The sequence below is a fragment of the Blennius ocellaris genome, assembly GCF_963422515.1.
Source record: "Blennius ocellaris genome assembly, chromosome: 4".
NCBI lineage: Eukaryota > Metazoa > Chordata > Actinopteri > Blenniiformes > Blenniidae > Blennius > Blennius ocellaris.
Genome location: NC_137653.1, coordinates 25012916 through 25085004, shown reverse-complemented (window position 1 = coordinate 25085004; position 72089 = coordinate 25012916). Strand labels below are relative to the sequence as shown.

The window sequence follows — 72089 nt, the reverse complement described above, 5'->3', positions numbered from 1 at the left end:
CACTGACGCCACCGACAGTCTTGTCAAAGTCTTAAAGACGACACATGGCCATCGGCATCCGGCACCAAGAAGTCAGCGACTGTTATACCTGTTTGTTACACAAATTGCCTCCGTTCGGCAGTCTGAACTTCCTCCACATGATCAGTCACGTTCACCTTTTCAAACTTTCAACCACTCACTCACACCACCACTGGCGGCTGACAGTCAAATCAACAGTATTCAGAGCAATTTGGCGTCTGTGTCTTGCTCAAGGTCACGTACGACGTATGAAGAGGGCAAGATGGAACTGTCAACCTTGGGCTTGGAAAACAACCCGCTATACCAACTGAACCGCAGCTGCATGAACGTCTGAAAACTCCAAAGAAACTCAAAAACATAATAGTCCCTTATTATACACCATCACTGCGCTACCTCCTTTGCTTAAAGTGGACAGAAATTACACTTCACACACTTTTGTGAACCGGCTGAAGTGACAGATATTGTTCTTCTTGGGAGGATGATGTTTGTGATGAAATAGTTTTAGCCTTTTATCAGCAAAGGGCTATAATATGAAAAAGTGGCCGGTGTCATATATGGGAAACAATGGATAACAAAACACAAAGATTCATTGCAGTTTCACGAAGTGTTTTCAAAGAGACAAGCTGTTCAACATCTGCCTGAAACAAAGTTGATTGTTTTGGGTTTTTTTCAATCCTCAATGGCATTACAACTCTGTGTCACACCTATTTAAGAATGCAGTGAAGGATAAATACTTATCCAGTCAACAAACTTTCATGGAGTGAAGGCGAAACATACATTCTGTGTAAGTTGCAGGTCAGAAAAGGTCTCGGAGTGCTGCGTGTGTGAAAGGGACCGTTACATGATGGACAATTCCTTTCCCAGACATTGAAGAGTGTGTGTGTGTGTGTGTGTGTGTGTGTGTGTGTGTGTGTGTGTGTGTGTGTGTGTGTGTGTGTGTGTGTGTGTGTGTGTGTGTGTGTGTGTGTGTGTGTGTGTGTGTGTGTGTGTGTGTGTGTGTGTGTGTGTGTGTGTGTGTGTGTGTGTGAGAGAGAGAGAGAGAGACAGACAGAGAGACAGTCAGCCCTTGGGAAGTAGAATGGTGTGATAACACTCAGAAATGATAGTTTAGCCCTGGAGAGCACTTGACACACAATATCTCCTTCCGAAGATGGACACACACACACACACACACACACACACACACACACACACACACACACACACACACACACACACACACACACACACACACACACACACACACACACACACACACACACACACACACACACACACACACTCAGCTGTCACGGTGAAGGGTAAACAAGCAGCACCAAGGGCTTTGAGAGCGGAGCAGGGAGAGACTTGGCCTCATCTGTATGTTTGTGCACACCGGCCTGGGTGGGAGTGGTGTCTGTGTGTATGTCTGTGTGAAACATAAGTAAAGTGGACCAAATTGAATATATTGCCACTCAAACAATAGACAGTTTGAGACTGAAGACGATGGAGGAAAAAAGAAAAAGAAAAAAAAAGCCTAAGCTACAGAGTCAACGTGGACGTGTAGCTTCAACATCTCATCTCACCTCCACTCTGACTTTTCCCCAATTCCCCTCCCACCTCTCAGAGGCTGACAGCACCACGGAGCGCACAGCGGCTGACATATAGGCGTCAGGTGGTGGTATGGCAGCAACTCACACAAGCTATATGAGGCAGGCACAGAGGTGCTCTGAATTCACGGCGTTACGGCTGCTGGCACCTGGAATAGAGTGAACTTCTGAGGATGTCTTTAAATGCAAATACAGGAGCCGCAAACGTAAAAATCGATTTTCCCAGCATGACGCCATTACTATGAAAAAGGCACAAGAATGAACTCATTACCCCACTGGCACAAATGTCGTCCTGTTTGGGGAAAAAAAAATTAACTCTTCATCGATGGAGCAAGGTAAAAAAAACGATTTATGAAGTGAGATTTGATGTTGGGCTCGTTGCCTGTCACACTGCAGTGGAAACCACTGCTGCAGCGCGGTGCACCAATCACAGCTGCTTTCATATCACGGTGTGTGAGGTCCGGCGAAATGAACACACTGAAAATGTTTTGACACCAGTTTGAAAACCTTGCATCAGTTTTGGTCAAATGTCCAACTTGGGTTTTTCCTTTCTTTTTCCTTTCCCCCCCCCCCCCCAGTTTCACCTTATTTGAAGTGACGTTTGTGTAATTTTGTGCAAAACATGTTTCTGATTTTTATCTGAAATACTTATCAGTCAAGCAAAAAGACACGAGAAAGGCCAGCACTTAAAAATGTGACAGTCATTGCGTTTAACTGCTTTGAATTGAAATATCACCTGACCAATGCTCGAAATAACAAGTTGTGCTACTTGTTGAGAGAAAAAGCTCAAGCTAATGTGATCTGGGTTGAGAACAGTTTTCTGTCACCGATAACACTGTGTTGTATGCATTTAATGGTTTGACAAAGTTAAATGATCACCAAAGTTCAAATAAAAGCATATATGTCATATTGTATGTCTTAAGAGTGTCCAAAAAGATTGTGCATGAACCAATTATAAACAAAGGGCCGAGTCAGCGTTTTGTGACTACCTGTGTCAGCGTGTCGGCAAAAACAGAAATAACATGTGAGACTCAGTGGGACAACGGACGACTCGTGATTTGAGTGGAAAATAAAGTTTGTGCAGCTGAGAGGGGTTTGAGCCAAAAGACGACGCGGTCGTTCCTGAGGCAAGACGTCTGTTATTTTTAAGAAAAGGGAGGCAAAGCGCTCGCTCACCTTGGGAGTTGGGAGGGATTCAAATGGTTTTCATGAGACGATGTCAGATGCCGACTGTATCTAGATCCAACTTGGGTTTATCTCGTGTATTTTACTTTAAGGTCTGAGCCATCATCACTCCAGGACTGTCGGCCATTTGCCTCACAATACTGTAACACCACTACTTTTTCCAGTAGCAAGCTCTGAAATCCATAAAGTTGGTGGGATTACATAAGTTTCAGCGAGCGATGTGTCACTTTTGTCAGACATGTTATGACTGAAGCTTGCCTCTTTAACAGTTACTGATGTGGAATATTTGAGTTTCAGACTGGCACCACTGTCAGAAGGTCAAAGTCTGATTAGCAGACAGCTCTGGTGATGTTGATGTGTGTTTCTAGTGACGAGCCAGCCAGCTGAGTTTTGCAGCAGTTTATATCGTGTTGTTCTCTGCATGCATATGTGCGTATTTTCATTACAAAAAAACTCCCAACAGCACCAAAGAGCAGCCCAACATGGAAACCGCTTTTGTTTTCTGCAACTTTTGTTTTCTGAAAAAACACTAAAACGATGCATTTTAACTTGAAACATGGTGTAAACGGGGCCTAAGTGCACCCCCTCTTATCAAAAACAAGCTTCTTGTGGTTTATTTAAAAAAAATAATAATTTCAACTCCAGGATAATGTTTAACGGACGGACGTTTACCTTGTGCTAAATATTTCCAGTAACCTGGTGAAGAGATGGTTTCTACAATGATATGCACTGTCCAGCAAATCAATGAAATGTGACTGTTCAGCAGCTCTGTAGAAGTTGGTTGATGCAGCATGAAAATAAGTGTGATCAAGCAAAATATCAAGAAGCAGATCTACAACACAATAGCATCAAACAGAACCGTGAAATCAGATTCACACTTCTGTCATTGCTAATAATCCACATGTCCTCCAAAATGTTTTGAGACGTGATGTAAATTTATCTATTTGTTAAATCCATGAATCACTTCCTTTTTTTTTTTTTTTTTAACCAACTCCCACTAATTTACCAAAACAAATTAGAGGAAAGGGTATTATTGTTCTTGTGTACTGTCCGCAATCAATTTCCTGAGAACCAAGATCTTGTTAAAACTCTGTGCGGCTGAAGCGTATAGATATACTTCACAGCCTTGTAATTCTCCACAGCATGACAACACCTGGAAATTGCTATCATGGCGGGGTGCACGTCTCCCCTCTAGCATTCAGCACAACAATGGAGGAAAACAAGTTATCAAAAAAGCTTCTGGGTGGAGAAAAGCAGCAGGAAGAATTCAACTCCAACCCATCATTCCTACATTTATATAATAAGATAACCATCTATTACAGGAGCAGGACTCGCGAACAAAGCTTCTCGCTGACATTTTGGGGCCGGCCGACACGAGAACGCCGTTTCATGGAACCGCATCATTTTTGTCCGACCATCCACACGGCACAGCTGAGTGCAGTGTGTGTCTGTGTGTTTGTGTGTGTGTGTGTGTGTGTGTGGAGGAAGGAGCACTCGGTTCTGTTTAACAATAATAGTCTCTTTGCAGACAACAAACTCATCCTGTTGGATGTTACAATATTAACTCACAGTGACTTGGAAAAGTAACTTTAATCTAATTACTGGTTTGGAAATAGTAACATGTTAGTTTACTAGTTACTGAAAAAAAGCTGTCATATGAGAGTAAAGCGTTACTAATTAACGGGTTACCGGCATCACTGTCTATATGTTCTCCTTGTCTTCTGTGTTTTTCGTGTACTTGGTGACTCACATTGTCTCCTAAAGGCCGGGAATATGTACTACGTTGTGTTCAGCCCTGTTCATAGTGATGTGTGGATGGAATTTCTTTTTTTTGAACGTTGCAGACAAAAAAGATTGTTTTGCCTGGTGTGGGCAGGGCCTTAAAATACACTTATGAATGAAACCATCAGTGGCAGGAAATTTTGTGCTGCTCCGCGAGCAACAAGCTGGGATAGTTTGTACTTTACGAAGTACTAATAATAAAGGAAAGTAGGGTCATCATTTATGGGAAAACATGTGACATTGAAACCTGTTTGGCTTCATCTATGTGTACAGATCAGTTTGGGTTTGTTTTTGTTTTTTTTAGCTTAAATGGCGATTAACTCTATGATGTTGTGGTCTAAATACATGGTGAGAATGTCCCCAGCTCCTTGCTCAAGGGCTTTTCTGTCAGGAGTGTATTTGTTATTCCTGAGCAATTTGTTTTACCCCATCATTGATAATTACAGCATTTATGGATTTTAAAATATATTCCTCCCACAGTTTTAAAAATGATGTCCAAGATGATTTTTTGTTTTGTCTCTAAATTGTCAGTAGCTGTGAATAAGAGTGCACGGGGTGTCTGACTTTAAAACGTGCAGGAACTCCCTGTTGTCACATAAACGAACAGTCAGGATCAAACAAAATGTTGCAGTTTTCACTAAAAACATTGTGTAACTTAACACTTATTGTGGCACTTAGCAGGTAAGTTAGTCGTTCTCTCTCTCTCTCTCTCTCTCTCTCTTGCTGTCTTAGAAAAAAGCTGAAAAATATTTTTTGGTCCCCAAAATAATATCAGATCAACAATAACACACACACACACACACACACACACAGACACACACGCACACACACACACACACACACAGAATATGTTTGATTGCATGCGGATGCTGCTTGCCATCATCTGCTCAATCTGTTCTTGATGGTGATCAGAAGGAATTTGCATATATTCTTAAATGTAAGCACTGAACTCACTAATTATGTGAAGGCCTAGCATGGGTAATAGACTGTGCCCATAATTGTTTGTGTATGAGGGAGAGGGGATATGTTTTCAGCAGCAAAGAAAGAGGAGTCGCCCCCACTGATGGCAGCAGCCCCTCCAGCAGCTGTCTCACACAGCTGTGGCAATTCATAAAAGATACACTCACACACACGCATGATTATGAACACACACACGCAATGTAAAATCAAAGATGGCACCCTGAGGATGATACCTTCCTTCCTCCTCATGTTTCCATGGCACGGGCCATGTTAATTAGACTAATTTAAAGTCTCCTCTGAATGAGGGCTGAGGATGAATCAGAGCAGGTAGACAGCCCTGCAAGAACCAAAGGAAGGTAGATGAGCAGACGCCGAGTTCACAGGAAGTTCACCTCATCAACTGCTGCAGAGCATTTCTTCACCAGAGATTCATATGTTGTGTGCAAGGAGGACTGGGGATGAACCAGTAGTTAATCTAGGTTGAGATATTGGTGTGAGGGTTGGTTGCCTCTCAGCCTCACTGGACTCCAGCAACAGTTTGTCAAACCTAATTTGCATACAGTGAACTATTCAGTGAAGTCTGGAAAGCCAAAGGTTAGATTCCTTAATTCCAAGGTACATAAAATGAAGCGGTTGTTGAAGCCTGGTCTTGATGTCATTGTAAAAACACTGGACAATACTCTATGTTATTTAAAAGTAATACATTTCAGGATCAAATTCAGAAAAGGAGAAACCTCGTCAAACACTTGTAGCAAATCCAAGACTTCTCTCATCAGACCAAAGAGTTTCCAGATCTAACCTGCCCATGAACACACTGGGATCGGCTCCAGCAGCCCACAACCCTGAACAGGACAAGTGGTGTAGATGAATGAAGATGGATTGCTGACGGATGTTGGTCTTATAAATGGAGGCAATGCACGGCTCGGTTGGTAGAGCGTTCAGCTCCCAAACGGAAGGTTGCAGGTTTAATTCCCATCTCTCCCTGCCTACATGCCGAGGTGTCCTTGTGCAAGACACTGTATCCCAAACTGCCTGGGAGAATCCAGTGTGAGAGTGAGTGGTTGGTGGTGGTTGGAGGGGCTGATGGTGCAGTTTGGCAGCCTCACTTCCATCAGCAGTGGAGGGTCATCGGGGCCTGCAAGGCTGCTCTGCAGACCTGTGAAAAAGACCTGAATCACAGACTGATGTTGATTATATTTTGACCATGAATACTTATAAAATCAAAGATTATTTCTATTTGTTGTTGCTAACTGTGAGCTGGTTTTAATGGAAAAGTTGCCCATCTTAGTGTATTTTGTTTCCCAGAGCTTTCTTCTTTTTAGTTCTAGCATTCGCTTATGGACGTTTTATTAGTGGAAAAAGTTTTGAGCATTTGTAAAAGTGAACTTGTCGTTGTGTACCGTGAGTTGTATACCTGTAGAATTGTTTTTTCTCCACAAATACTTACACATTCACAAATTCTTCATTACAGGAGTACACATCATTGTTTCCTGCAATTGTTGCAGTAAATTTTGGGGAAAATATATTTGTTCACCTGGAATCTCAGATTTGGTTTCCTTCAACTACGACTCAAACATCTGATGAAAAAGACCTGTGCGTTCACTCAATGGAGAAAAAGGCAGCGCTGATCTGAGATTGACGGATTTCATAGCCAATCAGGAGAGAGGATTTTGTCTGCATTGAGATACGATAAAAGTTCTCTCCCCTCAATGCCTTCATTCACGGCAACAGGCACTTGTCTTTTTAGCCACGTTAATAAATTAATTCTGTGAAGCTGAAAAATTTTCATGTCTCGTCACTTCTTTCCTCCGTTTCCGCATCAAAACAGAAAAGTTCCTCTGTTTTGACTGAAGAAGATAACAACAATCCTCAGTTGCCCTCTGAGGATTATGATGATGATGATGATGATGATGATGATGATGATGATGATGATGATGATGCGGAAGAAGAGATGGAAGCGAATGTGTTGGAAGGAACACTGAATCTGAGTGATGACGAAGAACGTGGAAAAAAAATTGTTGTTTCTTGAAAGAAAAAAAAAAACCCCACCAGAGACAGGGGGCGCTGTTGGAGCAGCTTAATGAGCAGCAGAAGTTAGAGACTTCAGCCAGCGGAGAGAAACCAGAATGGGAGTGACAAGTAGAAATCGTGCTGCAGCGTTCTGGACAAACTGGAGACGTCCACTGCCTCTTGAGCACAAACATTGTCGGTATGCAAATAAAAACTGTCCGGCTTTCAGCTTTTTCAACACATCTTTCGCACTGAGGTATTTAATCTTTGCCTGCCTCCCTTTGAGCATTATCTAACAACAGTCCCATTCCCCTTTCTGCCTTGGAATTATAAGAAATAACATACCGACACAAGCATACGCATCTACAATGTACCAAATATCCATATCAGCATTCCAAAATGTGAACAACAACTTGCTGTATGGACTGATGGAAACCTCACTGACTTCCCTCTTCAACACCACATGCATCAGAAGCCTCTTGAGTAATAACTAAACTGCTAAGCAAATTCTCTAAACTCACAGCTCCTGTTGTTATCTGACAGTTCCTTCTTGACAGCATCAATGATGTCTAATGCACTCTTTTACCATTCGACACACACACACCGTGTCAAAGTGGCTGCTCCATCTACACACCGCTTTTTTTCCATCTTCAGCACAACATACAAAAGTCCTTGCTCACACTGGCTGTTTTGTTCTTTTTTCAACTTTTGGAATGTTGCTTTCAATACTGCTGGACAGATTTTACAATATCCAAAAAGCAATCATCTCCTGATGGTAACTCATATGTCACGTGCACGGTGCATTCTCTTTCCAAAATAGGCAATGCACCTGTGGGGAACCACGTTGCTGAAAATCCACCCCGTAAAAGTAATCCTTAATTTCAACAATCAGCTGTGAAGCAGACATAAAGACATCCTCCAAAAAGCAATGCCGCCGATAATCAAATATTTGCGCTGCAGTGACAGGATTACGACGCACCGATTCACAACTGTCTGCCTGTTCCAAACCATCAGCTCTCTCTGTTCTGCAGTCCTGTCTCAAAATACAAACCCTATCAGCAGAGGGACGAGAACAAAACTACGTGAGAGATACAAAGCTGACGTACACAAGCCAACAGGTGCTGTGCTGCCTGCCAACATGCAAGGTTTCCCCTTCAGAAACTTCTACCCATCATCAAAGAAAAACACTTGTAAAATAAACTGAGATTTTCAGTCATAAATAATTATGAGCATATCTATACATTTATCAACAGAAACAAACTTGGCCACATGTGCAAAATTCTGAACACATTTCTGTTTGCGTTTATTTAAAAATAACTGTACTGGAGAAAGTTGAACCTGATTATTTGTTAAATGAGAATCCTGCTCAAAATCTGATTGAATTCATACAATGAGTTGCTTTTTGGAGCACATTGTCCTTTATGGGAAACTAGAACTAAAAACATCTGGGTTGTGGAATTTAACTGAGTTATTTCCACTAGTTTTCTATGTTCAAGTTTGATAAAACTTAATTAGATCAGCATTGCTTGATGTGTGGGACTAGCAGAGTAGCAGTTCAAGTTTCAGGAAAGGTTTTAACATTTAGGATGATTTTTTTTTTCTCCAATCACAAATATTAGAAACATATTATTTTTATTAAAGTCCAACATGCCAGGTCCAGCTGGTAAAATGTAGGATCCTCCATCGGATGACATCAGACGACTCCTCTGATCCCACAGGATTATATAAATACCAGTCAATTATTGATCCACGTAGCTTTTCTTCCCCTGCCTTTGTTGCTGTAATGAAACTGCATGTGATGACAGGATCAGCCATCAGGTCAAAGTCACACATTCAAGTCCAATAAAAGTCTCCATTTTCCCGGCACCCCACCACAATCTAACATAATAATGTATTTAGGTCATTAAAGCAGACGGTTTCAAGCTGTGCTAGCACACAGAGTAATCAAGAGGAAATGCTAATGTCGGAGGGGGCATTATTTATTTTGTAATCATGCATTATTTTTCTGCAAGAATAGAGTAATTGCTATTTACATAAGAAATTTATCAAAGTGGAAATATGCTAATTTCTGTTCTCTTGAGACTGAAAAGAGCAATAACAACTGGACAATTTGTGTTAAGTAGAAAGTTTAGCAACAAGTTATGCTAATTACTTGATTGTAGCTACAACATTTCTGAGGCCCTTTTTTATGGGACGCTTCCAGTGAAAACATTGTTTTTGTGTTTTCGTTTCAGAAATATTTCACGTCTACATGACAGCATATTGAAAATGGTGTCTGTTTGCTCTGCAATAGAAGAGACCCTGAAAATAATGTAATGTTCATGTTGGGCCACTAGTGGGTGCTGTTGATTGTTTTTGTAACAAAACCACTATGATACTACGGCTGTGGTGCGCATGACCACAAGCAATGTTTCCACTTGGGAGTATTGTCAAAAAGTTCCACCTTGGGAGTCGCCTTCAAAAAGTTGTGTTTTCAGTGGCTCTTATCACCATCGTCATGTAAACAGACATCTAAAACACAATGAAAGTTTTGGGTTTTCACTTGAAGTCGTTGCCATGTAAACGCACTAAATAAACATTTGCAAATGGTTGTGTTTTAGATGTAGTTATTGGGGTTATATTAGGTTTCCAGTGTTGGTAATGGTTGTGTTGTGTTGTGTTTTTGTTGTTTAGTTCATGTAGTTAGCTAGTTCATCTGGTTTAGTTTGGTTTATTAGTTTTCGGTTGGCCACCAGGAGCGAAGAGGGTTTTGTGTGTAGTCTCCTCCTGCCATGGTGATGTTCAGTGTCAAAATAAGAGACTTTGCTACCTTCAGCAGGAGCAAGGTAAAGAGAAGGTTAACATTTTGAGTTTTACTTTCACATGGTTTGCTACATAAATTGAATGTATGCAACCTCCTGTGACTAAAGCCAGTGCAGCTGATTTGATTGACATAACATTAACATGACTTGGGATCTGGGTTTTAGATTATTTAAAGTTGTTCAATGTAGATTATTGCCTTGGAAACTTACATGATGTGCTCCCTTTTTCAGTCATCGTGAGTTCCTTTAAATGTTGTTGAGTGTTTCCTATGCTAAAGGAGGCTCTTAAGGAAGCATTGAGCCTCCTTTCCTTTGCTTATTGAGAAATCAAACATCCTTATCCTGGCCACCACTTAAACACTTCCGGGATTAAAGTAAAGTAGATGGGAAAGGTGATTTGGAAGCACCAACAGTTTTTCAAAATCTCCACTCTGGCCTGTTTTTTTTTTTTTTTTTTTGAGAAATCATTGTTTGTGGCAACTCGTCACTGCGTTTGTGTGTAAATACAAGGCCCAAACGCAGAGAAATAGCACCGTTTTGTAAATACCTGGGCATGTGTAAACGTGGCCTGGTTTCCAGCTCACAACTGACCCATATTGTTTGATCTGTTTTGTGACGTTGTGAATGTTCAGGTAATTTTTCACACCAGACCCAGGCCTCCATCACATGTGGCCTGTGCACCTGGCTGGGAAGGTGGGAATCAGTCTCTCGCTGCAGTTGCTCCTGCACCGTGTGTGCAGGTCACGCCCAGGGTTTGGCCCCGCGCTGGGGCTCCCTCCGGCTGGCTGATAAAAGCCGTGCGAGAGCTACTGAAGAGCGTCTGATGAGCTGACTGCTGGTGCCTGATTGCTGCTGACTGTTACCCGCTGCCTGCCTGTGAGCTGACTCCACTGCCGCCGCAGCCTCCTCGTCCTTTCGACTGTGCAGATAATGTAAATAAACAGCGTTAACTCGCCGTCCTCACTGCAACCGCCTGGCTCGCTGTCACTTCTTTCAGCCGGTCGTGACACACGTGGTACCAAATCTGATATGTATCTGATGTCTTTGAAGGCGACGGGCATCTGAAGGATGCGACTTCCACGTCATTGAAGAGTGACTGACGTGACAAATAAGCGCTGTATGTTAAAAGCTGTGCTCTCTTATTTTTTCAATCTGCTTTTTCCTGTCCTTGTCATTTTGTCTAGGTTTTGTTGGCTCCTATTGCACAACCACTTCAAAACAGAACTACACACTGACTAGTGTTGCAAGATTGGGTGGATTTCCCCCATTTGTGGCACCACATTCGTCTTTATTTATTGCAGTTGCATGCTTATGAAGTGTTCTTTATTACACATATAATAGTTTTATGGTTTTAACATGATTTTTCCAGATGTTGAGATTTTGTTCTGGTTGTTATTAAGCTGCATAGGCTTCACGTTGTTTGGGCTGGAAGCTGAGTCTGATCTGTCAATCATGAGGCTGACCAGTGTGGCATCCATTTTTACTTCGTCAACAGCGTGCTTGGCCTGACGTCACGCCTTCCTCTGTGCATGTGGTCACTCTTGGTTTGGATAATGTTCATATGGCAGTCTGATGGAGGTCGAGTTTAAAATGTAGTGAGAACGATCACGAAAATTATTCAGACTTAACAAGAAATTACCTTCAGGCCCCTGCATGCTTCCTTAAAAACCCAGAAGAAGAAGAAATGGTCTTTTGTGACGTCAGCCAGCTGCCAAAGAAAATGCTTTTTCGGCAGGAGAGTTCATGCCGAGAAGAAGCTGTCCCCCCTCACAGCACTTCTCACAGTGGCTTTTTAACTTTTTAACTGCACAGCTATCTGCAAGTAAGCTATCTGCAAGTAAGGATTCCTTAAAAGATGTATTGAGCAAACTCCTCTGGCTGAGACTTGAACTATGATAAAACCTCATGAGGTAGCATAATCTGCCTCACATGTCCATTATAAGCTTGAATATACCACCAAGACAATAACACCATCCCTCAAAAAAATACTGCACATCTTCCCAAAAAAAAGTAAGAGGAGGAAAAAGTAAAGGTGAAGGTAATGTTTTTGTCCTGACTGTGTTCTCAGCGGTGGTGCTGTGGAAGGTGGAAGGTTTGGCATTATGCAGACAAGGGGACAATTGATGGGGCAGAGTATTCACCTTGGCTGCAGCCAGTGTTTTATGGTGAACAATAGCCATAATCATACCAGCTCTCACACACCCTCTACATCCGCTGCTCCTTTCTGCTGCCAAGGGCACAAAGACCCACAAAAGAAAAACTAATTGGTGTGATCAGAGTGCTCTCTGACCACTGGATGCACATGAATGAGATGCAGGCATGCTGTTCAGGCAGGAGGGGTGATGTCGATGCCAGGGACGGTGTGTGTGTGCGTGTGTGTGTGTGTGGGGGGGGGGGGTGTAGGGTTAAAAACCTGACCTATGCAAGTACCATGGTGAGATGATAACATGACACATTACATGAAGCAGCTGAGGAGGGCTATCTGAGGAAAAGTGGTCCCTGGGAGAGGTGGGAGAAGCTACGTATGCTTTGTTTGTGAATCAGGGAGATGGCCAAGGATAAAACCATCTAACTTGGTTCAATCAGAGCTCAACCTTCTGTTAGTGGGGATAAAAGTCTTTATAATCAACCTGCCAAGGGATAATCTTAAGCACCTAAGACTGACAATAGTTACAAAAAAAAACCAAAAAACGAATTTTTCTGGTCCCAGGTATGGATTTCACTTTTGGCTTGAACTGGTGAGATGTGACTGTTCGTTCAGTACCACTTCCCCAGCTGCTTGTGAAGCAGAGTACCCTTGACTTGCTGCCGGTAGGCGTGGACGGGCTGGTGGTCGGAGGCTCCGCCGTGAGACGGGGGTGATACCGCAGCAAGGTGAAAAAGTAGTAGTTGCAAAAAAGGCATTGAGGTTCTCCTCACTTCTGCCAGTCTTTTCCTCCTCGTCCTCCTCCTGTGGGTTAAACCAGCAAGATCAATCCGCAGCTATGAAGTAGTAAGGGCACCTTGAAAATGCCGCTATTTATTTGTTTGAAATGTTCCTTTCCTTTCTAGTCCTCTTAAGGCCACCGGGGACACCACCATTGATTTACACTTCAATAACTTCGACCTCTGACCCCCGAAAAGGGGGACGTGACGTCCCACCCGGCGGGATCCTTACATCCAGGTGTGGTGAGGGAAATCTCCAAGCCTGTGTAGCCTGATTTCACTCATTTGCATAATTTAAAATAAAACTTTTTTTTTTTACACGTAGGTTAATTGCAGTCTGTGTTTGGGTGCACAACAAGTGAGCAGCAGGCGGTCGCACGCTCGCAGCTGCTTCAGATTCCTTCTCAAGCTCAAAAAGACCTGTGGCCTCCATTTCAGCTGCGAGCCCCGAATCCGAGAAAGAGAAAATTGGAGCATTTACATGCATCTTGTAGCCAGAGATGATCTTTGCACAGCCACGTACTTTTTTTCATTGTTACTATTTTAATGCGTCTGTCTTATCATGCATGTGCGATTGCCGCATGCCGGGAGGCGGCTGCTGTTTGCAGATGGACTCCCCCCCGTCTGTAATGAAGTCTGGACCACCTGAGGAGACGCTGTCAGCTGCCGCTGAGACCGTCACAGGATTCGCTCTGCTCAACAGTCTTCGGGAAGTGTGATGGATCACAACCAACTCGAGATCGTGGCAGCTTCCAGAGGTTCGCGTCGCATCAATCAATATTGTCTTAGTTATGCAGGCAAGCTGCGGGATCGCTCTCTGAATGAAGGACGCCAACTTATTATGTTATCTTTGGCACAGTAGTGCAAGAAGGGTTCAATCTATTGAATTTATGTTCTGTTTTTTCGATTCAAAATCTGCAGTTGAGTTTGAAAGGTCATCAGATGAATAATGGGAGAAGAAATCAGGAAAAAAAACAAGGTTTTGGAACACATTTCTTTGTTTATATTAGCTTATCTTTTAATGTAATATTTGTTCACTGGTTAAACACCAAATGTTTTAAACGCCAGTGGTCCAGAAGAATCCTCACAATGCCGTGCTGTTATCGATGTTTTCTTCACAGTTGTTGTTTGATGAGTGTGGTACATCGAGATAAAACAAAAAATACTGGTTTGCAAACAGAAACTTTATTTTAGTGATGAACTGTTAGTCAGCTGTAACCACCCTGAAACAAAACAACAAGGCTGCCTGGCGGCTAACTTCTAGAATGTTCTCCAGCTTTGCTTCATCACCTGAAATAAAGCTTTAAAAATTAAACCTACATTTTTAAGTGAAATGGAAAACTTCTGTGTTTGGGTGTCTGTTTACATGCCGATGGTTCTTGGAGCCACTGAAAACACAACTTTTTGAAAACAGCTCTGGAGCAGGAGAGCCTGTCCGGGGCGCTGGGGACGCAGAGGCGACAACACATATTACCCAGTCACCACTCTCATTGTCCCCTCCCCCAAAAAAAGATCTGCACCTGAGGCTATTCACCTTTCTCCCACAGACTCTTAAGGTGGAACTTTTCAAAAACGCTCGAGCTCTGTCTCCGTGGAAACAGGAGATAAAACAATATCCTTTTCAGGGTTCCTGTCATTTCCATGTGAACAAACATGCAAAACGCTAAAACGCCAAACCTTTTGAATGAACACGCAAAAACAATTTCACTTGAAATATTTTACGTCTTAATCTTTCAGTTTTCATTAAAAAAAAAATTGTTGGTGGGGGGATTAATAATGAAGTCCCAGATGAAAAACTAGCAATAAAAATAAAGCCAAAAAAAGAATAATGAAGTCCCAGCTAAACAACATTAACCACATAAAACCCTCAACAGTAAAAATGGAGCAGTCGGGTGTTTATTCACTCATGAACTGAAAATATTATTTAAAAGAAACTTGCTGCTTTCATCCGCCATGTGAAAGGAACAGTTTGTGTGTTTATACACATAATATACAATCATGCCACATTGGAAGCCCCTTCCTTCGTCCTTCATTCAGTCGCTCAGCTTGGACCCCAGCAGGTTGTCTTGACAATGTCTTCATGCCTAAATGCTTTAGCTTGCTGCCATGTGATTGGCTGATCAGGAAGCAGCTGAGCAGGTGTTCCTGGAATTGTGGCATGTGAGCGTTTGTTTCCACAATACAAGAGAAACCGCGGCCTTTGACTGGGAGACACAGCGGGAGCTGAGCATAATTCTGTGTAGAACAATGGTTGATTTGACCAGTTTCCAGAGGGCCAGCTCAGACAATGTTGTGCTAATAGCACCGGTGTTACATCTGGAAAGCTTGGCTGTCAGATCGCACCACTCCTCCTTTTACTTCTAATTGCGAGCAAACAAAGCAGCTCACTGAAATGTGGTGTGATTTGAGGGCGAGGGGTGGAGCAGCCGTTTGAGCAGAGTCATAAGTAAACACCTGCTTTTTCTCTGCACGGTTCCCCGTCCTCGTCCTCGTCCCCGTCCCCGTCCCCATCCTCGTCCCCGTCCCATCTGTCTGTCAGAGGTTCACTGTGATATGCAGAAATATGAGAAGGGAAATAGAAACCTGCATTTTCCCACCATGGCACACCCATAGCGGAATGTTTTTACCTTAACTAGATCTGGCTTGACCCAGATCCAGCGCAGAAACCGCGGCAGTATTTCATTTCTCATCACCCTTCAGTTAATAACCTGCATCCTGGGCAGAAGCATCACCCTGGCGGTGGATAGATAGTGCCAAATCACCCTCACTGTGCCTCAATACAGCGCGAGGGATCATTACTTCTAATTGAACCTTTCGACTGTTTCAGCAGGCAGGAAAAACATTCAGGGGGACTTTAATTTCTATCCCCGACCAGATCCATGAAATGTTTTCCTTGACACGATATTATTTTGGGGAATGAAACACACCGGCCTTCTCAACGGCTTACGTAACAGACTGATGAACGGATACACACGGTGACGGTGGGAGGTGATCCATGGTACAACAAAAAAAAGTGGCACAGCAGGAGGTAGCAGGGGAACGCAGCTGGTTTACTGAGCAGTTGGTGTAATTGGCCAACTGGAAATCCATTTGTGCTTCCCTTGAAAGGAAGACAAGTGAGGTTACTTTTCACTGTGCCAACCACGCCCCCCCACCGCTCCATCCTCCTGCAACCACGCCGCTCCAACGCCATCTACTCATTGGCTCGTTCGCCCAAAAAGGGGGGAGAGCGGGCCCATCTGAATGGTCAGTTTCAACGCTTTCAAATCTCTCTAAGTACCAGTGCACACACACACACACACACACACACACACACACACTGGCAGGACATCACTCTAAAGGCCAGGCGTGAGATGTAAGTCTGATGTGGAGGCCAGCAGGGGCCCAGTTTCAACTTGAAGAAAAGAAACGAGACAATGACCCTGCCAATGGGTTTTCAGCACCTGTGCACCCCTCACCACGCTACGCCGCGCCACGCCAGCCCAGACAGCCTCCATTCCCCATCCACCTCAGCGCTCACAGAGGAAACTCTGAAGACGGTCCTGGTTTGATGGCTCAATCAACCATCATGCAGTCGTTTCTCGGCCTCTCCTCTAGTATTCGGGGATGGCTCTCGTTTGAAACACGAACACAGAAAATGTTGAGCACATCAAAGACTTTGGCTTTTTCCTTCTCTCTGCTCCCGTCTCACATCACACCTCCCTCCCACTTTCTGTGATGTGTGCATGAATGAGGGATGTGCGTGCAAGTGCAGTGTGTTTGCAGTAGGCATACACATCCGTGTGTGTGTTTGTGTGTGTGTGTGTGCGTGCGTGCGTGCGTGTGTGTGTGTGTGCCCTTGGGGCACAGACCTGATCAAAGCAGAGTCTGTCAGTTTCCAGGTACACAAACAGCTAGCCTGTACACACACATACACACACACACACACACACACACACACACACACACACACACACACACACACACACACACACACACACACACACACACAGAGCGCAGAACGAAGTTGGGGTGAGAGAGAACAGGAGACAGAGAAGAGGTTTTGGAAGAGCTGCAGAGATCAAAACGCATCATTCTGTCTTAAATGGGGTTATGTGGAGGTCAGAGAGCTCAGTTGCTCGCTCAGCTCAGTATGCAAGAGGCAGCGCACGAGGGAAAGTAGACCCAGTTAAAGGTTGGACTTCCATCTGGGAGGAGGTGATGACGGCAACATGCTGCTTTAATAAAAAAAGGCAACAGGACTTTCTCATATCAGCCCAGAAAAAGTCTCTCCCAGTCCTACGGGGGAGTGAATTACTCCTGTGGAGTATTTTATTTGTCAATCAATTAGCTTTGATCCAGAATTTTTAATATTAAGTGTACCAGTGGAAAAACTCAGATGCATGTCAATTCCAGAAGCCTACAAAAGAGTGCTGTGAACATACACCATGATCAAAAATACTCATAAAAACATTAAAAAAAAATAAAAGATATATATGCACACAAACACACATACATATATATAAATATATATATATATATATATATATATATATATATATATATATATATGTGTGTGTGTGTGTGTGTGTGTGTGTGTGTGTGTGATGCAATGATTAAATTATTACTATTATTCTTGAATACATTTTTAAGAATTTCATTGAGGGAAGCCTCAGTTCATGTGTGACTCTGATCACAGCAAGTTTTCCAATGATAAGATGTTATGCCTACAAAACCAAAATGCAGACATTTTTAAAGGTTGAATACCAATGCGTTCAGGATTAGTTTCCATTGATAATCATTTTTGTGTAACCATCAAGTCCATAATTCTGTCAAAACTAATGTATTGACACAGATTAATCCATCATCATGATTAATCTGATAAAACCTTCATGCAATTAACCTATCTGCAGCAGAACGAAGGTATGTGTCCACAGGATCTGTCAATTTCCTGCATCCTATTCATTGTATATGTGACGTGGTGCATGCTGGGTATGTGTCTGCAGACCTGTCACTGCAGCCCCCGGCTCTGCAAACATAACCTTCTCTCTGCGCTCACTTTAACCCAACTTTGTGCAAATTATTGATGATCGAGTTTGAGCGAATTGTTCAAAATACGCAAGTCACTTTACTGAACGGTGACTCACGAGGCATCACGTTCATTCACTCGTTCACTGAGTCATTCTTGCTCCAGCCGTCCAGCTGCAGAGAGGAGAACATAAATGTCACTGTTGGGCTGCTACTAGTCGAACTGCACCTGAATAAATATATCACATTACTCACTTTAGTCACCCTGTGGGAAAAGCAGCTGTGCTGCTCTGCTAGTCGCTGCACTGCTAACGCCAGCTCGAATGCCCGACTCAGCTCGTCTCAGTGGTTCACCTTGAATGCCTGACTCAGCTCTCAGCTCGAAAGAGTCGTTCACCTCCACTGAATCATTCAGCACTCACGTAGTGAGCTGTGCTGCTCCATTCATCTGGTGAGCAGTGAGGCTCCTCCCTCACCTGAAAGTCTGCAGCGGTGCAGCGCTCAGAAAGTTTCTGTTACGGCGGGTGGACGGAGGCTCAAGTGCAGGAAGCAGCCAATGAACAGATTAAACGTCAACAAAGATTATAATATTTTTAAACGGAAAGAAAACAAGGTTAAAGTCTTTTCTCCATTTGCCCCTCCAAACCAGTAGGTTTGGAGAGGGGTAACACATGGACTGGATCTGAGTGGAGCGGAGTCGAGCTGAGAGCTGACGGAGGGGGGGGGGGGGGGGGGGGGGGGTGCCTCTTCCTGACAGAAACTCCTGTGAAATCGAGCCGGTGACGAGCTGAGTGTGGAACGGAGCAGGACACAGATGAACGGGACGGAACAGAGTAGGACGGAGCAGAACGGGTCTCTGAACACAACCGCCTGACACGCCCACCTCAAACAAGCAGAGGAGAGGGAAACACAACCAGCAGCACTATAGCCGTCCTAAGAGGCTGCAGAGGAGCAGCACATGACAGTTTCTGAGTGACGGTGGAGAGAAAAAAAACAGTTTGTTTCACAAAGCTTGTCGGAATAAATACATGAATAATACCTGAATAAATACACAATAACTTTAAAGAAGCATATCCTGGATGCACTGGGACACATCTTCAGTGATGTAGCATCCTGGGGTCATTGGGTGTTTCGCGTCTCGCATCTTCCGTCACTCTCGCCCAGGCGACCCAGCCGGGGTGACCAAGACCCAGCTTGTGTTCCAGTAGCAACTCACAGATCTGCCCTTTTCAGCCAAAGACTCGTGGCTTTCTCTGCAGCTTCACTTGTGGATTAGATGACCATCTTCTTGGCCGTCCCCGTCACACCCAAGCGCTTTACAGAGGGAGTGTCCTGCAAAGCCTCTACAGCCAACTTCTGTGGGTTCGTAGAAAGTCCTCCAGCCCCTGCCCCCCTCGACCAGTTCCTGGTACTTGACACGTTTCCTTTCATTGGGTTCTTCAATCTGCTCTTCCCAGGGTACTGTAAGCTCCAGTATGATCAGGTGTTTTGAAGCCTCAGACATGATGATCACATCTGGCCGGAGAGATGTTGATGCAATGCGCTGGGGGAACCTCGGCTGTTCTCTCAGGTCAACGTGCAGCTGCCAATCAGGGGCCGTGTGGAGGAGGCCTGTCGTTGTCTGTGGACATGCTCGGGGTCTCTCTCCAGCTTTGATGAAGGCGATTGCCTTCTTTGGGGCACGGTGGTGTTTGCTGGTGCTGATGACTGAGGCTATACTCTCAGCTACTGCTTTGAGTACCTGGTCGTGGTGCCGGCGATAGCGACCATCAGCCAGGGCCTTTGGGCAGCTGCTGAGGAGATGTTCTAAAGAGCCTCTGCCAGAGCAAAGGGGGCAGGAAGGTGTCTCACTCTTCCCCGACACATGGAGGTTTGCTGGGCTGGGGAGGGCATCGTATACTGCCTGCACAAGGAATCGGACACCTTGGAAGTCTGCCTGTATGATGTTTGACCAGGTGACTTTGCGCCGCAACGTGCTCTCTCACCTCGTCCAATAAATAATGTTAAAATACAACTGTATTGTGCTACATTTAATATTGTCCCCTGAAATTAGTTCCTATGAACATCACGTTATTTATTGATACTGGTAAAAAGGAAAATCAGATTGTTGGAGGAAAAAAAAGAACTGAGAAATCATATGTGTATATTAATATATACTGTATGTCTGCCATTCTGGATGCCTGGTATTTATTCTGTTGAATCATTTATTTAATTTATTTCCTGGTTCAAATAAACCTCAGAAACAACACAGATGATCTAGAATAAGGAGACCAGGGCCACTAAAAACTAGTGTGTACTTATTGTTTATTTTCCTCAGAAGCGTTTCAGCGTTTTACTATGAATACATGAAACTCCAACGTGATTCATGTTGCAGTTCGGCTGAGCCTCCAGGTCCTGGAGAGGGTGGAAATGATGTGCAAGGTTAACTGAATCAAATGACTCAAATGACTTGGATGAACGACTCAAAAACCCTTGAGTCAGTTCAAGAAGTCGGGTTTCTCATCACTAGTGCAAATGAGGTGCAGGGAGCAGAGCTCCGTTGCATCACGATTCAGCAATTGCAAAGCTTATTTCTCTCCTCAAATGTTTTTGGAAATACTGCTCTAGTTATACAGGTTATATTTGGTGATGTACTGTATGTATATAGTTATATTGAGTCTGTTTGCTCATCCAAAATGAAACACGATTAATCTAAATTATAAATGAATAATATTTATTCATGATTAATCCACAACAACCCAGTGATTAATCATTTGACAGCACTAGATATAACCATTTATTTGTGTAGCTTCAACCATTTATTTTGTGGCTGGAGAACATTTGGCCAAGAAACAATTCATGAATATTAAAGGAGGTTTGGTTTTCAATAGCCATTTAAATGATAACATGAAACAGATTTTTCTTCTTTTTGACACTTTGTCACATGTGAAATAAACCAAATTACCAAATGACAAAATTTGTATTTTGGGGAATAGTATTATAAATATGTTGTGATTTCATCGACCTGACATCTGGAATCTCAGTTACATGAAAGGATTGTTCCTTTAATCAGAGAAATTTAATTGCACTGCATCTGACACTCTGTACGCGCAGTTAATCTCCTCTGCTTTTCCTCTCTGTCTATTTGAGGCCTTCGTCCCGCCGATGGCTTAGAGAAACAATCACCAGCTCCAATGTCACTGCAGGCGCCTCGATACTCCCAGAAATGACGCGCCCGCAGACTCCACTCAGACCCGCTAAAGCACGAGCGTTACGTTCCGAGCGGGGCTTCAAAGGTTGTTTAGGTAAATTAACTCGTCAAGGTATTCTGAGCACGTGGACGTCGACGGCTGCGAATGCTTACGTGTGTGTCCTGGAAATAAAAGAGGAGAAAAGAAAGGGGAGTGATAGGAGTTAAGAAATCAGATGTAGGGAGGAATAGAACACGCGATTGACGTGGAAAATGAGAAGGTTAGTCCCCGACGCCCCTGTCTGGATGAACGATTAAGATATCTAATACGATGTTTGAAGCTGTGGGGCAGGCGAGCCGATAACGGCCCGATAATGACTCTCTCTTCGCTCGCTAATTAGCTTCTTGCTTCTTTACTTTTGGTGAGGGAGGTGTTGATGGTGGAGAGATGGGTTTAGGGGGTGGTTTTTTATTTGTATTTTTTTTTTTAAAGAAAGCTTCGAAGGAAGACACAAGCACCTGCATCTATTATAATTATTTCACTCACAGGGCTGCTAGAATTAGCTGAGCAGAGGAGGGAACGTGTTCTCCTTCAGAGTGAAAAATAAGGGAAAAGTGTGTGAAGGAGAAAGGGTGTGTGTGTGTGTGTGTGTGTGTGTGTGTGTGTGTGTGTGTGTGTGTGTGTGTGTGTGTGTGTGTGTGTGTGTGTGTGTGTGTGTGTGTGTGTGTGCCTGGGAAAGAGAGGGATGAGGTGAATCGATAAATATCACTCGGGCTGATTGGACCTAATTAGAGACATAGAGAGGCATTCTGGACGCGACTGGCTGGAATTGAGTTGGCTAAGTTGTCAGAGCCAATTACACTGCTGTATTATTGCCGCAGAGAGAAAAGACACAGATTAGATTAAATTTTACGGCGGTGTGTGTGTGTGTGTGTGTGTGTGTGTGTGTGTGTGTGTGTGTGTGTGTGTGTGTGTGTGTGTGTGTGTGTGTGTGTGTGTGTGTTTATCAGATGCTTGCAGGGAAAACACAACCAGGTGAGCATACCCTTTCTCCTGTGGCGTGATAAACTGCGATGCAGCTACAACGATAATCACTCGAAGCTTATTGCACACACACACACACACACACACACACACACACACACACACACACACACACACACACACACACACACACACACACACACACACACACACCAACACTCCAGCTGTCAGCTGGCGGTGCAGCTGTGTCGATCGCCCCAAAACACACTTATTTCTTAAACTTCCAGTGGATTTCTGACTCGGTATGAGTTCCATCATGTTTATTTGTGTGTATGTGTTTTGTGTATATTTGTGCTCGAGTTTGATTCTGATGATTGCGGCTTGAAGCAATCACTTGTATGCAGTTATTATAAAACGAGTCCTCTGGGCCGACACGAGCGCCACACACAACAACCTGAAGGAAGAAATGGCACAAAAGGCAGGACACACTTTGGAGTGGACCTTTCGTCCACCCGGCTCACTGTTTGGCTGCAGGTAGCGAGCAAAATACGCCTTTTTTACAATCTGCTGTTTGAGGCCGACTGGAGCTCCTCGTGTTTTGGTCCAACTCGACAAGTGGAAGCAAATTTAGATAATTATTCCCCCGAATCCTGGGACTGTTTTGAATTGTATCGGCGCGGCGTAGCGTGCTAGCACAACTGTGCCTTCGGCCACCCAAGGAGAAAAAAAAAAAGACACGGAGAATGAAATCTGAGGGAAAATCTCAAAGCAGAGGCAGGGCTGTGATGAGGAAAACAAGCGCTGCGGTCTCTCTATGGACGGACTTCACAGATCAGCAAGGCAGCAGAACAGATGCAGACACTGCTTCATCTGGGACGCTGCCGTGGAGTCGCTGCGGCGAGTGACACAGCTCTTTCTGAATCCAGAAAGTTTGAACGGCGTCGTTGTTATACACCAATCCAACTAACCCGTTAATCAGCCAGTTATAATGGTTGGCATTTGACGACCAAATAGATTATAGTGTTCTGCAGATTATGTATAAAGCCCAGAAAGAAATGTTCAAAATACATTTTTGGGGGGAAAAAGAGTAACTATGACTTGAAATAAGTATGAATCTTAAACAGGAAACAAAATTTCGGAGCAAAATAAGGGATGTTGAATTTCGGTAAAAGAGGTTCAGTTGTGGACTGAAAACATTTTCAAACACACGCTATATTTAAAGAAAATTTTAAAGATTAATTGAAACCAGGTTAGTATTGAAATACAAAGAAATTATGGACAATCACAATGTTATTTTTATTCAAAATCATTATTTATGGAAAAAATATATATGATATTTAATGACAGTGGGATATTTGATGGGAAGTTTTTAAAATTTTTACAATCAATTAAATAAATGATACAGTCCTCCGAATCCTCAATTGCTTTTTTCTTATGGGAAGAAGAGATAGTGAAAGACTTTCTGTCCTTTGGCCTGCTGCTGCTAGATTCTGTCATTTATGAAATATTCAGAGGTTTGTCTGTCCTGAACAAATACATGGATGTAGAGAAAAAAAAGTAACAAACTTAGACCTAATACAACCATAAACACATGTAATTCCATTCAAGATCACGGGATTAAGTTTAGGTGGTCATTAAGAGGTTTATTTTCTTTGCCTTTGCTTTACACTAATAAACTGATTCCGCTTATAAAGACCATTTTTCTCTCCTCGCTACATTCGCCTGTTTACACACATCAATACAAGGTTACCACCTTGTAACAGGAGAAGTTTTCCTCAAAACAACTAAAGCCCCCACAGACTGTGCAATTTATGACCTGCTGATCTGGCAGACTTTTTTTTGTGAGACCTGTTTCACATCACAGAGAACCAGTGAGGTTCATGGTTGTCGTATTTTTTTTGGTGCAATAGTGACAATAAAGACACAAAGGAAGTGAAGACTGGACAGTGTGAAGTGATTTCTTTTTTATTATTATTCTTTGTTGTAATTATAAGAACACTAAATGTAAGTACAACGAGATTTAAAAGTGCCATCCCAGCTGTGCATCATTTATAGAAAAACAATCTATAGAAATATACTAATAAATATACTAATAAAACAAATAAATAAATAAATAAATAAATAAATTAAAAAAAAATTATATATTAGATTAGTAAACAAATAACCTGATCGTTGTTCTTGTTCTTCTGGATGTACACAAAGAAAGTGGATATGATCCAGAATCTTGCCTTCTTGGGAATCTGAAAAGTCATGTGTTGGCGCAAGGTCAGTGTCGCCTTGATTGCTGCATCATTTTCAGCTGCTCTTCTATTGGTTGTTTTCGACTAGATCTCTCAGCAGCAGTCAGATTGTTGTCATGCCAAAAAAAACAAAAAAACCGACTGTCCTGCCGTGGGTCACCGGACCAAAATGTTCTCCATTGTTCCTCCAAAAACACATCCTGGAATGAAGAAATATGCACGGCTTGATGCAAAATAGAGTTTATTCCCACACAGAGATAAACCCGAGTCAGGTCATGCAGACTGACAAATGTGTCCTTTCCCAAGTTTTATAGCCACCTTAAATGGTGGAACGCCCCTCGTCTCATCTTCAAACGGAAGGCTTTGGATTTTCTGTAATTAACTACTTTTAAGACAGGATGGTAACTTGAGTCAACCCCTAACTAACTCTGGTCTGTTTCTCACCACTTTAGCGGCGCCCCTGTTGCCCGCAAGTCTATTTTAAAGCCAAACCATCCTGTCTGTGAAATCCCTCTGACTCCAGCTAAAAAAACACAAGCCACAAGCATTAAGCATGCGCATACAATACATGGAGCCTCTATGCCATATAATACATGTTTTTATTTATGCTTTACTTTTAATATTCTTCTGTTAACCCATATAAATTTTCCTCAATATCGTGAGACGCCTGACGGTCGGAAGATGAGCTCAGGATTTCCTCACAGCCTCACTGCGCCACATAAATACATTATAGATTTTACATTGTGATTCAAAACCATGCAGCGTGCAGCCATACTGAGGCAGTATTCACATGTATGGTCGACTTCCTGATCCGGGCCGAGCTCGTGAGCCTCATGCTCACACACACACAGTCCAATCAGACCAGACCTATATCCTGTGAAACTGCTGCTTCAACAAATATTCTCCTACATCCACAGCAATGCAGTGTGACGTGATAAATGCAGTACTACGACACAGCATGTTAGATTATTGTTGAGGATATTTACCAGCAAACTGCCAGGACCTTCTGAACCAGGAGTGTCGGACACATTTTCACAGCCCAATTTTACCTTAAAGTAGTGCATTAATAACCTTTAAAATTAAAAATTAAAAATTGTTCTTTGTTGTGGTGTAAAGTGTACACGATGAAAATGTCTATAGTCAAAAAACTTAATGGAGTTTTGTTTGAAACATTGCAGTAAAAAGACAAAGTTAGACAAACTCGTATCTCCAAAATGTTTGACATTATTCCCAATAATGTTAAAAAAAAAAGAAACTTTGGCTTCTTTGCCTGATTTTTAAAGATTCCAGTGGATGGAAACTTCATGGAGTTTACATTGGTTTTTCGACCTGGAAGACCGACCTCCAGCCGGCGTCCAACCGCCTCTCGTCTCCAGGCACACCCACCACAGCAGCCAATCCCTGCCGCAGATCGCCGCCACCCAGCCAATCATCAGCCAGGTTCCACCTCGAAAGCCCTCACAACCACGGCTCGGCTGTTCCAGCTGCATTTGCTATCCACCTCCACCCCTCCCCTACCAGATCTCGCCTCCACACTGCCATCAACGCTCATCTCGTCAGAATCCATTCACCTTACCTGAACCGTCCGTCTTGCCCTCCTCTCTTATAGCCGCCGCCTCTGAGCCCATTTCTGCGAAGGAGTTTTTCCTTTCTACAGTTGCTCTACTTGCTTACGTGGTTCAGTTGGGTTCCTCTCTGTTCAGAAAGAACCGGATCTCCGACTTGCCCCAGTCTCTCCTCATCCTTGCCCCCAGCAGTGTCCGGACTCCGGGGGGAAGACTAATCCTAGATCATCGCGTCCATGCATTCCTTGCTGTGGCAGTCTTCCGCCGGGGTCAGAGCACCAAATAACTTCTTAAGCCATTAAAGCTCTTCTAAGGCACACCCGTGTTTGTGAGTCTTTTCAGGTTGAAATGACATTTAGCTCCATAATGCAAAGCTGTAGAGCAGGGTGTCAAACTCATTTTAGTTCAGGAACCACAAACAGCACAATTCCATCTGGAGTGGACCGGACCGCTAAGATCGTGCATCAATAAAAACCTTGAAAATGACTTGAATCTCAACATAAAGCCAATTTAAATTATGCAAAATACAGTGAAATGTCCAGAGAACTTCTCCTCTGGCTGTTGCATTCTGGGTGTTTTTGCAAACGTCGCCTGACAGCGTGGCTTTGAGGCTCGTCTAATGGCAACCAGGTGACTAGTTTTCATGGCAGCATCACCGATATCTCAGGTTTCAGTTGTGTTGCGTCCACAACTCTGTGTTAAAAAATGTATGTTGTCTTTGAAAGTTTTATAGCTTGCTTGGAGGTTTGGAGCCTCTTGTAGGTTGTTTTTTTGGTTATTGGGCCTTGTTTTTGACACACCTGCTATGAAATCTTTCTTTCGTCCTTCTATTCTTCCTTCCTTCCTACCTTTCAGTTAAACTGGTCGTTTATTAAATTTGTGCATCGGAGGGAAAGAGTCCTCAGGGCTTAAAGAAATTTCTCCACATCAGTAAAACTATTTTTTTTCTAAGTTAACTGTCAAAAACAACACAACAAATATAGCAGATGGAAGAAAAAAACCAACAAAAACGAATCGTCAACAAGACATCAAACCAGCAGAAAGCATTCCTTTGTTATATACATTACACATCGTATCACTTACAGCTCTTAATTCCTGTGTTGTGCTGCCTTCACACTCCAATAGGACATTAAAACATCGATTCCTCTCCTGGTGTCACTGAAAAATGAACTTAAAATGCAAACGATACGACTCCTGCCCAGACTTCCTACACCAATTATGGCATGAACCTGGATTATTTTGGTATTCTGCTGATATTTGAAAGTTTTTAATATGAAAATATTTACCAGATGACCAAACTTTCACTCTGCTGTCGTGGAAGGAGTTGAATTAAATTCAGGATCATGTCTGGCCTCGTGGCTGATGGCGAGGGACAGCCAACTGGAGGGCCAATGATCAAAGTGATGGAGTGCTGCATCAGATGGCCTGACCTCCATAATCACCCATCATCAGTTTTTTAAATAGTTGTTAATCACTGTGATATTTTAGTTTTTTTTTTAGGGTCAGTCCAGTGGATTCAATTGATTAACCGCTGCTCCACGTAAAAGTCACGTACTGTAGATTTAGGATTTCGGTGTGTGGATGGGCTCCTGATACCGTCACATGATGTAACCTGTTCAAGCTGGCGGCTCCCTCACAATGAGAAGAAATGGAGAATCCTCATCCATCTTCATATGTGTCTGCGGTCCCATCTCCTGCCTCATTGAGCAGCTCGTCAGTGGTCCAACAGTTCAAGCAGCGCTGGCCAGTCTCCACTTGGCACTCCTTGACAAAACTACAATTTTAGATGACAAACCTTTAACTCATCCCAACTGGTGCCATTCAACCACACCACCAGCCAAATGGATTTTTCCAGTTATATTACCGCAGTTATGCATTATTACTTTGCGTGTCCCAATTCACAGTCTTGAAAGCCTCTACCTTCTACTAACACTGATTGCTTGGAAGCACACTGGGTTCACCTCAGCAAAAGAAAGAAGTGGTTTATTTTGATTCAGGAAAACATCTTAAAATGACTCTAAAGCCTCCCTTACAGAGGGGAGAAAAAAGTATTGGGCAGCCACCGATTGTGCAAGTTGGCCCACTTAAAAACTTCAAAATAGGAACACTTCAACTGTGAGAAACATCGCATTGTAGGATTTTTAAAGAATGTATTTGTATAATGGTGCAGAAAATAAATCGTTGCCACCTACAAACAGGAGAATTCTGGCTCTCACAGACCTTTAACAGTCTTCTATCCTCCACCTTACCTGTACTAATGGCACCTGTTTGAACTGGTTGTCTGTACAAAAGACCTCCGTCCACGCCTTCAAACAGTCAGACTCCAACCTCCAGCACACATAGTGTCTTATTGCTAGAAGGTTGTGGGTTTGAGTCCCGGCAGGTCCTTCTGTGTGGAGTTTGTATGGGCACTTTGGTTTAAATAAAACTAAACTGCACGGATGCGCCATCATACTGGCACAGCGTCAGTATAAAGGTCTGTTTCCACGACCAGCGGAGCGGAACGGTATGGCAAAGCGTAGCCAGAGCCAAATCTGGTGAGTGTTTCCACTGCAGAAAGTTAAATTGTTTCTGCAGCCACAGGGCTGCGACGTGACACCGGAGCGCCAGCTGCAATTTCGGCGTTGGGGCAGAGATCGCAGACGCGATTGTAACTTATTTCACCTTGGACTTGTTAATACTCAAGAGGTCTTTCATTCTGTCTAAATACATAAAAGTTGCAGTTATTTAATGATTATTTGGCACGACTGATGTTTTACTGACTGTTGGACAAAGTTTAGAATTAAAAATAAATCCTGAATTCCTTTGAAGTTAACTGGCTTGGTCTAAAATCAATTGCTGTCTTTTAAGATAATTAATTCTCTTCAAACATTTAAAACTACTTGGTAAAAAAACCAAAAAACAACTGTATAATTTTAAATATAAAATATATCACAATATGTGATTTAGCAAAATCTTAAAGTGCATTAACAAAAGAAAAATAGTGATGAAATCACTATTTTCTTTGACTTAAAAGCATATTTGAGTTTCGTCAGCTCGCTGGTCTCAGGATGTGAAATTCGATGGAGGGGTTTTGTTTTGTTCACAGGTCCTCTGGATGTAGGTCAGCTCATTTCCTTCGGCGACGTCACAAAAACTGCATCACGGTGAAATTGTTTTCCTCACACCGTCACTTCCACAACTGCTTTTTCCATCTTTTCTCAGATGATAGTTTCTCAAACGTGTATGTGGAGATAAGAAGGACGAACACGAAAGAGCACATCAGAAAATACAGAAAAACATCAGTGAAAAGACAAAACAACCACACTATTAAATCTGACTTTTTTTTTATTAATTCATTTCAGACATGTCAAAACTTGTGCTGTCAAAAATAACGAATTAATTGATTAATTAACACAGTTTTATTTGCTTCAGTTTTTTTGTTTGTTTACTCCAGTCACATGAGCAGCTGGGAGCAGCACATGCCACAGAGCAGCACAACACCAAGTGGAATTAATATTAAGGCAGAAAGTTTGACTTTAAAAAGTTCCCTGACGGCTGATTGAGAAAGTGAAAGTCATCAGCTTTACTTTGAAAAGCCGAATTTAACAACCGCTGAAGTGATTCTGCAGCAAAACAGCAGGTTGCCATGTTGGCTGACCAGGAGCCACCAGGCTGCTAAAGCTGGACGAAAGACTTGCAAGTAAAACATTAATTTATCCTCTTTCTTTCTTTCCCTGGCTCTCCTGCATACTACTATACTCGCAATCACAATATATTATTGTCACTTTGTTCATGTAATAAATGTTTATAGATGTTTATTAAGTTATTGATTTTTATTAAAAAGAGAAACACTTTCACCAAAAGCTAAAAGCATGTTATAAAAATAGTCTTTGAATTTAAATATAGTCTATGTGTGTTGAGTCGACATTAATTCTGTGGTTTTCCCTCAATAAATATCCATTGCAAGCTTCAGTCTTCAGTAGAAAACCAATGCGATTAATCGCAATTACAGAAAATTGTGCAATTATGTAGTTAATTTTTGTAATAGATTGACAGCACTAGTCAACACATACAAAATAGAGATACAAACAAAAGAAAAGTACTAATTTGAATTAATTTGCACACACACACACACACACACACACACACACACACACACACACACACACACACACACACACACACACACACACACACTCACACACACCCTTGTAAAAATAAAAAATCTATAAAAAATAATTACATCTAATGAAATATATTTACACAAATCAATAATCTCCAATTTATTAAGTATATACAACCCTATACATACTGACACACACACACACACACACACACACACACACACACACACACACACTATATTGATTACATTAATCTAATGATTTAAAATGGATGAATATTAAAAATGGGTATGAAATGAATAAATTCACAAATGTTTAGTAAATGGAAATATTAGCCATTAAATGAAATTAAACCTTAAATGAAAAGGCTCTAAAAGATCTCATTTCAATGCCCTGTTTAATGGCCTGTAATTCATATAATTAATGTAATTTAAATCCATGTCAGATCTAGTCTCTACACTGACACTATTAAATGTGATGGCATTTTCATTATTATTATTATTATTATTATTATTATTATTATTATTATTATTATTATTATTATTATTATTATTATTATTATTAATACTAATAATACGTAATAATAATAATAATAATAATAATAATAATAATAATAATAAAATATGTTCAACCTTTCAATTCAGTTTCCATCATTGGCATCTCCTATTGTCATTTTTGATTTATTTGTATTTTTACTAATTATTTTCTATATCTGAATCGTTCTCATGCTTTCAAACCAACGCCAACAGGAAACTCTGGGGAAGGAACTTTGACACATTAAATCCACATAAAGTGGAGCCTGGTGTTCATATCATCACATGTGGAAGTTTGACTCAGCATTGTATGGAATAAATGTTCATTTTTTTTAAATAATTACATTAAGTCCTAATGTTTTTTTGTTTGTTTGTTTGTTTTTACATATGCCATGTCAATTTTTCAAATTTTCTGAAAGGGAGAGTGACAGTGTGTAGTAATCAATACATGTATCCTTTTAATTAATCTAATTTACCCAGAGGTTTGAAATGTATTGGAAGTTTACTTAACTACAACAAATTCCATTCAGTGATAAAGAGACTAATGGTTGTGAAACCATTCTGTTCTGCTTATTGTGTTCATTACTGTTGACCGTATTTAAACTGTGTTTATGGTAGCAGCCATTTGATTTGATTCACCCAAATAAAATATCTATGTATAAATTAAATCTGGGTATACAAAATACATTTCTACATGTACACAAAAATAGATAGAAGAAAGAGAATTTCTCTTTTAAAACAAGTTATACGCTTCAAACATGCAAAAGGGTTGAATCTGGTACTTTACAGATTTTCATTGTAATCTAATATTTACGGCAATAATGGTTTTGTAATCTGTAATCCCATTTCATCAGTTATGTGTGTTTTTTTCCCCTCTACACAACCCGAACCCTGTCAAACCGACTCGGGCTGAAAAGTAAAACGCAGACGTGTGAATCAGTCTGAGCAGCAGACGGCCGCCGTAGTTTCCTTTGAGAAAGTCTCTGATCAAAGCAGATCAATTCCTCTGACCTTGTTCTGATCAAAGCCCCGCCCCCCTCGCCATAGTGCACCAGCCGCTGAAAACTGATCACCGTGACCTGGAATCAATTGGTGATTATGAAGCTTTAAACCTCTGTTTGACCTGAAATAACACACGCGCACACACACACACACACACACACACACACACACACACACACACACACACACACACACACACACACACACACACACGCACAGCTGATACTGCTAATAACCAGAGCAGCAGACTATGCACTCAAAGCTTTCTGTTTTATTAATGCTTGCTTTATCTTATATATTTGGGAGACCTGAACTAATTTTAGTCCATCCTAATTCCCTTTTCTTTTTTTCTTTTTTTCTTTCCACTTTTAATTATTGCTCAATTTAATGCTCGGCAGAAACATGCAGAGAGAGCTTTCCGGGTTCAGTTTGTATCACTGGAAGTAATTATGGACGAGAGCGTTCTTTTCTTTTCCTGAACGTCTTAACAGGTCGCGTCTCCTCTGTGAGGAGTCGCACCGTCAGGCAGACAAACACTGCCCCCTTCAGTCCGTCTGCAGCACTGCAGGCCGGTGTTGAGGCGGGGGTGCCACACTGGCACGGGGCCTGCTGGCATTTTCCCATCTGCAATAATCCGTGTGAAAAACACGCCGACGGCTCGGTCTGAGTGCCACTCCTTTGTCCACCTCCTTTTCACTCTCCTCTCGCAACTCGCCACCCTTTCATCTCGCCGTCGTCTGTCTCTCCTCGCCGAGGGAACGTCTGGGAGGCTTGAAGGCCGAGTGGAGATGGACAGGTCTGAGAGCTTCACAGAGGGCGGGATAGAAAGTTGCGGAAGCTGGTGTGAAGGTCAAGCGTGGTGAATGTCTGTAGATTCTTGATTGCATCCATTTTTTTGGGGGTTCTGAGCTGTGGGCCTGAACACTCAATTTGAGGACTAATCCGGGTCACAGACACACACTGCGGGAGCGACTCTGAAGCTCGGCCACGTTTCTGCCCCACTGCATAAAACACAGCACTTTTCAGAAGGTAGGACTTTTTGCTTTCACGTTTTCTTCCGCACCTTGTTTAACGGCCCTCAAAATATTGCCTTTCGTTTCACTGGTCGCAGGTCAGATTTCAACGTTTCACAATGACCGTTAAGGTTTAGAGACAGTTTATAACATAGTTGATTGTGTGTTTTTATTGTGTCGAGAGCCCACAATAGGTATTCCTATTTCTCTTTTGGTTCTTGTGACATTTCCATGTCATTTGGTTCTAAAATGACTGCTAATCTAGAAAATGTCAGAAACAAAACATTCCTCAACCCCACAACATTCTCCTCCTAATACAACACTTGGCAGCATCCATTTTACGATTTGGAAACTACATGAGCGTGAAGTGGTTGGCGCTCTCTGGATTCTGGGTTCGAATCCCAGGCCGACCACTTTTTGCATGTTTGTTCGCATGTCTTCCTACTCCTTTCTCACAACCCTTTCTCTTTTAATCCCGTCACTGTTTGTGTCTCTTTACCGCATCTGAGTGGCAGAAAATAAAGTGTGGCGAGTCTGCAGGTGGCGCCGGGAGGAGGGGGGGTGAGGACTCCACAGAGGGAACAATGGAAAGTTGTAGAAGCTATTCTGAAGGTTGAGCGTGGTTAATGCCTTTGTATTCTTGATTTTGTCCCTTTTTTTCCGGGCTCTGGCCTGGTCCGACATAGAACTCTTAATCTACGGAATAATCTGGGACGCACAGTAAGGTAGAAACTCTGCTTCTCTCCGTTACAAACAAGAACTTCACTCAATCAAACAAACGTGTTTCAAAAGGTTTTAAAAAGGGAAGGGCTTTTTTTTGTTTTGGATTTTATTTTAAAAGCTACGAATGTCGCCATGCATCTGTCTTAAAAAGAAGCACAGCATTTGGTACAACTGTCAAAAACCAAACGTCATGAAACGGCGTGATGGAGTCTGAGCATCAACGGATCATCCGTCCTGAAATACAAGATATCAGGCAGCAAGAGAATCATTTGTTCTGAAAGGTAACATGCTGCAATCACAGGGAAAAAGGACACATTTCAGGATTTGAGCGAGTTTGACAAGAGCCATCTTGTGATGTTTGACTAGACAATGAAAAAAAGAGACCTTTTTTTGTGTCACTTTCCATCTAAATGTAATTTGACTGGAGCCAAAACAAACAAACAAAAAAAAAATCCAAACATGTTTAACACTTAAAATGGGAATAGACCTGTCGATAAGAGTTCATTCTACAGTTTTGTTTTACACAGAAAAGCTCTATCTTTGGTTGCAATAATGAAGTTCAACTTCTATAATTTAGAATGGCCGACATTTTGTTCATTTTCAGCTGTTTTAGCTTTTCTTGCCATTTTTAGTCATTTTTATATATTAAGCCATTAAAAAAAAAATTGATTCTCATGTTTTAGATATTTTATCCTGTTGTTTCACTGTTCAACCCTTTTAAAAATATTCCCGGGTCGTTTCATGCAATTCTGTATTTTACCTTTTTTTGGTCGGAAATGAGAGAAATCCTTCTGAAAATGAGTCTATTATGTAAACAGTATTCAAATATTATTTCTGAACGTTTCATAGCGCCACTAATAAAGGGCTAAAAAGGATTTTTGTTTTTCTTTATTGTGAAACATCTTAATGTACTTCCTGTTTTCAAAGTTCCTTTTTAATTGAACAAAAATACAATTTATAAAATATACTGTATCAGATATTTTGGCACAGTAATATTGTTTTACATTTTCTGCATGGCTCTAGACAAGCATCAGAAAATAAAAGATAGTATATACGGAACAACTGAAAGATAAGAAGATAGGAGAGGAAGAGGCTAGAAGAAACCAATAGAAACAGAAGTTTTCTTTTTTGTTTATGTCTCGGGTTAACATCTTCTACTAAAGTTGTACGGCATTTGTTTTCTCCATACATTTCAAATATGAAAAATTTACCTCGCACTTTATAAAAAAAAAAATTATAATTTGTTTTGTTTTTGTAAATATCCATGTACAATTTTCATTTATTAAAATTGTGTTAACGGCCAAGTCATGAATGGAATTTTTAACCGATATTAGATGGTCTGTTTTAAGGTCAGAATGATGCAAATCTACCCAAAAACCTACATCTACCGTCAAACAATAGACGCTGGCTTGTTTCAATGTCACAGAAAAAACAACTGCTGTAATCGAAATTAAATCTAAAAACATTCAGCAGAAGCATGTTTATCATTGAGGATTTTAAGTGAACTTCCTTCACTCTTGGGGCCACAGGACACTTCACACTTTTGTATTTTCAGCTTCACCTTTAGTAAAGAATTGTAAGATTCCATTCGATGAAAATGGATTATTGTCGAAATGTTGTCTTATTGTGTGAATTGAGCTACTTTAATTTGGAGTTGATGAAGATTTTGATGACGAGTGAGGGGCGACATGGATTTTGACAACACAGTAAAAGACTCAGGGCTTCTGTCATAACGTGCCTGTATTGTCGTTAGATATTGATGTTAAATAGGTTCCACACCCCCGGGTTAGACCTGACGGTGGCCCAATGAGAAATTATGAATCCAATGAAATTGATATGATAATGAATAAGTGAGTTAATTGTCTTTCATTCTGAGCTTTCAGGCTGAATGTGGCAGAGGCGTAAAGCGCCGCTCGCAAGCAGAGCTTTGCTGTGTTTTAAAGACTTGAACCTTTTGAAGTATGACTCATCATTACACAGAAATATAAAGAGAAGCACTGTTAGATTGGAACAATCTGATTTTTTTTTTAATAAGAGATATATATTTTCATGTTGTGTAGGTGTGAGTAGAATTAGTGGCTCTGCCCTCCATCGCAGTCCTAGATTTCCATGTGGCCCTTTGAATCTGAGAATCTCTTTCGCTGCAGCGTTTGAAGGTCTGCAGAGTTCAGCGTCGATCACAAGGGTTCAGCAGGGTCCAACGTTTGAAGTGAAAACACATCGCCTTTTCGTTTCAGAAAGTTTTTACCTTTATACTGAAAACTATGTAGCATACCAGGCCATGATGTTGGTTGTTTTTGTAATGAAACCAGACACACAGCAGAGAAGAAAACGCTATGAACATTAACGATCGGAGGACACGGACATTCTAGTGGGTGCAGTACAAACCCCTTAAAAAAAAAAAAATAGTCAACAATGTAAACGGGAGCAGACATATAGAATTTTGTCATCACGGAAATATTATAGATAATGATTTTATTGTCATGATCATAAGGAAGGGCTGTCGTGGGCCTGCGTTTGTCCTGTGGGCCACGTGATTGACAGCTGTTGTAAGAAAACAGTAAAGTGGTGGATTTCTTTTGCAAAGACCTTCTGCTGAAATTGGAATGTGCATTTTAAACCAAACTGCTCAGCTTAGTGCAATTTAGCAAATCAAGTTCTACCTTTCTCATTTAACTGTGTATACGTTCCATTTAGTGAAATACCAAATGACTTTGTCCAAAGCGAAGACGAGGTGCCATGTAGGTATAAATAAACTCGGGGAAAAGTCCAGGAGGTTGAGGCTCAAGCTGCTGCCGATACAAGCCGAGCCTCGAGCTCAGTTGGTGTGTTGCTAACATGTGGATCGAGCTTTCAATTCAAAGTACCTTGAAAGAGATGAAGTGATGAAAATATCAGTGAAGTCTCTTCAGAATCTCCCCAGTTTGATCATATTTGCAAAAGAAAGCATCAAGCCAATAATGGGAGAGTTTCCTTTGTAAAGCAGCACTTTGGATTAAAGTACTGGTAATCACACTAAACACTCGTGGTGCTGATTAGACGTCATGGTTCAGGTTCTTCCTGCCTCCACACAAACACTCTGACAATACACTGCACTTCCTCTGCATTTGCAAAGTGACTTCATGTTGGGATTTCTTCACCCAGCGGAGGACGAGAGGGACGAGATGAGCGGAGGACAGAAAGACGTCCTGCTGCTGCTGCAGGGGGAACGGGTTGACGATCATGGATGTGTAGTCCAGTGGACGTCACGAGAGGACTCCTCCACTGACAACCTGCACTGCAAACCTTCAAATGAGTTGGTTTTACTTGAAATCATTTGTTTTATTTCTGTCTTAAAGTTACAGCTTGTGAGATTTTTAGTTTCCTCAAATGACCCTGCAGTATGTAAAAGACTGAAGGAGGCGTCACTCTGATACAATCCCATTGACGATTACAGAAAAACAAATGTTTTCAAAAGAGCGAATTTTGAAGAATGAATTTTGGTTAAATATCTGATCAGCAATTAATAATAATAATTGTAATATCAATAATAATGTGATTATAATAATGATAATTGTAATTGTTGTTTAATTTACATTTTTTGGATGACCCCATAATTATTATTGTTATTATAGTTTATGTGGTGTTGTTGGTTATTTTGTGTTCTTTTGACAGATATGTTTTAGTTGTTGCACATTCAGCTTCACGGTTTGTCCTGTGGGATTGCGAGTGTGTATGTGCATGTGACTTTGTATTTAATCTTTTAAATAAAATGTGTAATGTGTAATGACAAAGGAGACCACAGGCAGTATAGCGCCTGCAAAAAGTCAGGAGCTCATGGGGCTCTCAATCAAATGATAAATGATAGATTGAAAATGTTTACAGTTGTGAACAATCAAATTAGGCCGGACAACGTTTCAAGTGAAAAGGCATCGTTTTTGCTTTTTCATTTTAGGAAAGCTTTGCCTTTGTTCTGCTGGTGACTGTCAAAATAAAACTACCTAGTCCAGAAGCACATGGACTGAGAGTGATGACACCATGGAGGAAGCCTTGTCCTGAGTGTCCAGCGACTGAGCATGTGAAGATTAATTATTTACTACGGCCGTGGTGCTCATGTGCAGTGCAAGAGACCATTAAGCTTCAGCTGTTGTCGGCAGGCCGGGGTTCCCGGTGTCCAGGCCTGTGAGGAGAGTGTGTGAGGCAGTATGGTTGGGACAGAGGACGTGTGACGTGTCCCTGTCCTACATGGAGAAGTTGTCCATGAGACACTATGTTTTACCAAATATCTCTCTTGCGGTAGCGGCCCCGGTTGGATAACGTCCACACGCAGGCGTTCCTGGAGAGCTGCAGCCACCTGGGTTTCAAAGACAATCCTGTCCTGCAGTTCAACTTTACAGATACCAGGGCCAAGGGATTCACAGTTCTGGTATAGAACAAAACAACTTCATAAGCAGTGTTGCCCTCATTTGATAAGCAGCGCACAGGTTTTGTTGTGCTATAAACAACACTTTTGTCCAAGTTGCTGATATTTGCAGTCTGTTTGGTTGATCTAGTAAATTCTCTCGTGTTTTGCCGTCTTCAGTCTCGGGCCCCGTTTACGACACGTTTCAGGGGAAAACGAGTCGTTTTTGTTTCAGAAAAGGTTCATGTTCACACGGTAACATTGTGAAAATAAAGTCCGTTTACATGGAAATGGCAGGAATTAAGTTTTCTGTGACTCGGAGTCTCGTTGTCGTGGAAACGGACACATACAACGTTATTATGTCTGTTAACTGTGCAAACGTAGTTTAATACATCCGTCAACAGGTTGTTTCAGAATCCTGCTCAGCGCTTTGGAGAGCCCAGAGCATCACATTCAGTGAAAACGGCTCACATTAGTAACATTAGTCACATTAGTATAATTGTACTATACAAAATGTAATGGACGCCATTACAAACACAATGTTTGTCAGTTATATCTACACCTGTCCTGGAAACTAAAATGTTTTGCTTAAACATTTTGGATTTTAATTTGGTAATTTGGGACACAGTGTTTTTGATTTTCATTTCTTATCAGCTAAACTTAGAGAAAAAAAAAGATGCAACTCAAGGCGAGTCGTAGTTCAGGTGCAGGTCGGCAAGTGTCGAAAATCGGTGTGTAATCGTTTCAAACGGGCTATTTCTTTTCTTTCAGGAGTGAGAAGCAGCAGCCAAATGTACCAGCATCCTCTCACATCACGTGAACTTTTCCATTCTTCTCTCTTTTGTAGACGTATAAGCAGGGAGACATTTTCTTTACCAGCTAAACTGTTTTTTTAATTATTATTTTTAATAATTTAGCTGTAAAAATGCCTTCAGAAATAACGAGTGTGTGTGTGTGTGTGCGTGCGTGCGTGCGTGCGTGTGTGTGTTAGTCATTTTTGTTTGGTATATTTGAATCTTGCATACGTTTATAAATGTAAGACCTACAAAATGTAGATTTAAATGGACTATGGGGATGTTAAAGTTGACATTCAGTGGTGTGATTAAGTGGCAGGCTTGTAAAACTTTCATCTTTATCTCTTTCGCTAAATATCTTGTGTGTTCTGTCACATATTATTGTTTTAAATAGCGGCGCTTTTACCGTATGTGCATGACTGTTAATGTGCACGGTGCGGTGTGCGCATATTGTCAGTGTTACAGTAGAAAATAAACGAGAGATCCCCAACAGCACCGTCACTGAATGATCGAGCTCCCCCAAAGCACCAGCAGGAAAAAAATCTGTGGGTCCCTTTAAATGTTGTCGCCACAAGGAATTGTGGGGCAGCATGAGCTGGTCTCCTTCAGTAAAGGCTGCATCAGTGTTTCCTATGTTACAGGAGGTTATAAAGGAAACATTGAGCCTCCTTTCCTGAGCTTATTGAAAATGTGAACATTACTTATCATTGCTGCCACTGAAACACTTCTGGGGGTTCAGGAAAAGTGGATAGAAAAGGAGATAGGAGGGAATATTTAGACGCAACCCTGGTCTGGATTGCATCCAGGTGCTGTTCAACAGGTCCAGTGTGAGCAGGCTGCTGCTGCTGCTGCTGCTGCTGCTGGTCTCTGGCGCCCTCTGTCGGTGTGGAGGTTGGTATTGCAGCTCCCACATTGGGTAGTGAGGTTTGTTGCCTGCAGCTCTTCCTCTGATTCACACGCACTGACTTTGCAGTGTCGATGAACTTGGTTTGACGTGTGTGTGTTTCGCAGGTGTGTGTGTGTGTTGCTGTGGGCCTGTGGTGGTTTGGAGTGGAACCTTACAGAGGAGCAGATCCACACAGGAGGTCGCTGTCACCACACTCTGGAACTACTAGATACATCACTGTATTTCATTTCTCATTTTTCATCATGTTTTTTTTACTGATATAAGGTCCAAATTCAAAGTTAGCCTCACTGTAATTGAACGAGTAAATAGAGAATACAGACAAGAAAAACAATGCAGGGAAATTTTTAAATCGAAGTTAAATAAAAGGAAATGTGTAATGTACCTCTGAATGTGCAATATCCAACAGACCTGCTCACACACACAAAAAAACCAACACATTTCACAATTATTTACAAATGCATCACTTTTAAAACAATTCCTCATTCTTACACAATTATTTATAATCATATTGAACAATATATTGAATAGCTATTTATCTTTTTATATTAAACAAAAATGCACTTATAGTTTGTTGTTTTTAACTTCACTTTTGATATGCTGCCACTTTTATCCACACGCTACTGTTGTTAATATTTGCGGTTGTGAAAAACAAAAGACAAAAGTTTACTCTTACAGTAATGTGCAATGATTAGAAAGATCCTATCCTTACATAACTAGAATCACAGAATCCACTAATATAAGAGCAAATCGACATCTGACATATACTCAAAACTTCCTCCAACTTTTTAAAACTATTACAATGTTTGTTCTTTTTTTCTTTACATTTTTTTATTTTGTGAGAGCATAATACAATATCCTGCTTACTTTCAGACATGCTGTACTTGCATACGTGTACTTCTGCTGCTCACGATTGATTTTTTTTTCTAAACTTTGAATATATTGGGAAAGATGGTCAGTTGCAAAAATAAATGTCTGTCCAGTCCGTTGCTGTGGGTGGGTCCGGAAGCAACCAATGCCTTCTAATGGCTTTTTCACCAGCAGTTGTCAAAATACAAAATAAATATCCATCAGCTTGTCTAACCTGTAAATATACATTTCTAAAAAAAACACTGCAGTAAACTGCATTGGGAGGATAGTGTTAAATATCCCTCTTAATGCATTGTGGAGCTCTGTCCAGAAGGGTTTGATCACTGGACACTCCCAAAAGATATGCCAGTATTTGGCTTCATTCATTTCCATTAGCATTTATTTAATCAGGAAAATACACATTGAGATTAAGAATCTCTTTTTCAAGTGGTTGAGGTACATACAATAAATTTACAGTGTCGGTGATACTAAAACGATACTAAAATGTTCTTAAAAACAAATATCAAAAGACTTCTGAGATTTCTGTATTTTCTATATGTTACCCTTAACATTTAACTACTGGTGTATCTGAAGTTACTACTCAACTGTCATAAAGGTACATGCACTTAAATTAATTTGACTCTAATACTGGACCATTGTGAAGTGGTCGGGGGTCCAACTTGCTTGTTTTAATGTTTGATGTAACTTTTTTGATATTTACTACATTTACCCACCCTTGAAATTTAACTACTGGTGTATGTTAAGTTACTACTCTCAACTCTGTGTATAAATTATTGGTTTCTACGAAGTATATGTGAGATCTTGTTGAAACGTCATGGAAAACTGGCCACGCGTGTTACCGTGTGATGTTTGCCGAAAAACTGTCAAAATATCGCCAAAACACCACGAGCCCATTCATGCAAGGTGGGTAGATTAATTATTTTTGCTCGCCCTGGATGTTCGAGCAAGCCTTAATGTGGAGCACTGAAATCGTTATGGTCACATCGTATAATTTTCCTGAGACTGCTATATATATGAAACCAGTTCAAATGGTATTTGTTGTGATATCAAAATTGCTATGCCTTTTCTATGGCCTGATTTCTAAGATGAATAGTATATCTTTGAAAATCCAATTCTTTTAAGTTTGTCATGCTCTGGTGAAGTGAGGTGTTTCTCTTCCAAAAGCACAATTTGTGCATTTTCCCTTTTCATTTTTGTTAATATCTGCCTCCTCTTAGCTGGATTTAAAATCCCATTCACATTAAAACAAATCATTTTAATGGTTTGCCTATTCCTCGTCTACAATTGTTAGTGTTTAATATGTTTATTAACATTTGAACAGAAGTGTGCAAAGAACTGTATTGACAACATCTTTTCAAGAAAATAAAGACAAAGAAAGAGAAAAAAAGGAGAGAAAAAAGAAAAAGAATTCTAAGCTTAATTTTTGACTTTCTTGTGGTTGCAGAGGATACGGGATGAAAATGGTGATATTTTCATAAAACCAGGGAATCTCAACACAAAGCCAATTTCAATTCAATCTAACAAATACAAATACGGTAGCGTACGTGTTTTAACAAACGCCCCCCGTCAGCGGGACTGTGAGACCAGCTTGATAGCCACCAGGAAGCCAGCTTTCATGGCAACACATGTGATATCTCAGCTCGGGTCTCCCTGTGCCCGGTGTTGGCTCCAGCGCACTGTGACCCTGAATTAGATCAAACATGGATAGAATATTAAAATCAGGTTGTGCATCTCCCCTTGGTTTGATCGCTCTCATCGATATCCCATTTCAAACCATAAAACCAGAGAAACACAAGTGACGGGTGCTCAGTCTAACCCACCTGTTGTGTCCACGTTCTTGCATAAATACTGATTAAAGCAGTGGTTCTATAATTCCGTGGCAGATTGAGGTCTACAGTAAGATGTCTGTGGATTCCTCACCCCCCGCACGATCATTTGGTCCGGTTATTGCTTCAATCAGAAACGGCCCTTGAAATCTTCCCAATGCAGCCACTGGCGGACGGCAGCATGAGGAGGTGGCAGATGGAATCCGTCTTAATTAAACCTCTGACATTTAGACTCTGCTGCTCTCTTTGCTATTGAAGTGTGTGCTGTCGTCGTTCTAAGAACTTTAAGAGCCTTCCAGACCTCCAGGGGAAAGGTTGGGGGAGATGTCTTACAAGGATGTTTAAAAGATCTCCAGTTGATGCGAATTCAGTCGTTGCGCGGTACGAAAAACCTCCAACAATATTAGCAAGGGCTTGAAATAAGTGGCACAAGTCTGAATTTCTTATCCGAGCCAATAGAAGAACATTTGATACAAAACAACTACAAAAAAATATCTGCTCTCGGTCCTGCTAAACTTATCAATTAATTACCTGAGTCAACAATTCTGTCGCCATGGTTAGGGTTGAATGGGGAGAATAAACAGAAACATTTCTCCTTCAAGAACTTACACATGATATAATTTGAAGGGATTCATATTCATTTTCCCAAGTAAGGGGAGCTGTGGATCTGATTTCTTCTCACAGGGAGGGGGGGATTTTTCACATGTATGAAATGACTGGATACTGAAACCGATACCAGTGTCCGGTGTTTGGGAGATTCTTTTTTATTATCGAGAATGACACAAATAAGAGTGTAAATTATGTTCTGCCAAAATATGAAGAGGAGGAGAAAGATAGTTGATACAACACCAGCAACTTAATCACCGGAGACATTGAGAGCAGCGGAGTGAGAATGATGTCGCTCAGGAGTTTAACTGCTCAGTCGATCAGGGGGATTCTAGTGTAGACCACCGGTGAGGTGGGATGGGTTATCTCGGCAAAGGAGAAGTGCTCACTAACACAGATTTAGACAAATCTGTTAACAACATTTGAGAGAAACAGGCCTTTTGCATACATAGAAATAATCTTAGATCTTTGAGTTCAGCTCATGAAAAATGGGAGCAAAAACAAAAGTGTTGTTTATATTTTTGTTCATTGTAGAAATAACAAGGACTCTAAATATTTCTGTATTTGTTTCAGTGCAACAAAGTATTAATATATCATTAAGGAGTTTACATTTAATGATCTATCCTTTTACAACACATGACAAACCTGAAATCTTTATAAAAGAACTGAAACGTCAACAATATTAAGCCTCAGTTCACCTTTACAACAACATACAGGTCAAAGTGGGTTTTTATTTTACTATTTAAAGGTATACAGGAGGATTTTCCCGAATTTTAGGAAAGAACCGCCCTCTCCACCTTTTGAAAAAAATGCGCATGCGTAACACTGTACCTGCTCCCGAGACGGAACGCCTACTAAAACGCGTGCGAGAGACATGCACGAGCCCAGTTCTCCTCGTGCACGCTCTGTTTACAAGTCACAAGTCGGCATCGCTCACATAAGCTCACTTTACAAGAAGATTTGCACCAGAGGGGGTGAAACTGTGTAAAAATGTCCCAGAATAATGCGTCGGGTCGGCCACCGGCATGATGAGGAGCTGCGCGCAGGGACGGGCACGTACGACGGGCTTACGTCATATATCACCAGAATGATTGACAATTGGGAGGACCAGTTATTTTGATGATCCACCCGGAAGAAGAAAATCCTCTACTATACCTTTAACTGAAACATTTGGAATCATGTAGCTGAAACTCAAAAACATAGTCGGCTAGTTCATATTATGATCCAAATAACTTGACAAATTCTAGAAATGATCAATAATTTCAACACATTTGTCCAGAAGAGTAGTAATCCTGACCACCTGGACTGACTCACCACATGATCCAGACTTCAGTGCGCCCCTGGTGGTGAAATAGATGTATTGCAATTAATGTCAGAGTTTCTCACTGCAGGGAAATGTTATATTGCAGACCGAAATGGAGTCTTTGGCGAGTCGCTTCTGGCCGTTTGTTTCACACCCTTATCATAGTGAAAGGCTGCGAAGCTGCTGTCTCCACAATTGAGCTGGTGGGTCGCAGCAGCAATATGCTAATTGGTTGTGGTTGTTGGTTGGTAGACTGGTTATCAAAGTTGCCAGTTTGATTCTCATGTTCACCTGCCAAAGTGTTCTTGAGCAAAATACTGAACCCCACACTGCTCCCAGTGGATGGACTGAGTGTCTTCATTACTGTGTAACTATGGGTGAATGTGATCAGGTGCTGAATGTGTATAGCGCTTTGGGTGCTGCTTATGTGGTGGAAAAGGACTATGAATATAAATGAAATCCTTTTACCATTTGTATTCTGTAAAGAGCAATTACTATTTCACTGCAGGGAACATTAGCATCAGTCACCTGAAATAAAAATGAGCTTAATTTTCTGAGAGCTCTCTGCTGCCTGTATAGTGTACGTTTTCATCAGCTAGATAATAAATCTTTTCTTTCTTTCATTCAATGTTTCACACATTGTACATTTATTAAAACATTAAATAAAGCCGTAAAACAAAGCCTTGTATGGGTGTGTCGTTTGAAAGTATATCGTAAACATTGGGGGACTTTCATTGCATCTCATCTCTTTTGATATATATGATTAGTTTCCAGCTGAAGTGAGACAAAAGTCCCACAATTCAATGACCTGCTCTTCCCCATGTGGAACTAGAAGCTATAAACTAGCTGGAAAAGTTAACATGAATTATATTTATCTTTTCAGTGGAAATAATCAGTATATATTACACTTTCTATGTGTTTACAGCATAATTAGCTTTGAGATAACAAAAAAAACCTCGATTAGCTTTTTATTATTTCATCTCCAATCTGCTGGGTGTCAGTCACAGTGTGTTTTACTGGCAGACTCACAGAGAAGCTCGCTAAGATGGATAAAATATGTTAAAAGCCCGGCAGTCCAGTCAGACTGAGGGATTCCCTGCAAAGGTATTGAAAATGGAGCAGCTCCCAGCGCACAGCGCAGGTTCAATGGCATTTGCTAAAAACTTTAAAGAAAGCCAGAATCAAGGCAGGCTCTCGTTTGAAACTGCGGCTCCTGCTGAATTTCTGATGCTGCCATTATCATAAGGCAGCGGGGGAAGATCACAGATTGATCTTTTTAATGCCTTTGAGGCATATTCTGACTGAAAACTCATGATCACTGCATCTCCTCCTGACAGGTGGCTCTGCACACTCCTGCAATAACCTTTGAGTTTGGCGCCCCCTGCCGGCGGCTGGTGAGAAGTGTGAGATGCTCTCTGACTCCTGCCTTAAAGACACTCTGGAGTTTGCCTCACATCCACGACTCTGACAGGATCCAAGCAGAGCAGCCGGGACAAGCCACTGTAACTGCATCTCCACAATCGACCTCCAGCGACAAGATGTAGATCTGAAGAGAAAAATCTACACAATAAAAACATTGTTTATAGCGCGTTAGTTCGGGGTCACATACATCCTGATTTCACCTCAAGTTGGCTGGACAATACCAGCATCCTAATAGCGTTTACATTTAAACTCTAAAGTTTTTCTTTGTTGAATACATGTGATGAAAATATTGATATTTTAATAAAACCAAACAATTACTGATGAAATAACTACAACATAAAGTCAGTTTTAATGAAACTTTCCGATGCAAAATACAGTGAAATGTTCAGAAAACCTATCCTCCAGCTGTTGCATTCTGGGTGTTTTTATAAACTCCCCTGTCATATGATATCTCATATCTCATATCTCATTTTGGCTCTCAGTGTTGTGTTATATTGTGTTGCTACTGTTAAGGAGTGTTTGCTTTACAATTTGCTGAGTGTTTTGTTCAGATTCAAGCCGGTTTTGTTCCACGGGCCTCATGTAAGACACCCCTTGTTTATTATGTTTCTCTAATGGGAGAAATGTATGTTTTCTGTAATTTAAAGTGACAGAATAAAATTACTCCCTTTCAAATGTGTTGTTCTGTTTGCATAACAAAGAATTCAATGCAAGGAAGACAGTGATGTGATGCATTCACATCTTGCATAACGAGCATTTGTGCTACACAATTTGGAAGAATATATTAAATTTGGTTTTGCATCATTGGTGTTTTTCTTCGACAATTAAAAAAAAAGTCAGAAGGTACTGGTCATGTAAAATGTGACCTTGGGCCATGATTCGTCCTTGAGCCAGGCTTTGGATATGAAGGGACTGTAAACATTTATTATTATTGTACAAAGTGAAATGTGTCAATTATATTTGAAAATCGTTGTCATAACCACACCCTGAAACTCATACAATAACAAATTAATTAATTGAGCGATGAGTTGGAAGGTTTGACATTATTTTGAGTAACCTTGGAATTTAACTTGAAACATAATATAATAGCACTGTTTACCATTTGGCATTCATGTAAACAATTCCAATGTTGTATAATGGAATGGAACAATGTTCTTGGCAAAGGCAAAAAGGAAATAGTATTATATAAGAGTTCGGATCTTGAGCTTGAAATGATAGTAGTTCTGGATTAGGACTGTGATGCTACTGACAACATGGAGGAGTGGCCCAATAGGGACCTAGAAGGGTACTCTATGGTTTTATAGGTCATTATCGGACAACTATGCTAAAAAGTTCTAAGTAATACAACAATAACAGTTAAATTGCACCATTTTCAAATATTTCAGTTAAGTACTGTCAGGGTAAATCAGACTGCATGTTTTCTACTGTTATCTGTCAAAATGAAACAGCAAAAACCAGTTTAATGAGACGAGATATTTAGTTCTGTCTATATGAATGCTTGTACACTGCATCCAAACATGAACTGTTATATAGTCGCTGCTGCACGTTTAACATGTTTGATCTGCCCTGCTCGTCTTTGAAAATTAGATTTATTTCTATAATTATGTTGGCAAGCTGCACAATAAAGGATGCAATCTCCATTTTCACAGCCTTGCCTTGCCGCATTGCTCTGGGAGTCGCAGTGCCACCGTGAGACTGGATCCATTCAAGACTGGAGGAAACACATTCCTATCTTCACTCTATTTAATTCTGCTGCAAGCTTCAGGTCATTAACTCCATCCTGTGAAGTCCCAGTTGGAGAAGTTCAGAAAGCTTTCAGGAATCAGTCGAGGTTGATCATAGGAACATCATAGTGTTGTAGGATAACTCAACAGCAGGAACAAAACAACAAGAAAAGATTTTTTGTCTTGAAAAACTGTAAATCTGTTTACATTGCTATAATGACTAAAGACTGACCCAGGTTTGTTCTTCATGATCATGGAACCAATAAATGCAGATTTGATCATGTTTAAGAACAATAGTTGTTCCTGTGAATCAACGTAAAGCTTTTAAGGAATGTAGTGAATTTATTTGTTTACAGGCGAAAAAATGAAATCCAGAGTTTAAAATAAACCTAAAACAGGTCCACATGGTGGAAGTACCATCATATTGTGAGGCTGATATGTTGCATGAATACTGCGATCTGAAGACATTTTACAGAGAAATATTGTGTACATAGTAAAAAAAAAGAAGGCTGATTTAAGGAAATACTCCTGAGTGTCAGGTTTCCCTCCGTCTGTGTCTCCGTCTCGGACCTCCAGTCCCCCTTAAACTGTGTGTGGCGTGAGTCTGGTTTTGTCCTTGTTGAGTTTTCATTTCAGAAAAGTTTCATGACACTAAACAGTAACAATGGCAGAAGACGGACAATCTAGTGGACAGACGACCAAGTTGGATTGTTGTTACGGTGACTGTCAAAATAAAACTACCAAGTCCCAGTAGAATTTGGACTGGGAGCCATGACAACGCAGAAGAAGCATTGTTGTGATTGTCCATCGACTGAGCATGTGCACAACTACCAGTTACTACAGACATGGTGACCAGGAGCAGCTTTTCCGCCATCTTCATGGCATTTTTATAAAGTTGCATTTTCCCCTGTTTACTGAAGTGGAGCATTTTCAGAAAGTTCCACCTATGGGGCTGTTTCCCAAAAGTTGTGTTTTTAGTTGCTCCGACCACCATTGTCACCTCAGTGAGGCTTAAAATGAACCGACATGGATCAGGACAGAAAAAAGTAATGATCTCATTCAAATATCTAATTATTCACTTTATATGAGTAAACGCTTACTACTGTGTTTCTGTGAAAATATCACATTTCTTTTAAAAGCTGTTCTCAACACTGGTGATAAGTCGTCGCTTGACCCTGGCAGATAAGTACAATCGTGTTTTAAGAATGTGCAACAATCCACAGTTATTCCTCCTGTGCGGCCAGCAAATGTGCCTGTGTGAAATGTTTCTACACGCTCGTCTTAAACGGTGTGAATGGTACACAGACTGTATAGTCATAGGTAAAGCAGGTGCAGCCGTAAATCTCAGGCATATGTGAGATTTCACATTCACGCTCTGCTCTCACCACTGCGTGTTCTATTTTCCTCAAACTGCCTTATTTTAGCTCCGTGTACAAGTTCATGGTGAAGCTGCGATTTTTCAAATTTGCTGGCAGAGGTGAGTTTGGCTGTTTTGCTCCCCTCCAAGGTCTTGGAGGTTTGCTCGATGCCAAACCAACGTAATTTATTTTAGCAATAGCTCCGGGAACTCTGGATTATCTTCAGGTAAAGACGTTGCTCATCAGTACACCCTGACTCGACAGCAAGGATCTGCAACCTTTTTCATTAGGACATGTTTTTATTTGCAATTCATCTATGTTCAGAGAGAGAAAGCACAGGATAGGGAGAGAAAGGGAGATGCAGCCGTTTGACCTTTAATCAATCCTTTATTGGTTCATTTAGTTATTTCTAATAAAAGCAAACTTATTACTAACACATTCAGGTACATGTAAACAGAGCAAGAAAAAAACCGGCAATAAAGCAAAGCTGATAAAAAAACAAAGGTCACCATCTCTTCTTTTAGAAATGAATAACTAATAGTTCCTGTTCAACAGTGCAGAGCACCTCTTCAAACCCCCAAACTGAAACAAATTCATGGAGGTTGGACCACCTTGTGATAGGTGAACTGTACTCTGAGACGAGACGTCACCACTATCCTCCACTGGAGATCCTCTCTGGGGGCTTGTACAGAGACCTCCAGCTACCTCTGGGGGAGGAACCAGGTGCCAACGGCCCAGACCACCTGGACTCCTGGACACTGATCAATGAAGTTCTGTTCAAGACTTTCACTGCTGTGATGTACAGGCTCTTCTTTTTCACTGGGAGAAGTTGGATAATTGTGGCGTTTCGAGGAAAAGACAACAACTGTTCTCCACGTCATGTTCCTCCACTGAGGCATGAATGGACAGCTGTGGAGACTTGGTACATGTGGCTTCTTGGTCTGATTGGGATTCTCTCCCTGTCTCCACCCCACAGAGAGCAGGAGGGCCTCCAATCAGATCACCAGGCAGCTTCTCCAACAGACGATGTTGTCCACGATGGTGCCCTGGCTCACACTGGTTACCACTTTCCATTGCTCTGCAGACTTCAAGTCTCCCAGTTCTTTGTAGAACAGAGGTTCTTGTCCAACATTTCTGGACATTTGTGAGCAGTCTCTCTGGGCCGGCAGACCAGTTCTCCAAGCACAAAGAACTGGCCAGTAGAAAATGTCTGAAATGTTTTGGGGGTTTTTTTTAAATCAATGTTTTCTTTCAACAGTCAACACTTCAGTGACTTTGTTTGTGGTTTGTTCTTCATGATGTACTTTTTTTACCTTGTTTGTTCTGTGTTGCATCAGTGTCATCAAAATAAATTCCTCATATTGTGTAAACTATACTTGGCAATAAACCGATTCTGAAGTTTTGTTGTTTTTTTTAATCGCAAAACTTTGTGACATTATGGCGGTTTCCTTTTCAATTTTTAAAGCCACAAACTTAAGCTGTTTAACTTTAACTTTAGCCAATTTAGCTGTTTTGATTGAACTACTGAAAAAAAGTGATGGGGTGTATTACTTTTTATTGATGATTTATTAAAGAAAACCTCAATTTCCAATAAAGAAACGTATGATCTGTGAAAGCTTCAGGAAGCCACTGCAGGAGGGCTGATGAGCCAAATGTGGCTCCAGGGTGTTGATGGGACTGGGTAAGCTGCACATAAATGGCTTATTCTGGGATCAATGAGGCTTGAATTTTCAGTCTCACTCAAAGGGTCTCTATGAAGATCTGGAATTTTATCATTCTGTGATTCACTATCAAAAATAAAAATACTTCATTTAACTCATGGTTTTAACCAATGTTTACTGATTTCAAGTGAATAAAACAGAAAACTGAAGCCTTGATGTTCTGCATCTGCTTCAAGCATGTGCCAGTGCACCTCTGGGAATGTGCTACAGTCCAGTGGAGCAGAAGTGGAATTCCACGTCTGTAATTATTGAACAACAGGGTGCAAAAGAAGTATTTGAGCTGGAAAGGAGAAATCAAGTGGAGGGGTGGTGGTGGCGAGCAAAAAGTCAGGCGGGGGCAAAAAGTGAGGGTGATCAGGAACTGAGTCTGAGCCGCATTCACTTTTTAAATCTCTGTTTACTTCATTCTAAAAGACACAGACAATGGGTATACTGTGAATGAGATGATACACAACATAGAGGAGGTAAATATTAGAGAAAGGAATGGCATGGTAAATAAATGCAGGCTTTTGAACACTCAGAGACCTGAGTGTTCCTTAGTACAAGAGACAGCACGCGGTACAGTACATCCTTTCGAGTCAACAAGACGACTCTGTCGTTCATGCTAAATCCTATTGGCACTTGACAGAGGAAAAATGAACGTAGTCGCATATCCTCAATCCAGGTTGCTTGGAAACAGGAACACAGCTTCTTAGACAGTAAGGCCTCGTACTGGAGATATTGTGTGTCTTTAATAAGTAGTGCTGGAAAATAACTTCACATTCATTTTCAGAAATCCAGACAGAACAAGGCAGAGAAAGTGTGGACACACATCCCTCAGATAGGATGGACGACTATCAAGAATCCATGTAGTCAAACACATACATGTGCACAAACATATGTTATAAGGCACTGTAGTAAAACATTACATTTGTAGTGGGAAAAAAAAAGAGGAATGGAGGTGGTATATACACCTGGGCATTTTAACATGTTATGGAGGACATACCCTGAATATGACTGTCTCTCCCAAAGTCAACAATACAGGCAAGACAAGGATACCATGACTCTGAACCCCTTCAAACATCCAATTCATGAAATTTCAGCTTTCAGAAAGACTGTCATTTGAGCTGCTGCAATATACTTGAATGTTTTCTGTCCGTAAATTTGTTCTTGTCTGTTTTGAATTCCTCAGTAAGAGGCTTGTTTGTTTTGTTTTGTTGTTGTTGTTTTTTTTTTTTTTGTCTCTTGACAGAATCTAAACCATGGTAAGGCCAGAAGACTCCCAAACTACAAGTACTGCTCCCTTTTCTCTGGTGGGGTACTTTTAACATTTGGTCTGCAATTCAAAAGGGAAAAAAAGACACGTTTCAGTCAAAGTACAGTCACAACAGACAGTTAAACCCAAAGACATTTACAAAAAAAACCAGAGATCATAGGATATAAGTGAAATCATAAATCAGCGCAACAAAATACCCACAACAGTGTTTCATATCATGGTTAAATTTCAGCCAAATGCAGGACAGATGGGGGGGAGGGGGGCTGAAGGGATGGGGAGAATGCTGTATGGTGAACACCTCATTTCTTAAAGAAAAGGTCTGATCACAAATTCCTTTAAGAGTCCATATTTACAGAAAAGGCTCAGATGCTGAGAGAAAACAGGAGAATTGGGTAAATGAGATTTCTGTCCCCATTCAAACTGATAAGGTGCATAAGATACTGAGAAAAGCAGGGGATCGTCTACGAGAGGGTTTCCAAATCTGGGGCAACGGGGAATCAAGAAAGGAATAGGAGGCGTGCGACAGTGGTGGGACAGTCGGACAGTCCTCGATAAAAACGCAGGGGCTGATCAGTCAGGGAAACTAGTTTCACTCAACAACTCTGCCCTGAATTAAGAGGAGAGAAGAAGACAGAAGACAGGATAAGACGACAGGAGGGGAAACACGAGACACATAAAGTCGCACAGCGTTACTGAGCCAGCGGGATGATGGTGACGTTAACGGGGAGGGTTGGAGGAGCTGCTGCTACATGTCAGCTGGCTACGGGTTGAAGAGATTACTTTTTCTTTTTTATTGGAAATAAAAAGGCTGGAAAAGCACATTAAGTTAGATTTTGACGGCACACTTGAGTTCGCTGTAAACCTCAATCACTTGTGTAAGGAAGGACTTTTGTGTTGATTGGTGAGATTAGCTGACAGGGTTGACATTACATTAAATACAAAGCTATGGTAAATTTACCTAAACTAGAGATGCACTGAAACCACTTGTGTAAAGTACGAGTACTGACCTTTACCTACCGAGTACCAATATGTGTACTTATTAATTGCCATAAAGCTTTAAAGCTCAAATTCATACTCTACATGGAAACAATGTGTGAGGTTACGCATTGCTGCGAAACGGCTTCTGCGTCGACACTACGTCACCTCCAACAGCTTGAAGGTTCCGGTATCCGGCTGTGTACAGTACGAATAGCAGCTACGCTGTGCCCTATGTGGACTGTAGACTGTAGCCCAAGAACCAAGCTCGCTGTGAGCCGCCACACACTCCAGCTCACCGTTAATGAGTGTCTCACTCATACTTTAATTATGTTTAGCATGTAAGCTTCACTGGAGTGTGAGCCCCAAAACTCTTTAGCATGTAGTATCGCATGTGTCTAAAGGGGGAAGGTTGAACTATTCTGGCTTGAATATAGCTTATGTAATGTAAATATCGAACAACCCAAACGTCTTCAACCTAAAGAGTGAGAACCATGAGAAAATGCCCCTCCTTGAGGAGAGGAGGTTAACTACAGGGTCAAGAATTCTACACTGTGATTGGCTCAGAGAGGACCGGAAGTGGGTCATGGGTTGCAGGAAGTATTCGCACTATAAGACTCTGGGTATGAAAAGTTCCTCCTATCTCCTTATCTATCCTGTGTTTGTGGTTGAAACTGTCTCTTTTCTTCACTTTAACTGGAGGAGAGAGCCGGACCTGTACGACCCACTGGTCTGTTGTCCTGAGCCCGTCAGTTTGTTAATGTGCAGGACACCTGGAAAATATTTAACAGCATGTAGCATGTAGCACGGCTCCGAGTAGAAACCTCCTGATCCCACTGAGCAGTTAAACTACCGAATAGCATCGGGCTAACTCTGCTGGTCTGAATGTCTCTGATGATTCAGTTAGTGTTGTTGTATCAACCTTCTTTTTCCTCCTCTTGATATTTTGCCAGAACATCATTTACAATCAGTTTTACTTTTGCCATTCTCATTAATATTAAAGAATCTACAAATCATGGTCATCACTTGTCTTCTCTTGTCTACCTGCTGCTGATGTTGCAACATCGATACCCAGTACTGGTATCGGTGTCTGTGCTTCCTTAATGTAAACACTATTAAGACTCAATCTTTGAAGCATCTTTAAACTGGTCTGTCCAACTTTTCGAATTCATCTGTTTTCTTCCTGAAGCAAACTTTTCACTGTCTCCTGCTAGAAAGCAAGAGCTAAGTTAGCATAGCATAAAGAGTCATTTGTTTCTGAGCAAAGGATAGAAAATCAGTTTGCTGGCTCTGCAGATTCTACCTTTTGTTGAAGTTTTTTTTAACCAGGTAGTGTGATAGCTGTTTTGTCATCCTTATACCCTTATGTGTTGTGTCCTGACTCAGAAAACTGCAGCTCCATAAACGAGTCTTGAGGTACCAAAGGAGCGCTTGTTACAGTCAATATATACATGCCGAATGTCAGTTAGTATTTAGGATTTGTTTGGAAGTTAGATCACTATCCAACTCTCTGCGTTTTCTCTAAAAGTGCCATTGGATCACATTTAATGGATGAGTATGGCTTGGTTATCATGTTTTATATTTAATTCTCAACCAGTTAAAGTTAAATTAAGACAGTATTTTCCAAATTGTCTTATATATTTAACCAAATGATGCATCCCTTTTCCTCTGTTTTTTTAGTCTTTGGCCATAGCTTTGCAGGTAGTTTTCCATGCTTGTTGTTGAGCAGTCATTCAAAGCACAGCTGCTACGGTGGAACAGAGATGCTCGACATCTCTTTTATTTACAAGGATTCTCTAAAGGCCCACAGCCTTCCTGCCATTCGGAAAAGAATGGAGCACTCCACAAACAAGTGTCTTCCAAGAAGAGAGGCCTTATGACCAGGAAATGGGGCTACAGGGACCTATTCTGAGAAAAGTTAATGGCTTTATTATGTGGAACAGTGACGGACCGTCTCTTTCAGAAACTCAAATAATGTGCGAGCACCAAGGGGCAACTCAAGAGCCAATTTAGCTCTACACTTGAATTTTACAAGCCCTAATGGAGGGATAGCTGCACTCATCTATTGTATCTTAGCTGCAGGGATTGGTCACTGGCTTGCAAAACACCTGTTGGCTGGATAGGATCAGCCACAACATTAAAACCACCTGTGCCATAGTGGTGTATGTCTTCATTTTGCCACCATAACATCTAAGTGAGAAGTGAAAATTTGTATTGCCATGTCTTGTACCGTGATAATAGCAGATGATCTCTTAACCCTTTAAAAGATCTGTAAGTATATACTTTATAACTTCAAGATATGCAGGAGCACAGCAAGAGCATTCTGCAGCTTCCGGCAGTCTCTGCAGGAGGGAATCATGGCCATGAGAGAATCTTCCACCTTGGGAGTCGGTATAAAAACTTTGTAGATACAGTGGATCCACACACCGGTGTCATGTAAACGGACCCCCCCAAACGTGAAGAAGGTTTTGCGGATACACTCGTATTCGTTGTTGTGTAAACGGTAACTCAACTTAAGGAAATAAACTCATGAATGATGCCGATTCATGTCGATCATCGTCACATTTAAGTGGCCAAATGCGTGAAAAACTCTGATCTGAGTCCTGCTGTTTGCAGGAGATCTGTGGCACTATTCTCCTTTGATCACCTGTTGCAGGGAACACTTATACCCAATGTGCTTACATGGGCATGCAATTTAGCACGATTTATACATGATTGTAATAAATCAGACTTGACTTGTTATCATTTCTACTAGAGTAGTTCTCTGGGGCTGGGGCTACATGGTCCACTCCACTGTAAAACCTGGATGCCCAAGTTTTTCTCAGCTTGTAAACCCCAGAAAAACCTAAGCAGATCACCTACAATCGATTACAATCTGGTCCTCATTAAAGTCACTGACATTCTTGCAACAATATTTTATTTCTTTTTGACGCTGCAACATTTTAGCTGCTCAGCACCTTGGCGCGCACGTTCACACTGCAGGGAAATGTGACCCAGTTCAGGTTTTTTACTCACAAGTGACCCATATCCAACATGTTTTGAGGGTTTTTGTGTGAAAGCTCCAATTCCAATTTTTTCACACCAGACCCAGGCCTCGGTCACATGTGGTACCAATTCAGATTTTTTTTTTTACATGCGACTGCTTCATCATTGACGTGTGACTGACATCACAGATAAACTCTGGAGGAAGCGGCTCCGCCAAAGTGTTAAAAGCTGAGCTCTCTTTTTTCCTCATCCTCCTTCTTTTCCTTGTCATGTTGTCCAGGTTTTGTCAACTCATATTTGACAACCACTTGAAAATGGATCTACATGGGCTGACCTTTGTTGCCAGGTTTGGTGGGTATTCCACAATTGGAGGGCCAAATTCTCTATTTTTTAACTTTATTTTGTGCATTTGTGTGTTTATGGTGTGTTCTTATTCCACATATAGTTTTACGCTTGATTCCAACACAGGCTGAGATTTGGGCTGTTTGGAGAGTTTTACACTGTATAGGCTGAAAACATTGAGTCACGTCTGGCAACCCTGGTACTGATCGGCGTGCCAGCTATATTTACTTCAGTCAACAGCGTGCTGTGCACTTGTGCTCAAACCATCTGGTCTGATCACACTCACACGGTAGTCTCACGTAATGTGAATGAGCACACAAAAAAATCGGATACCAGCAAATAATTGGAATTGGGCATCAAGACCTGCGGTGTGAACGTTGCCATAGATCTTAGATCTTAGATTCCAGTGTAATGAATTAATTAGTTTTCGTTTGCTTTGTTGTGGCTGATTGTTGGTCGTGGTCAGTGTGTATTCTTTTCAAGTCAATTATTCAAAAGACTTCTCAATATTTTCAGTATTATTGTAGTTGTATAGTGTAAATGCTTGAATCTTGCACATGATGACTCGTTGTAAGTTTATTTTTAGTGTCAGAAGTGTGAAACAGATTAGATCTCGGACATTCATTTGGTTACATGGCAAATAATGAGAGGAAGGAGTGAATGAATCTGCAGGGATGTCATTAGTAAATGCATGATGATACATGTGGGTGAGAAACTCCACTCTTTTTAGTGATAATCATCAACAGCATTCATACTCATTACAAGCTACACAGACAATTTCAGCCAACAGTTCACCTTCATTCCTCATTCCAGCTTATCAAGCAGTTCTGTGAGATGCAAGTATAGAAGAAGAAACTGTGGTGGTGCAAAAGGCTGCTTGAAGCCTTTGTAGCGCTGAATGCAGCTGCTTCTTGGCTAATTCAATGACCCATGAGCTGTTCCTCTCAGGTGGAGAGCCACTTATTGACATTTTGTTGGCTAAAGTCTGTGTTTTTTGGAATGATAATTAGATTTAATTACTTTTAGGTCAACAAGAAAACAAGTAAAATGAATGATTTGCATTCCAAGCTTTGGAAAAGTATAAAAATGCGTAAGAGCTATTTTCAATTCAAAAACACCTTACAACTGGAAAGACAATGTTCTTGATTTTGCACAGTGGTTTTTTTTTTTTTTTTCTTTCCAGTCCAACTGCACGAGCAGGGTGTGAATGCACAAAGCAATATAGAGGTAAGTCACCAATACAGCTCCAACCAGGAAGCACAGGACATGCTCGTAACTTCTGTGGTGCTGGTGTTTAAACATTACTCTAAATGATGCTCCTCTGTGTTCATTGTCATGTACATTCAGTGATAACATCAAGGCACTTTTAGATTAGTTGTATATGGAGCTGGATGATTAATAACATGAAGCCTGCTCACGCATATTCAAAGCTTATAAGGCTTTTAGCGGCAAGAATATATACAACTGTGAAAACGTGCTTGTGAGAAATACCGTCTCCGGTGTGTTTCTGCGTAAGAATTCAAGCAAGTGAGTGGCATTTATTTGCATGTGTGCATGCATGATAGTCTTTTTGTTTTGTTTAAGCAGGTGTAATTTCAGGGGTGGAAAAGCAAGTGTCTGAAGGAGTGCCAAGCGTATCCTCTGCTCTCTGTTTGGGTGACTGCTTCAAGGGTTTGGGGTTTACACGTACTCCCTGGCTGTGGAAGGCTGTGATTGGCGGTAATATTGCTGCCCTCGCATGTCATCTTTGGAGCAGGAGCAGCACAGCAAGGAGCCGCCCAGAACCGTCAGACTGGCCGCCGCCCAGCCCACAAACAAGGCCGAGCCGAATTCGTACCTGCAGTCAAGAAAAACAGAAATGACTTTAGTGGACCGTCTTACATTTTCCAACATTTTGGGCCAACAAGGTATCTTATAGGAGCTTAAACAAGCCGAATGCCCAAAAAATTATCCATGACTAATACCCAAGAACAATTCACAATGAAAGGTTCCAAAACATCAAGTAACAACCAAAAACCTGATTAAAACGTAGTTATTACTTACCCACGATGTTTTCATCACTATTGACATGGACTATATACACTTATTTTTCATCTACTGAGCATGTGTGCAACAACTTGTTACTATGGCAGTGGTGTGAAGAACCAGTAGCAGCATTTCCACCGTCGATACGGAGATAGGGCCCAAAGGTTTCCAAAGAGTGTAATTTTCCCCAAGTCAATTGAGAAAACTTCCGCCTTGGGAACCGTTTCCCAAAAGTTGCATTTTCAGTTTCAACAACCACCATTGTCGTGTAAACAGACACCGAAAATGCAACAAAAGTTTTGTGTGTATTGTGTAAACGGGGTGTCAGTAGACAGTCGCTAAAACTGTGTAAATTGGAAATATTTGATTTCCAGTTGTTCTGATGAACGAAGGTAAATAATTGTAACATTTATGAGGTTTTTTACTGTTGACCTCAGCACTTTAAGGTGTGTGTTGATGCCTATTTGGCTACTGGGTAGCGCACATACCTGGCGTTGGGCGGTGTATTTGGGTTGAAGAACTGATAGGACACCTGGGTGGCGTACCAGGATACAGACACCAACGTGCACAGACCTGCAAGCAGAGGAAACAACTGTTTCAGTGCTTTACTCAACCCACAAACATTTGAAGCTACAACAGTATAGAAAGACAAAACCCTCAGATGGAGTATAATGTTTAGTAAATTTCAACCTTCTGGGTTATGCATGCAGTCCAAAGCTAATGTCTCTCAAATGACCACTTCCTGTTTACATTCTGCAACTCTAATTACATCAAGGATGCCTCAGCGAGACATTCCAGCCAGAGAAACACCAAATCACCCCAACTAAATCACTAAGGGGTCGTCCACACAAGATTGCCGGTTAACCTAAATGAGCTGTTTTTGGCCTATCATCCACATGGGGCGGTTTTAGAAGCGTGAAAACCGTTTTTTTAACATGTGTCTCAGAGTGGGGAAATTCTAAAACCGTGGCTCGTGCCACTCAACCCACTGGGGTGTGGACGGAAAAGACGGCAAAGACGATGATCTGTGGTAAAAAGATGACTTAATCCCCCCCACCCCCAACCCCCTCCCCCCACCACGGTCCGTGATGTCATCAAATAACCACAGCAATCACGGACTACAAGCAGCATTAGCAGCGTTTTGGTGTGTTTGGTGAGTCACAGCGCCCCTGAAGGCCTGGCATGTGTACTACATGTCCCGAAGCCTCGTGTTGAGCCGTGCTCATAGTGACATTTGGACGGAATTTATTTCATAATCTTGGGGAGAAAAAATATTGTTTCGCCTGGTGTGGATGTGGCCCAAGTGTCTTTTGGGTGGAAAACTTGAGGCCAGCTGAGCAAGAATCTCACCTGCGAGCAGGAACAGCGCTCCTCCCGTCACGGCGATGCGGGTCTTGGTAGACGGGTTGTTATCGCCCACTTTGGTGCACTTCATGCCCACCACGCTGACGATGATGCCGATGAAGCCCAGCAACACCGATATCACCATGAGGGCTCGGCAGGTCTGGATGTGGACTAGATGCAGATTTGGAAAGGAAGGGTTGTGGTGTGGGTTGATGATGCAATAGAAGATAGGAAATGCAGGTAGAAAGGGATGGAGGAAAGTCATGAGGGGGTAAGGGGACAAAAACAAGCTTTAATAAGTCTCTCAACACAAACAATAATGATAAATGAATGAAGTGACTAATACTAACTAATGGAAAATTACAAGCATTGATGACAAGGAGATCTTAAGGAAGAATCCACCTCTGTTCTTTAGGGTAAATTCAATCTTCTCTCTCTCTCTCTCTCTCTCTCTCTCTCTCTCTCTCTCTCTCTCTCTCTCTCTCTCTCTCTCTCTCTCTCTCTCTCTCTCTCTCTCTCTCTCTCTTTCTTGGGCCTAAGCTTCTCGGACCTTAAATGATCCTCCTGATCTTCTCTAATGTCCACTGTGGTTCTTGTCTCTTCAAAAATCTAATTTGCTTCCCACACTGATTTCAATGCATACATACATAACTCAGTGGGAGCAATATATTTACACATATTCATGCACACACATACATGTGTACGCAATATTGGCAAACAGGCGATGGCTGTAGGTGGGACCAACACAGATGAACCTCTCTTTCTCTGGCACAAAGCAGCTGTAGGAGGTTCTGCTTTACATGTTGCACACAGTGGGATCTGTGTGGCCCCGTCACAAAGCCAGATTGTTCCCGTGGGGCTGTCGCCACTGCCACAACTATCAGACGCTCTGTAAGCAAGACTGAGTGCTTAAAGGTCCCGTCAAAGTCCTGACGGGAGCTTACAGCAAGCAGAGGGGATTGATGATATCCCAAAAGTCATTGAAGATGTGTGATTGCTGTAAAACATGTTTTAACAAAAGGTTGGCAGGAAAGACCAGTCGCTTTAGTCTCACATAATGAATAACTGTGCATTTGTCAAATGGCATCTCTGATCTAACCAAACAGAGTTGGATGGAACTGAATCCAAGACGACTTTCCTCAGTGCCATCTTACTAGTGGTTGTTTTGGACCGTGTTGTGCTCTCTGTAAGAAATACACGGTCAGAGGAGTTTTACCTGTTTCTTTCCAACAGTGAGACGCATTTGAAAATACTTCTCCAGGATCATATGGTGAGGTCTGAAGTCCATCTAAAAAGCTAATTTATCATCTATTCCAGAGACTCTAGTTGTGCTGAAGGAAATTTTTTTTCTCAAAAATTATGAAGAAAAGTTATGGTGAGACAACGCATCATGATGACAATTCACTATTCTGATACCTTCAGACACTGTTCCAACAACGAGGGCCACTCTGCCTGCTTCCTGTAAGTTTTTGACAAACTGTTTTATTTTTTCTATAATACATACAAAATACAATATAATCTCTGTGATGGACACATTGGTACAAGTATTTGGCTGCACAATGGCTTTTACCGATTACCAATGTGGAACTAAATAGATTGAAGCAAATGTGGAAGGTGGAGAAGTCATTTTAATGGTAACTTAAGACAAATCCAAATTTATCATAATCTGCCTTCTGTTTGTTTCATTCATCGAGACTTACAGGGAACTGGATCTAATTCTGTCTGCAAACATTCTGGGCATGGCATTAGCCCATCACAGGGTAACGTATCACTCAATGGTGAAGGCGAGCCTCAGGTTTCAATGTCTACAAATTTATTGACAAGACCAGGTTGAATTGAACCCAAAGTGATCTGGGTTCAATCCAACTCGTTTAAGACTCATTGGGTGACTGAGATATTCATAGAATGTTTCCAAACATGAAGGACAGAACCAACTTCAATTGAATTGCATTATGTGATCAAGAAAAAGAAAATGCTTCATAAAAAGCGATTGTGTGAAAAAAGCCTGAGCAGCAAAGTCATAATTTGTCATTGTGACAGAACTACACACACCATCATTCATGGCAACAGTTAAGCAGCATTTCAGAAGTCGATCTGAAGGGACCTATAATGGGAGGGAAGAGGATGGAGTGATGTTTGAAGTGGGCTTTATGGCTCCACTGCCCCTTTTGATGGAATATCTGAACTCTCTGCAGAGAAAGGTTCAATTATACTTTCGTAATGTTGTTTTTCATGGTGTCCAGTACCCCCCCCCCCTATCTCTTTCTTCTTCAGAGAGTGAGCGGGCATTTAAGCTAAATGACAACACTCTGACCTGTTTCACTGAAAAGCCACAAGGGCATTTGGGGACCTTTGGGGTGACGGCGAGGCTCGAGGGAGGGAGAGAGAGAGGGGGGGGGGGGGGGGGGTGGAGGGGATGGACTGGTCCTCTCTTTCTGCTGCCAAGTTTGGCAGTGCCAGCCACCAACACTGTACAGTCTCTTTGTGAGATCTCTCATGGCTAAACGTAATATCTGTTTGCCCAGTCAACGTGACACTTGGTATAGTCAACACACTAATATGATGTTCTCTGCTGCACCACACTTCAACCAGTTAAAACTGAGTTTCACTGAAAATGATTTCCCTTCCGTTAACTCGATTCTTCAAGTATCCCAATTGTTCTGACTAATCAAAAGAACCGTGGTAGCTGTTTGTGTCGGTTACTGTGTGGGGCCCTGTGCAGTAGCCCAGCTCATCAAGCTCTGTAGAACAAAGTGGCAATGTTTTCAAATGATATATTTCCAATTGAAGGTAAACACTTCTTAAGCCCTTCTTGCAGGCAACAACACATCACACCTTTCCTGCCTTTCCTCCACCGGCTCCCTATCTATTTTAGAATTTATTTTAAGATTTTGTTAATGACTTTTAAAGCTTGTCATGGTCTCGCTCAAGTTATATTACTGACCTGCTGACCCTATACAAGCCTGGTCGCAGCCTTAGATTCTCGGATCGAGCCCTTCTGGCTATCCCAAAGTCAAAACTTAAATCTCAGGGTGACCGTGCACAATCTACCAGGGCCCCTCAACTTTGCAATGACCTGCCTGAGGAGATAAGGCTTGCAGAATCAGTGATCTATTTTAAATCTCTTCTAAAAACCCTTTTTTGTACAGACTTTTATTTGAAGCTTACTTGTTTTATTCCATTTATCTATTTTTACTCAAAGTTATGGCCTATTTATCTTTTATATGCTCTCTCTTTTTAGCCACCAAGGCCTTTGAAGTTTTGTCGCCAAAAAACGTAGTCTGCAATTTCCGTCTGTTTAATGACTGCTTGTCTCCTCTGTCTCACCCGACTTTTATATCTGTGTTTTTACTGGAAAGCATCTTGTTCAACAACTGTTCTAAATAAAGTTATTATTATTATACTGAGCCATGCAAAATCCCATTCATGGTCAAGACTAGTCAGGGTCTGTGATATTCTTTAGCTCAAAGAAAACGTCAAACTGCTCCAACAATGTGGATGTTTAGTTGTGGTACTGAGGTCCACATTGACAAAACTGTATTTGAAGGTAGGAAAAGGTTATGACTAAAATCAGGGAATACAAAAGAAGAACATGAAGAAACATTTCAGCATCACAGGGAACCAAACGAGTGACCTCCTAGTTATCAGCTCACTCCACTAACCACTATGGCGCCATTGTAAACTGTCAAAAACTGGAACTAAAGCTGGATTTATTGGAAAGTATTGCAATACAACTTGGACTTATAAATATGTATCCACATACATGTTAGTATTATCATAATGGTTTTATTCCCAGTGGTGAGCAGTCAGGGGCAGCAGGGCGAGCACTGCTGTTCCTGTCAAAAATATTTTTTTCTCTTTTTTTTTATAAGTACAAAATGATTCTGAAATCTGTGTCTGGAATCAATTAGGCTGCTTGTTCAGTATGCAACTTTATCCAGAAAACGATTATGTTTCGTGGAGGTCCAATCTCCTATGTCCTCTAAATGCATCACAACTCTGTTCCTCTGCCAGGGTGACCAGAGGAAAGCATTGCTGCCCTCTGATGGAAGCTGGATGCTGCTATTGGGTTAAAATGTTGAGTGACAGTATCATCAGCCAATCAGATTTTGAGGTGTTATTAACGGACCGCCTTAGGGCCAGCAAAGTTTCTCGCGCTGGTCTTGGTGTCGTCATTGAAATGAGCTTGACTGATTGGCCCATGGGCAGGTGGCGATGACGCTCTGTTATTATCTGCTACTCTGGAGTGATGGCGGCTAATTTAACAGTAAGATCGGCTGTTACAATAGCAGACCCGCTTCGGGACCTTTTTCAAGGTGCCCCTTTGCAGAAGAAATGAAAATTGTGAGTAGAGGAAGTATTTTGTTACTGCTGGCCCTGACTGAAACACCACCGCACCTTACTGTTTATTACAGTTTCCTCCCGATGCTACATTTTATCTATTAGGCTGCAGTATTGTTCTCTGTGCTCTACAAAGTCAGTGCAAGATGTGTTTCCATTAATGGATTAAATGGGACATTCACACAACGTAGCAGCAAACCAGAAGAACACTAACGAAATAGAGACTGACCTTCAGCATCCATCCCATTGTAGTTACGCTAGTGCAATATCTAGTAAATTGACTCATTATCACACTGTACAATCGCTGTTGTTAAGAGTACAGGATGTGAAATGTGTGTAGTACCGCTTGTGTACATTAGGTAGCAGTAGAGAGTCACTGTAGTACCCCGTCAGCCTTCATTCCAGATTTTTCATATTTTCATTTGGGGTTTTTTGCTCCTCATTACAAACAACTCCAGCCTCTGTTGTATCCAATATTAATTCGGATTGAACTGAGGAGAGATTACATCAGTCATGAAAACTATGGTCTGAGTTCCGACTGTCGTCCATTTATAAATGACCAACAACAAATTCTGAAAATATATTAGAATATGTTCAACATATGAAACGTGCCTGTGAACTTCATGCTGGTTCAGTGTGAAAGAATTATATTTCAAGAGGTCACAATGAGGGGTGGAAAAAAGTAGATTCCTTTTCTGTGTACCAATCATCAAAGACATAAATGAAAGGAAAATGAACAGTAACTTTCTATTTCTGGCCCTTTCAATAATATCTTACTGTTTGAACTGTAAATGCTCAGTGAAGAGTCAATTTAAAAAAAAGGTAGTTTCTGGCATGTATGAGAGTTATAGAAGCCACTTGAGATCTTTAGGTCCAAATTAGCATTTATTTGAGCACCTGGATATTGAATATTTTGACAAAGGCCTTTAAAATGCAAGCTTCGTCGCATTTATGAAAGTTCTTTGAAGACAATTTATACAGACAAATTAAGATTGTGACTTAAGCTTTTGCCGGTGACAGCCTGTTGAACCGTCCAGGGTGAACCCTGCCTTCACCCACAGTACGCTGGGAACAGCTCCAGTGCCCGGTGACCCTGAACTGGAGGAGCGTGAAAGAAGACGGGTGAATGGATGCACTTTAGCTTTTTCTCATGTCGAAACCAGTCTTTTGATGGTTTGAACACAGCACTTTGTCTCTGAGCTTTGGTCAATAAATTGAATCCTGTGCCCAAATTGTGAAATAATGTTGAGTCTGGATTAATCGCATGTAGAAAAAAATCTAATAGTTAACACTGCTACACTTCTGGTAGATTGTGTGGTTTAGATCTGCTCATGAGTGATTGGTAATCTACTTCTGACAGGAGGTGTGTTTTATTGCTGTTGGTTGATTGGTTGGTTGGTAGATCGGTTAGTAAAAAAATCAACTTCTCCCCAAGACAAGTAAATTGACTGAGCATATTTTATTACAGTGTAGAATATCTAAGCTACTTTTCCAGAAATATCTATATTGATGGAAAAAAGATTGTTATTCTTTGTGACACAACAGATTGGCATGTGGACGTCGACACGTTTTTGACTTGGCACTCGGATGTTCCCGAATAGAAAGAACTGTCCCTTCAGCACCACCATTCAAACCCTCATCCTCTGACAAAAACAATTGTTTTTAACCCTAACCCTAACCCACCCGACATCATGATCATCACCTCCTGACAAACTGATTCGTAAACCTCCAGCATTTTCCACCTCACTTGCTTGGCTGCATCAGCCGAGCGCAGCACAGTCTGGTGAACAATTATACCCACCATCACATGCTGCGCCTGCTGCGAGTGGATCCAGGGGAGAGGAGCGCCTTCGGATCAAACCGGTATACCGGATGAGTGTTTAATCAACTATCAGACTCGCGGCATCTTCCTCATGCGCGTGTTTTTCATGTGCTGTGTTTCGTAATCTGTCTGGTAAACAGCAGAATGAACCTGTGATTGATTGAGTGTGATTGGTCAGAGCAACGTGAGGTGAAATCTTCTGTACGGGTTTGTCTTCGGTGTGAATCTGTACACACTGGGCGTGTTGCTGGACGAGTGAAACAATGTACGCGTGTGGGGAAGACAGAGAGCATTCTGAGAATATCTCTGGTATCTGGCTCAACACTGTCCTTTTCTTCTCCTAACAGTCTCTATTCATGCACAAGGACAATACATCGTTCTTACGGCTGAAACCAACCCAATGAAGATGGGAGATTGGCTCGGGGCGTCCCACTGCACTGATTTCTACCGAAACTCTGTGTTGTTGCAGTGAGTCATCCAAGACCCCAACCCTAACCCTAAATGTTTGTAAAAGTGCCTCCAACGAAAAGTGTGGCTGGTGTGCAGGGAAAGTAACCACAAAGAGAAACAGGCAAACTGTTGAGAGAAAATGCCCTCAGACCCCCCACTGCCACTACCGCCACCACCTCTGTCACCATGCACCCTTTCATTACAATCTCTAATAGGATGATTTAAGCAGCAAGTAGATGGATGCATATAATCTGTGTGTCATGAATTCCAAGTCACAGAAAGGGGTTTCAAGATAGGAGATGACAAGATGATCATATTCTGTAATAATTTATGGTAAAATCCTACATTCCTCACCGTCCTCCCACCCTCCATCCCACTCTACATAAGCACTCCATCCATCCATCCATCCATCCATCCATCCATCCATCCATCCATCCATCCATCCATCCATTCATCCATCCATTCGGACACTGGAGCCAATTCCCAGCTCAGTATAGACGAGGGCAGGACACACTGTGGACAGGTTGTCAGTCCATTGCAGGGAAAACACAGAGAAGCCAGATGGAAACCCACACGCACACGCACACACACACACACACACACACACACACACACACACACACACACACACACACACACACACACACACACACACACAGGGAGAACATGCAAACTCGAAACAGAAAAGCCCAGCTGGTATTTGAACCCAGGACCAACTCGCGAGCCACAGTGCAGCTGGGTTTGGAGTTTTAACAAACAAAATTATTAAAGACGTCAACAGCTGCAGTGTTGATCAAGCCTTATAGGTTGCTTGCTAGAGGCAGCCCAGTTAGACATTGTGGGGGAATGTGTTCCTTTTGTTTTTCACTTCCAAGGTTGTGGGAAATGAATGGCTCCTCAAAAAACAAGTTTTTATGATATACTGAACATTTGATTAACGTTTGACATTATTTGTGTAAAATTCACATGCAACACATGCACATGCAACATGTCCTACAGAAGTATCCTGTCAAACAGGCAAAATAAAATGAAGTAAACTCAGAAAGACAACAATTTGTTGGGTAGGAGCAATTGAGAGATTTAAGAAAATTTTCTTTGTGATGCATAAAGTGTCAATTCTACTGAAATTTGCAGTCCAGCATGACCAAGTGAGCCTCGTGTTCAATGGAATCTCTTACAACAGAGGGTGTACAGAACATGTGAGCACTGACGACACAGGTTAGAACATCGTGAAGACAAATTGAAAAGTGGTACTCACTGTCCAGCGAGAGCATGGAGTCAAAGATCTTGCACTGCACCTGTCCTGTACTCTGCGAGGCACAACTCATCCACAGACCCTCGTACAGACCCACGGCTGTGATGATGGCATCGCCAGCGTACGACGACTGCTTCCACTGTGGCAAGGCGGTGGTGGAGATGATGCCAATCCAGCCACCCAGTGCCAGAAAGTAACCCAACAGCTGGAGACCCGAGTTGGCCATCCTTCTCTCTGCTTAAATCTCTGTCGTTCTGGTGTTTTTAATCCCTCTACTGCCCTTGCTCTTTCCTTTTCCTGGCTTTACTTATAAATGCTTTCAACTGTGAGTGTCGCCCCTCTGTGCAGTCTTTGTGGGCACACCTGTTACTTCTTTCACGCTTCTCTTCACTTTCTGGTCCCTCTGAACATGTCCTCCTGCCTCTTTGATTTAACACACATTTGTGGTGTTCTTCTGTTTCTCCTCGTCCTTTCTTTGCTCCTCTTTTTGTGCCCGTCAAGCTAGAAGCACTGACTTCCCAGTGTGATATCTTCCTCCTCTGGGTTGTCCCGCCTGATTCCCTGCTCCCACTGGGGATCGCTGGAAGTGAAAGATGGAGTTTTTGTTCCTCAGCAGTTCACTTGATCAAGCATTGTCTCTGGGCTGCCTCAGTCTCTGCATGGCTTCTTGAAAAATCTCTCTCTTTCTCTTGCTCACTTTCCCCCCACTACAATCTTTCCATCTGCTCCAAGCTTGAGTAGCTCAATGAGGGTGAGCAGAAAAAAAGGAAAAAGGAAAGAAAAAAAGAGGAACATGTGAACACAACAGGCTGACCATGATGGGATGGGGAGAAGGGCCTGGCTGTGATTGGACTCCGGTGCATTGTGGGAACGCCCACTGGGATGGAGGAGGGACGGGCTGATTGGGGAGAATAAGAACTGTTTCAAACAGAGGGGAAGACCCCCCCCCCCCCCCCCCCCCCCCAGACAAAAAAAACAAAAAACAGAGCTCAAGAAAAAAATAGCAGAGCAGAGTTAAAGTCACAATTTTAACACAATTCAGGACTCTCAATCAAAAGTATCAAATTAGATTAAACTTCACCATGCTGTTGTTGTTGGGGTTTTTTTTTTTAATCAAGTAGCTCACACATTGATCCTCAAAAAGTTTGGAACAATCGCGGCTGGGGGTGTGGTAAAGTGCAACAAACAGTGTAAATCAGCATCCAAACAATGTCCCCGGCTGAAAGGACATGTCACATCCAGACAGGCTCTCGAGAAATTATGGGCGGCCGAGGCAAGCCTCCCCCATCGCTATGGCAACCCCTCCACAAATGAAGTGAAGGAGAAAGGGGAAGCCAGAGCAAGGGTTCAGCCGACTGTACATCCTTACAAGCTGTAAATGCGAACACACTCCGGACCTTTTGTGTCTGAGGGGAGTTCAAAAAAACCTGTTTTTCCTTCTTTTCTTTTTTCTTCCCACAGCTGAGCGCCCCATCTGATCTCCTTCAAATAAGGCTCATTAAATTAGCTTCAATTCGCTTCAGACTAACTGGGTAATTCTATTCCGCCAATTAGACAGTCGACGCTCTCACTCCCACAGACATAGCCGTTTTCTCACATCTGTAAGAGACATGTCTCACCCCCCACCCAGTACCAACTCACTCGTGTACGTGTACTCGTCTACACACCAAGCATGTTCTCACACCGTCTTCTTAGACCGGCTTTCTGGAGACTTCGAGAGATCAGCAACAAATCAGGGTGATAATGGAGAACAAAATAAAAAAAAAAAAAAAAAAACTCTTGTCCAACCTCCTTTTAAAAACATGCATGAAGTTTGGTAAAGCCACAGCTAGGGCTGTTTATTCAATATTTATATGGAGTACAGTTTAAAGTCTATCATATTTAGGATCCGGGAAATGACTGATGGTATAATGCCAAAACATGAGATATACTAATACTGTAATTGTTAGTGTACATGTGGAGGTCAGATTCAGTCTCCGGCTTGTGCTGAGATTGATTTCACGTAATCTGTCATTTTTAGGTGAAAACAGCTTTTTGCAATTTTCTTGCAGAAAGTTTGCAGAATTTCATGCAGCCTCAGACTTAATGTATACACAAAATTAAAAACATTTCTGATAATCTTACAAAAGGATCTGGAGTTTGTTTATTTGGGTTTTTTTTTTTTTTAGATTTAAGCAGTTATTTATAGAAAGTTAGACATTTGTAGTTTCCACCAGCGCAACCTTGAAGCTGAACTTGCTTTACCCCAACGTCAACAAACGCACTCCAGAACATGTGAACATACATGTGACCTCACTGATCCAGCATCAGGGACGTCTTTGAAGACCCTTCACTGCACACATACACTCATATGTAGGTGGAAAGAACCATACATGGTGGTGTAACACTTGTTCAGACCAACCTTGTGTTTATTATCCTCCAGGCCTTTCTCATTCACTCTACCCTCAAAGCTTTGGATGCTGTGTGTGTGTGTGTGTGTGTGTGTGTGTGTGTGTGTGTGTGTGTGTGTGTGTGTGTGTGTGTGTGTGTGTGTGTGTGTGTGTGTGTGTGTGTAATGAGGGGGCTTGACATATGGGGGTGAGTTGTGGTCAGAGCATGGAGGTCAGCTGAGCTCAAGAGGCGAGAAGAGATGAAAGAGAATCAAAACAAGAGCTCAAGTCCTTGCGTAGGGGCTTGGAGCAGTGGGGGCTTCGACCGTGTTCTGGATGCCCTCCTGATATTGAATCTCACTCTGGCATTTTGTGGGGTAATGGAGGCACATGAAGCAACGTTTGAGCGTGAAACAATGCCAGTCTGTAGGAATACAGCCTGTTTAGTCCTGTTTGAAGAGCCAGTGGGCTGGTCAACATGACCTTCTAGGTTCAGGTTTCACACTTGATGGAAAGCCAGAACTCCCCGGCTGAGTGACGATTTGGCTCATGTCACAGACTGGAAATGTGCTTGGCTGTGGCTCAGTTGGTGGAGTGGTGGGCTCTCAACCAGAGGGTTGCCGGTTTGATTCCCCATCTCCCCTGTCCACATGTTGAAGTTCCTTGAGCAAAACACTGAACCACAAACTGAGTGCAGGGCAGCTGCCTCCATTGGTGTGTGATTAACAAACTAAAACATTTTGCACAAACTGTGGAAAAGTGCTGTTGAAGTCAAACCCGTTTAGTTCAAATCAATCTCTTATTGACGTTGCATTTTTCCTCTGCTATGATCACAGATGGGTACAATGTACACGCCAGTGTGTTGTTTTAGAAGCTTGAACTTGAACGGTAGTTTCAGATGATGTTGTTTCAGTGTTTCCAAGTTGTTGTGATGGGCTGAAGCGCAAGTCAAAATATTCAAGATGTTGTTAGAAAAACACCAAAATGTTTGTCAGAAAAGCAGTTTAACATGTTCATAAATTACTGATATTGAGCATTGATTTGGGGGTTGAAGTACATTTAAGTCTTGTTTCTTACTACTTCATCTGGTTCACCTGAAGAGTCTATTTATGAATAAGAGGGTTTTTTTTATATAGCACCATTGAGACATGAGGCAATTCATGGAGCTTTACAAATGCACAACAATGCACTGAAAATAAAAATAAGTAAAGGCTGTATTTAAAAATGGTGGTGGTAGTGGCAAAGTCTGAGCAAATAATAACATTTTAATGCCTCATTTGCCACAGCTGTAAAGTCCTCCACTGACTTTGTGTTGGTGAGGACTGCGACTGTGTTCTGGATGAGCTGCAGCTGTTTAATAGATTTTGTTTACTGAGACACATAAACTGAACGTCACAATAATCCAGCCTGCTGAAAATAATTGCATGAACAATTTTCTTCGAAGCTCCTTTGGTCTAAAATACTTAAAATCGTGCAATAATTTGCAGATGGTAGCAAGCGTAATTTGTGATTTGACAATATAACCAGTGTGGACTCGCTCCTCTGTGACTGTGCTGTTATCTTTTTGTGCAGCTCTCCCCAAACAGGAAACCATCTAATGTGCTTTGCTATTCCTCAAGCGCGCACACACACACACACACACACACACACACACACACACACACACACACACACACACACACACACACACACACACACACACACACACACACACACACACACACACACACACACACACACACACACACACACACACACACACACAATTAAGATATGAAGGGGGCCTATCAGATTAGCCAGTGTTGCCATGGCTACAGTGGAACACATGTGGACATGTAAACAGTAATGGAAGGCCATTATGTAACACAACAGGCAGATTGTGGATTAGTGCATTTGAAAGAAAGAAACAGTGTTTTTTCAGTCAAGCAGCTTCACTTTGATATCACATGAGGAAAATATATCCAGTCTGGAAGAAACTATAAACCTGATTTCACCTGATTTGAAGTCTGCTTGTCGTTGGGTTAGCAGTATTCCCAGAGACCTTTTGCAGCGCTCCAGTCAATTGTAATTACAGAGTGTCAAGTCTTTCCTGCTAATGCTTTTCACCCCAAGAGCCCTAAGAATGAATGCTAACCAAGCAGAGGAATGAATAATGCATGTGTTCGCCCCGAGGAGAGCTCCTCTGGTCCAGCTCAAGTGGCCCTGAAGAGACTGTTGGCTCTGCTCATTACAAGACATCTTTTCCCCAAAGGAGACGACAGCTAACGCAGGGACACACAAAGCAACAGGACATCAAATGTACTAGACAAAAACTGTTTAGGTAAATATTTGGCACAAATGAGTGTTGTTGATGGATGAACTTTGACTAATTACCTTGATGAAGGTATTTGGCATCTTTAAGGCC

At 41.7% G+C, this 72089-nt stretch overlaps 1 protein-coding gene across 1 annotated transcript; it reads right to left on the bottom strand.

Moving 5' to 3' along the window:
- Positions 1–50945: 50945 nt before the first annotated feature.
- cldn19 (claudin 19) lies at positions 50946–68029 on the bottom strand. The gene is made up of 5 exons (XM_080495060.1): positions 67320–68029; positions 59455–59619; positions 58593–58677; positions 57770–57916; positions 50946–51837 (listed from the first exon to the last, which is right to left on the bottom strand). Exons 1-5 carry the CDS (start codon positions 67540–67542, stop codon positions 51789–51791), a joined length of 669 nt encoding a protein of 222 aa, XP_080351186.1. The 5' UTR covers positions 67543–68029; the 3' UTR covers positions 50946–51788.
- Between the last annotated feature and the right edge of the window lie 4060 nt (positions 68030–72089).

Bases quoted from the DNA above. Each gene is read 5' to 3' on its own strand.
- cldn19 (XM_080495060.1), bottom strand. From the start codon at position 67,542: ATGGCCAACTCGGGTCTCCAGCTGTTGGGTTACTTTCTGGCACTGGGT. The intron at 59,620-67,319 runs GTGAGTACCACT...ATCTGCATCTAG, and splicing joins CTCCATGCTCTCGCTGGACA to TCCACATCCAGACCTGCCGA. The intron at 58,678-59,454 runs GTGAGATTCTTG...CTCTGCTTGCAG, and splicing joins AGCGCTGTTCCTGCTCGCAG to GTCTGTGCACGTTGGTGTCT.